Here is a 60,948-nt window from a genome sequence, read left to right as displayed (position 1 = left end):
AATATCATTGTTATGCATGTAACATGTGTTACATGTGTTAATGTTACTTGGCAGAGTTTGTGTCCTAATGTTTAGAGTTTATTTAACTAATAAAGAGACTAAGCTGTTAATTAAGTCCTGTGAAGTATTGGATGTGTAATATGTTAAATAGAGAAATCCTCAGTTTATGATGCTAAAAAACAGGCATACTCCCACTGCTATTAGGTTGTGCATCTGGCTGCCTTATTGTTGATACAACTTGTTGCACAGGGTCAGCTGGACATGGAGGGCGCCCTGATTGCCAGGGATCGGGTTGGAATCCAGGATTTTGTGCTTTTGGATGAAACCACTGAGGCGGCATTCCTTAGCAACCTCAAAAAACGCTTCAATAAAGATTTCATCTATGTGAGTGTCGGAAAAGACTTTATAATCCTGCTGTCCACTAATGTGTGTGCATCTCAAGAATTAAAATTAACATTTTAATTATATTAGACCTACATTGGCACATTGCTGGTGTCTGTGAATCCCTACAAAGAACTGGACATCTACAATAACAAACAGATGGATCTCTACATGGGGGTCAACTTTTTTGAGCTTCCGCCACACATGTGAGTAAGAAAACTATGGATATTTGTGCATGCGTGTGTGTTCAGTTTTCTTCAGGTTTGTCTGTGAAATATTTGTATTGCTTTGCATCATTACAGCTACGCCTTGGCGGACAACGCCTACCACACCATGCAGACAGAGTTTAACAATCACTTCATTCTCATCTCTGGAGAGAGTGGTGCGGGGAAGACGGAGGCTTCCAAGAAGATTCTGCAGTATTACGCTGTCAGCTGTCCGAGCACCACTTTGCTCAACACCGTCAGGGACAAAATGCTCATGTCCAACCCCGTCCTCGAGGTCTGGCGGTAACTTGAGATATATCATTGTAATGTCATACCAAAGAGCAGGTTGTGCTCACAGTTATTATTCTGTCTGGTATGGTGTTCCCTCACAGGCTTTCGGCAATGCCAAAACATTGAAAAATGACAACTCAAGTCGATTTGGGAAGTATATGGACATTCAGTTTGACAGCCAGGTAAGAATAAAGGCACAGATTCACAGAAGCGCTGACATTTTAATTGAGAAAGAAAGGTTTCTGAGAAGTCTTTTAAATATAGTTCTCCTTTTTATAAATAAGCATTACTCTCAAAAGTAAGTAGAGGTTCATACTCCAGCAACACTTGTAGTATAAATAACTTTATACTCTTCATCAGGGTTGTCCAGAGCTGGACCCTGACGAAGGACACAAGCTGAAATACGTTGGTCTTTGTTTTAATCAAGGACCAATTTGTTCGTCCAAAAACATTCTAGATGTCCAGTGGACCATAGGCTATGTTCTTTCTGCAAGTTGTAGAGCTGCTGTCTTTAGGATCATGATGCCCATAGGGGGATGCTGTCGGAGGCCATATCCTGAACTACCTGCTGGAGAAGTCGAGAGTTGTGCATCAGAACCACGGGGAGAGAAACTTTCACATCTTCTACCAGCTAGTGGAGGGAGGAGAGGAGGCTCTACTGCACCAGCTGGGCCTGGAGAGGGACTGCCAGCATTACAACTATCTCACCCAAGTATGTTTAACTCAGTGACCCTGTGTTGATCAAATAGATTAATTACACAACAATACGCATTGACAATGTGCTGCTCTGTTTGCTGTTTCTGACAGGGAGAGTGTGCCATTGTGTCCTCCATTAATGACAGAAATGACTGGAAAACGGTTAAAAATGCACTTCAAATCATCAACATTGATACGATTAACACCAATGTAAGTTGGATGTTGAGTTACTCACTCCCTCTGTCCTCCTAGGTTTGCATTGATTTACGAATGTTTCATTCTGTGCAGCACTTGTTTGGGACCGTTGCGAGTGTTCTCCACTTGGGAAATGTTCAGTTTGACTCCGACAGTAAAGGCCGTGCCATCCTGAACCACGACAATGCAGAGCTGCACTGGGTCTCAAATGTAAGAAAATATAAATTAAATGTATTTAGATATCCAGGATTATTACAAACAGTCAAAGTATAAAGTCAAGGTTATTTTTCCCTGTAGCTACTAGGAGTTGATGCTCAGAGTCTCCAAGAGGGACTCACATACAGGAAGATTGAAGCCAAAGAAGATCAGGTGCATGCACGTTGTGCCAAAATGTGCTTTCATTTGATTTCTGATCAGGTTGTGTTTCTATTTAAACTTTCTCTTTAGTGTTTAAAATGGATCTATGATTTTCTCACTGTAAAGGTCCTCAGTCCATTCACAATCGATCACGCCATCTATGCCAGAGATGCCTTGGCCAAAGCCATCTATGGACAGGCCTTCACCTGGCTGGTCAACAAGATCAACGAGTCCATGGAGAACCAGGTGGGGAGGCGACGAGCATGTGGCAAATGACCCAGACAGTGAGGACGAGTATTAGCTGACTTTATACATTTTTACTTTTTTTGCCAGGACATTTCAAGGAAGAATGTCATAGGACTTTTGGACATTTATGGATTTGAGGTCTTCTATGTGAACAGGTGCACAGAAATATTTCGTATTCTAACACTGTGGCACTGATTTGATTATGTTTGATACCCTGATGAAGGTTGTTATGTAACATCTGAAATTTGCATGGGAAACTGCACACGTGTGATTGTTTGTGTGACAATGATTGTATTACTGAGCTTGACCTGTTTGTCATGACCTATTTCCTCAGTTTTGAGCAGTTCTGTATAAACTACTGCAATGAGAAGTTGCAGCAGCTTTTCATCCAGTTGACACTCAAGGCTGAGCAGGAGGAATATGAAGCGGAAGATATTGAGGTAAACCTGGGGGGGATAATGAATCAATGCCTATGATGGATAGTGTGTTTTACACTGACTGGTGTTGAATGGATTTCCATTCATACCCTGTTTTCATGTTTCTCCCCTCCAGTGGGAGTCAGTTCAATTCTTCAACAACAAGATCATCTGTGAACTGGTGGAGGAAAAACACAGAGGGATCATATCTATACTGGTGTGTACTCACCAGTGGGAAGTGGAAACAGTTTATTTAACCAACAGTGAAGGTGACTGTATTATTGTGTGATGATGATAATCCTGCAGGATGAGGAGTGTCTCAGGCCAGGATATGCCACAGATCTCACCTTTCTGGAGAGACTGGAAGAAAAGATGGCAAATCACCCTCACTTTGTCACGTAAGTTTAACCTTAACATAGCACACACACATGCAGAGCATGACACAAGTATGGAGGCTTACATGGCCAGTGTTGCACATTGGTTCTTAAACACTTGTTTTAATTATATATGAACTCAATCTCAATAACACTGTGTAATTCAAAGCATCTCCTCAACACTGAAGTGCAACTCTGTTTATAAAACATTCTGCTAACTGGTCTCTCGTGAGTGAGCCGGCAGTGAACCGATATAGATGGAGGATTAGGGTTGGTCTGCAAAGCCTCTGGCTCTTCATCCCTCTGTCTGTCTCCACCTCTTTGACTGCAGGCACAAACTGGCTGACAAAATGACACGTAAGACTCTGGAGAGGGGAGATTTCCGTCTCTTGCATTATGCTGGGGAGGTCACCTACTGCGTTGTGGGTAAAAGAAACCACAATGTCAAGCCCTGTTACTCAAACATCTAAACCTTCTTTTTTTTCAACTGACTAACAGCTTCTTCTTTTTTTTTTTACATTTTAGGTTTCCTGGACAAAAACAATGACCTATTATATAAAAACATAAAAGATGTAAGTCTGTTAACTAACAGTATATATTATTTGAGGCAAGGATGTATGGGAACTTCATTTGTACCTTGGTTATGCTAAAGTTCAAACACTTTTTTTTTTTTTACAATAAATGTTCTTGATAGCCTTGCTAGCGTGATGCACTCCTATTTTGTATTGCTATCATACCTTTCACAGCAGATATATTGACATGTCATAGCAGAAATTGAACAGAATAACCGTATCACATTTATGATTCATTCCAACAGTTATTGCAATGTAGCAATTAACTGAGTTATTTGTTACATCTGTGTTTGACAAGTGTAGAAAAAAGTATTTTAACTTTAGTTTCTGCTGCTGTAAATAACACAAGCGCTATTGGAAAACAATGTTTGAGTATCACAGCTTGTGTTGTATTGGTGTGCTTTAATCTTTGTGTGTTATCTCAACTTCTCATAGTTGATTTGTCAGTCTAAGAATGCCATCGTCAGAGAGAGCTTCTCCACAATGGATTCAGACAGCAGGCGAAGACCAGAAACAGTGAGTGTAGTCCATACAGGACATCCGTCCACAGGTTTACATTTTTATGGAGTTTTTTTCATTTTTCATTTTTGAGCCCCCCCCCCCCAGAATATTCAAGTTACTGGTGGCGACACTAGTGCCCATTGTGATTGCTCTAATAAATATTGTAAATAAATATGTTGTTTTATTTAGTTTGAACAGATTGCACTGATGCATTGTCCAAAGTGCTCCAGGCACTGCAGATTTTGATGGTAGTAGTGATAAAAAAATAGAGTGTAAGGATATCTATTCTACCAGTAAGTACTGGTGATGAAATGAAAAGAAATTTGAATTAGAATACACTATTTTATTTTGTTCTTCCACAAACCTCTGGCGACCCCCATAATTATTTTTACGACCCCCTCGTGGGTCACGATCCCCCGGTTGAGAACCACTGGTCTAAATCAAGTGACCACTAAGACAAAGGCAAGTCATTTTTTTCTGTCAATGGCGGTCTGACTGTGTCATCATTAAGCCATATGTATGTGACAGATGAACTGTTGGGGATTATGACCCTCATGTTGTGTCTGTAGGTGGCGACCCAGTTTAAGAGCAGCCTGCTGAAGCTGACAGAGATCCTCATGGCTAAAGAGGCCTGGTACATACGCTGTCTGAAATCCAATGAGTCCAAGCAGCCCGGTACTTGAATTAGTAGAACATGCATGAAACTGTTTTGTTCGCAGGATGAAGACATTTAATTCATGTCTCTCTCACACAAACACAGGCCAATTTGATGAAGCTCTGATCAGACACCAGGTGAAGTACCTGGGCCTGATGGAGCACCTCAGAGTCAGGAGAGCTGGTTTTGCGTACAGACGTAAATATGAGGTCTTCTTAAAAAGGTATGAAGGACCACAGAGCTAGGGCTTAATGCTTAATTTCCTATTTAAAACCCTCCGTTTAAGTATACTCTCCAGTGCATTTTGTGAGTGGGTTGTATGCTGCCTCTTGCAGATATAAACCCCTGTGCCCGGCCACTTGGCCTCACTGGAGAGGACTGCCTGCTGATGGAGTGGAAGTGCTGGTTCAACATCTGGGCTACTTGCCAAATGAGTACAAAATGGGACGGTGAGGACAGCACTAACTAAATACATCAGCGAGAACACATTTTATGAGTAACCAAAAACATGTATTTATGTTTTCTTTCGTTTAAGTACCAAAATATTCATCCGTCATCCGAGAACACTGTATGGCACAGAGGATGCATTTGAGAAATGTAAACACGAACTGGGTGAGTGCAAATCTGGTGTGATTCAGTGTCAGTCATTACTAGTTGTGCACAGTTATCTAATATTATGCTCTGAATTTGCAGCAACGAGGCTCCAGGCCAAATACAGAGGATACAAAGCAAAGGGAGAGTTCAAAAAACAGAAAGAAGCTGGTAAATGCCACAATGCATGATGTTGTGTTATGCAAGTAAAGGAAACTCTCACAGCCTCACGTTTATTTCTTTTTATTTCAGCCACAAAGATTGAAACGTGCTGGAGAGGAGTGCAGGCTCGGAAGGAGAGAGAGAAGAGAGCATGGGCTGTAAAAGTCATCAAGAAGTAAGAACAGACATGAAACACCAAGACACAGCTCCTCTCAATTAATGTCAAATGTTCACCGATACAATATTTCACAATCGCTTTTAGATTTATCAAAGGTTACATGACCAGAGGAGAAGCCAAAAACACAGATAACTCTGAGTACTTGGCCTTTGTGAGACAAAACTACTTGAACCGGCTCAAAGGCAACCTGCCAAAGACGGTTTTGGATAAAAGCACCTGGCAAACTCCCCCGGCAGTGTTGACAGAGGTACACCGATTAATCAGCTTTGTTGTAAAACCGATTATGTTCAAGCTGAGCTTTTATTTTGAATCTGTGCGTGTTTTTGTTCTCGCCAGACATCAGAGATGCTGCGTAAGCTCCACTACCGTCTTATGGTGCGAAGGTATGTGAGAGGAATCACTCCCCAGAGAAAAGCCCAGGTAACATACATGTAAATACGTTATCTAAGACGACATCATCATTTTATCTTTTTGTCGTGTTACAATGTGTACTTTGTGTCCCTTCAGCTTCAACTGAAGCTTCTTACCAGCTCCATCTTCAAGGGCCAAAAGGATAGTTATCCACAGAGTGTCGCTCAACCTTTTGTGGAAACCAGAATCAGTAAGCAGCACATACATTCACATCACGCAATTTTGCTGTTGATCATTTTTACATCATTTACTATCTCTAGGTGAACAAGACATTAACATGAGGGTTCTCCAGACGATTCGCAATGAGCACATTAAGGTAATAAAATGTAATTATGCACCCAGAGGAAATATAGCCTCACATCAAACACAACTCACTGTGTTGTGTTTGGTGTCTCATACAGTACAGTGTCCCGGTGATTAAATATGATAGGAACGGCTTCAAACCAAGGCCCCGGCAGCTCATCCTCACCCAGACAGCTGCTTATGTGATAGAGGAAGCCAAGATCAAACAGAGAGTGCTGTACACCTCTCTCAAAGGTAAGTGCAATGTGAAACTATACATTTCACCATTAGGGATTGTTTTAATATTGGGCTTAAAGTGTCTGTAATTTACTCATTGCAGGTATTTCGGTCAGTAACTTGACAGACAGCATCATCGTATTCCACATAACATGTGAGGACCCTAAACAGAAGGTATGTGGATATATGTTAAATACATGTGGAGATATTTGGGATTGTCAGAACGGCCTCATTGAAAGGAAATGCAAAAGAGAATGAGAAGTGTTTTGGTTATATGTTCCATTTGTCTGACATTAGTGATTGTTTCAGGGGGACCTTGTTATGCAGTGCGACACATTGTTCGAGTTTCTGACCAAACTCTGTGTCATCGCGAACAAACAGAATGCAATCAAAGTGGTTCAGGGCAGGTGAGTCTGTGTTTGAGAAAGAATCAAACAGGTTGGATTTGATATGTGCCTCAATCTAAAACTCTTGTGCATCGACTCTCAGCATCAAGGTTGAAATCCAGGCAGGTAAAGAGAGTGCGGTGGACTTCAGCACCGGACAGGAGCCCATGATATACAAGGCCAAGAACGGACACCTCATGGTGGTGAGATGAGTGCTTTTATGAAGTGAAATATGAGGCTCTGCTCAGACAAAAGGATAAAACATGAATCAAGCTGTTTGCCACTGCAGGTTGCCACTCGGGCGAGGACACGGTAACATGTGTGGGGTTGAGACGACATACAAGAAGCCCCTGCATATTTCATCAGGAGACCCCTGAGGGGAGATCAGCATGTCGAAATGAAACACACCTGACCAGAAGCACTTTAGAAACCCTGGATGAGCTGGCTTTGTTGTACAACAACACGTTTCTCATCTGTACATATTAGTCAATGATGAATTAGACTTTTCCACCCAAGAATATTAAACCGTCAAGTTTTAACATCCTTCTGTGCCTAGACTGTAAATCAAACCAAAGTACTTCAATGAAAAAATCTAATTACTCATAAAATGCTTCTAAGAATGTGTTATTTTGATTCTCAAGATGAAGCCATGTGTTATACTTTTGTATTTGCACTGACCATCAGAGTATGCAAATTTGAAACGGAACAAAAGAATATTTGTAGAAATTTATTTGTGATAAAGTATGTATAAATATAAAACATACATATATGTTCACTTCTGTACAACAGACCTACAAGTACTGTGTTTGTTAGACATATTTCTACTAAAACCTATTGTGTGCAAACAGTACATTCTCCGATGAATGCGGGGATGAAGGACAGGTCTAATTTCTCTCCCTGTTAAGAGCTTGTAGACAGGATTCCCTTCCTGCCAGAGAGATCTCTGGTTACAGTCATTCACTTCAATCTCAGCATCCATCATTCAATCAGCCTCAGTACATTTAACACCTCAGGTCACAGCTCATGTTCCCTCCACTGAAATAGTGATAATTTATGGGAGTAAAGGGACAATGCATAAATGTTCAAACTAAATATGGCAGAAGCACGACAGTGAGATGTCTTACCCATATGTGATATCTTAACTATCAAAAATTAGTACAATTCAAAAAAAGTCATTGCTATTATCCACAGGCTACACAAATATCCATGGTAACATATTCTAAGAGTAAAATAGTGCCACCATGTGGCCCAATTGTGTACAACATCTGGTTAATCCACTGATGACCTTACAGTGGACCCGTCAGAACCATGGTAAGACGAAGCAAAAATTATGCACATTAACCTTTAGCTGCTAACATGATATCATTCTTGTTCTCCTGGTTGTAATGGACCTCAAATAACTGATGTATACCAACAATACTCTTTCTGTTTTACCTACATAATCAGGTAAAACTATGTTCACCTGCAGTTTTGAATGCAAACACTCAGGTCTATGGGTTCCTGCACACTACCAGAAAACAGTGATAGAAGTTATCATGGCCAACAAACAGAGAACAAAACACTACAGCTTGTCAGACCACACAACAAAGAGGACACAAAATCACGTCACTACTACACACTGTTGTATGATACGCATCTCATTGTAGTCTCCAGGAGAAAAAGCTGGTAAAATAATAGTGGGAGTGAGATAGAAAGGCGCTGGGTGATGTAAGGCACAAGCTTGGTGCAATGCTGGCGGATCGAAGGAGAAAGGTCACTGGTGGTGGTGTGTGCGGTCATCGGGTCGTTTGATATGAATTCTACGAACTCGCTCAATTCGGTCTCGCTCCTCGTCCTCATCCAGATGATGAGAACGTCCTGCAGCGCCCCCTGTTGCCTCCAGCAGGGCATTGTCTGGACCCCTCCCATCATGGGACTCATACAGGAGGATGTTGAGGGTCTCCTCATAGATTCGTGCCTCAGGGAACTCCACCTAGCAGAGTAGTAGAGTGTTACACAACAGAATAGAGATATTTAAACAACATTCTGTAGCTCTACATTTACAAAAGAACAAAGAAGTCTTCAGAGGGCTCATATAACAAATACATATTTACCTTTGTCTGCTTCTTTTCTGTGGCATAAACAATGGAGGTGCAGCACACTTCAGCAATCTTACGCCCCTGGCCATAAAAGGACCAACAACAGATCTCATCCCCAATCACATCTTTGATGAAGAGTACTCGACCGTTGAACCGCAATGACAGCTTGTCAAACAGCTCAATATTTTTCAGCATGTTGTCATCAGAATTGCTGGCAGGAAAGAAAGTGTTAGAGGTCATTTATTTAAACAACTTCTATGACTTCACCGCATTATGTTTCTTCTTAATTAGTCATTCTGATATCAGATGAAGTGAACTCACCTGGTATATGAATATTTGTTGTTGCTTCGGTTATACAGCAGTTTGACAGTAGGCTGCAAAGACACAGACATTTGTAAAAAAGAAAAATGACTCATTTCTAAATTATAATTTCTCTTGATATTGAACATGAGAAATTCAGCACGTTGAGTAAAAAAACTATCTATAGCCTACCTTATTTGAGGTTGCAATAAGCTTCTGCTCTTCTTTAGATGATGTCATCAGAGGCACTTTACAAAGTGGTTCATAAGTTTCTTTGTTCTGTACGAGAAAATAATCTATTAATTGCAAAAGTGGAACAACAATCCCACTTGCAAAAGTGGAACATTAAGTATATAATAAGAGAACCTAGGCCAAAAGGATGAAGGATATGCAACTCACCCTGGATGTTATTTTATAGATTATATACCGTTTTAATATACAGTGCAGTCAACTCAATTTAAACCTTTAAAACTTATTTAAATCAACACTTAATTAAAAACTAAACATTTTAGGTGGAATGATAGGAATTTCAGAAATGTTTCCAAAGAAATAGGACTTAGTAAATGTTCAGAGCTGTTATTGATTTCTTAATTTATTGCTCTGCCTAGTTGACAGCGCTATGTGGAAACAGTACCTGCAAGGCAGCTGCGCATTCATCAGCTAGGCCTTGGACAAGATAATACTTGGCCTCAGCGAGCAGTTCCTCAGTTTCCCGTCGGCTGTCTGGGAGTGGCACTGCCCCGTCTCTAAGGTAGTTTAGGATTGTTCCAAAATGTTTTCCACAGCGATCAATCAAAATCCAACCTTAGGTTATAAGATGGTGAAACATTAGTTGGTAAAAGATCATGGCCATTGCAGGGCTAACACAAACCCAGCATATAATATAAACACTTTCACCAACAGCTCACCTTCGCTATCTGTGAGGACCTCCATCCTGCCACTGAACATGGCTTTGAGCATCGTGTCCTGTTTGGTTAGTGTCTGCATTGTAGTGTAGTACAGTGCCCCACCCACATTTAACTTCACATATTTAGAGCTGGGGCTGGAGCCCTTGAAGGATGTAGTACGGGTTGTAGCTGCCGGCATTGCCGAGCTCACCACACTCTCTCCTGACATCTCTTCCTAGGAAAGAAAAAAGTACAATATAACTTAGTGACACCTGAATGAGGGCTGGTGCGTCTCTGAATTAGCTTGGTTTAGGACACCGAGTGGAAACATTGTTATTATTATTATTAACACACAGCTCTATATTAATGTAGATATATTCTCTGCAAAATTACTCTTTCATACTCTAAGTGCAATTTTAAGAGAAATTTTCCTTTTCGTTCATCTTTATGTTCAGACTGCCACGATGAAGCTACGAAAAAAGTAAAAGTAAAGAGAGAATGCAAAGACAGCATTAACGTTACAGTCTAGAGATTTTTACTATGCGGCTGGTAACCTTTATCAAAACACAAATAACAAGCGTTATTACGGTTGAACGACTGTTCACGGCTCCCCCCCGCTGTGTGGTGTAAACACTGTATACACTGTGAACACTGAACGGCATCCCTAGATCCAGCTGAGTAGTAATTTGATTTTAGCCAACACTGCTAATGAGCTAGCTAACTAGATAGCATCAACTAAAGTTATCCATATGATCATACATCTGGCAAAAAATACACACATTATGATACTGGTTCTTTGAACATCTCTACATAACGTCATCAACCGGTTTGTAGTTGGATTTGATATACAACACAAGTATATTTACCATAGAACCCGCAGCAGACTTTATAGTTGTAGCTTGCTAACGTCAGTCAGCTAACACCCACTTCCTTCCGGTTCAACGCTGCGCAGTTACAAAAAATGACGTCAACGTTTCTCTGCACTGTTTAAAGGGACAGTTAACATTATTTAGTTAAACGTTACAGAGTGTTCAAGGTGAGATCAAACGAGACGCAACGCAACGCCCCACTTGAGCCCACTTTCTGTCACGCAACTTTAAATTGACATATTGAAGAACATAGCTTTAATCACATTAGCCGCCACGCTTCCGCTGTTGAAGGAGTAACAGTGATAACAGTCCCCCGCCGCTCACTCAACTGCCGGGGGACGAAACCTTTATCCGGGAGCAACATTACAAAGTTGGTGTCGCGACAACACGAACAGAGATAGTTTGCTTTCTCTGAGACCTTCTTTGACAAAGACTCTCGCGTAACGATTTATAAATCAAGACAAACACTACCCGGACGTATTTAGTGCGACACAGGGGATTAATGGCCGCAGTCAATGTACGGTTCTCCTCTCATTGTTTACATTTCGAAACAGTATCGTCGACCGTGTTTTTCCGGCTGTCATTGATGCAGACTCGACCCTAACACCACTATGATGATAAATCCCGCTGAATGGATGTGAAAAGATTCTCCGTGAGAGCGTATCAAGTCGACCAGCGGTGAACTAGCCCTGTATGCTAACTAACTAAGCAGCTCCATCTTTCCTGTGTCGCCCGTTGCTCCAGAGATGGCAAGTTAGTCTTCTTCTATCGTTTCGCTTCGCTCCTGCTCGGATCTCAAAGACAACCAAATGACTGAAGAGGTATAGCGCCAGTTGAGCCTAAAGGCAAGACACAATCTTCATCTGAGGAAAATCGCACGTAAGTTCACTCAAAATGCGATGATGTGCAGTTGTTGAAATGCTACATTATCACAGTTAGAATATTTATACAGCGCAGATATGTCCTACACTCAGTACACTCATGCGGATGATCAGTGTATAGAAAGTTTGGTGAATGCTTCTTTTCCAGGGTGCACAATGTTTAGTGTGACCCAAAGCTCCAAATCCGAGTTCCTGGACAAAGCTCGGCAGGCCAGGGAGGAAAGGAAAGGACATAAGGACAAGGAGATCTCAGCAACCCACATCCAAGCCCTGGTCCGGAGATTTCTCTGTCGCTGCAGACTCCAGAAGCAAATACGGTAGTTTCTCATCTTATTTATTGCAGATTTACTATTGACCTATCTTTGAGCTCAGTATGTTTACCTTGACCTTGATCAATAGTAAAATAGTAAATGTTTGGTTTCATGATGTTCATGCAATTGTTGACTCAATGATGCTGTCTGTGTCTCATCAGGAAAGAGGTCGATGACTATTTTCAAGCTTCTGAAAGCGGGACATCCAAAAGAAATGCACTTTCAATTTTCAAAATTGCTAGGAAATTACTTTTCGTATATCGCCAAGAGGATAAGATGGTGAGTTGCAACAACCAATAGCACACAAGTAGTACACGTTAGTTCACTTTCCTAATAATTTTGTTTCTGTCACCTGGTAATGCTTACGTTTGTGGAGGCTTTACTGAGACCGTTTTAAACATAACAGAAGTAGTTTAAACTCTTGTTTTCGGTTTCACTTTTTCACATTGCTCAGAGGTTCGAGAAGCTCTGTCGTGCAATCCTTGCCAGCATGGAGGTTGAAAATGAACCTAAAGTGAGTGTGCATATACTTTTACCAACCACATACCAAACAGTCTTTGAAATAGATGTTTGTCTCAGTGACTGTTCTCACATTTGGCCCTCAGGTCTGGTATGTTTCCTTGGCTCTCTCCAAAGACCTCACCATTCCCTGGCTAAAACAGATAAAAGATGTGCTGTGGACCTGCTGTCAACTACTGAAAAATTTAAAGGTTAGTCTTGATTCAACATATTTTAATATTCATTTTATGTCTTTAATTGTACACTTCACGGTCTGTTTTTGTCTTATGCAGCCTGACATACTTCAAGACAATAAATTGGTAACGCTTTACCTCTCCATGCTGGTGACCTTCACAGACACTTTAACCTGGCGGATAGTCAGAGGGAAGGGTGAGTCTAAAGTCAAGCTGATGTCGTTATTATAAACATATCTTTTGTTATTGAAGGACATACTTTCTGCAAAAAAAAACCAATACTTTCCCCCTTGTTATTTTAGGAGAAGCTCTCAGACCCGCTTTGACGAGAATTTGTGAAAATATCATGGGTCATCTTAATCAAAAGGGATTCTATTCAGTACTGCAGGTTCAGTAGTACAGCTCATACTTTTTCAGTTTCATCAAGAGATGCAATGAAGTATTGTGACAACTTCTTTCTTCTTATCATATTCTTAATAATAATGCACATTGTATGCCATCTTCACTTTTCTTATTTAGATCTTGCTGACTAATGGCTTGGCTCGTTCTAAACCATCTCTCTCCAAAGGCACTCTAACAGCTATCTACTCTTTGTCATTAAGGTGAGCTGGGAGCTAGTCATTTAGTGGTTGTAATTGCTATTTAAAATACGTTTATATTCCAGTTTTAACACATGAAGTGGAGGAGACTTGTTGTATCCAGTTCTGTTACATCCAGTCAGCGTTGTGTTTTCTGTGGTTTTATTTTCCAGGCCAGTCATTGCTGCTCACTTCTCTGATAACCTACTAAGATCATTCCTCCTTCACATCATGTCAGTTCCAGCCGTCGTATCCCACCTCAGCGTGCTTACTCCAGAGGTGAAAGCCTTGTCTCATATCACATGTTGTTGTTGCATAATAATAATGTGTAGTGTTAAAGAGTAGGTTATAATATGTTTTTTCTCAACAGTGTATGGCGTCCATTCAGACGCATGACCTGCTGCGAAAGTTCATTCTGTTTCTCAGCCGGGAAGAACAGTGTTTGGACATCTGCGTGTGTCTTGAAGGAAGCCACACTCTCTGCTTACTTGGTATAGTATTTTGGATAAATATGTGCATCGATGCCATCTAGTTGTGCATGGAGAGAATCATTGTGTGTCCAATGGACTCTTCATATTTTGCCAACTGCATCTTTTTCATGTTTGACAGGCAACCTGATTCACCTGGGCCACCTTAATGAGAAAGTCCTTGAAGAGGAGGCCAATCATTTTGTGAAGGACCTGACTGACATGCTGTCCTACTGCCAGAGATATGTATCCCAAAAGAAGTCCAACCTTACCCACTGGCACCCTGTCCTGGGCTGGTTCTCCCAAACTGTAGACTACGGGTCAGTGAAATACTTGATATAAAAATGGGGTTCCCAGGGGACCCAAAATATACAATCAGAAGAAAGGTTTGAAGTCCTTCAAATGCAGAATTCAACATCTCTTAGATAGCACAAAAGCTAATTGTGCTTAAAAGAGAAAGAAGATGCAGAGATGTGTTTCTAAACTTACTCAGGCTGCCTTGTACCTCCTAAGGAAGAGCTGGAGTTGTATATTTGTGGTCTATGTAGACTGTATATTAAGCAATGTGTTGGGCACCTTTTTTAAAGCATAATTATTTGTGTACTTTCTTCATAATATGGATTGACTTGTAATTAAGTAGTGTCTCAGTTTTCTTTTGTTAAAGGAAAAAAGGGCCAGGTATTAATATAAGAATTTCCCCCCTTTGTCTCCCGTTCTCTGTAGTCTGAATGAGTCAATGCCGCTGGTAACTAAACAGCTGCAGTACCTGTGGGGTGTTTCTGTCATTCGGACACTCTTCAGTGACGTCCTCTCTAAAAAGCTGGAGAGTCAGGAGCCCACTCCACCAACCCAGCAGCCTAGCACCTCACAAAACAATCTACCAGTTAAAAGTGAGTTATAAACTAAACCCTAGTCTGACATTTTAAGACAATTATAAAAGGGTTTAAGAGGTCCTTGACTGTTCTTTGCATTGTATGTTGTGTGTGTTTTGACAGACCTCTTCAAGCGGGCTTTTCAGAAGTCGGCTTCTGTACGTAACATCCTGAAACCAGTCGGAGGGAAGCGAGTCGACTCAGCTGAAGTTCAGAAGGTGTGCAGCATCTGTGTGCTCTACCAGACGGCTTTGTCCACACTAACGCAGATACGACTCCAGATACTCACCGGTCAGGACCAATCTTTTATTTCATACAAATGTACAGTAGTTTGGATGCGTCCGAGAAAGTTCATGATGAAGTTTCTCTGCATGCTCTGCAGGTCTGACATATCTTGATGACCTTTTGCCCAAACTTTGGGCCTTCATCTGTGAGCTCGGTCCTCAGGGAGGCCTTAAACTCTTCATGGAGTGTCTAAATAACGACACTGAAGAGTCCAAGCAGCTCCTGGCTATGCTCATGCTCTTCTGTGACTGCTCCCGGCACCTCATCACGTAATTTTATTGATGCATTTTTAAAAAATATTTATTGTGGTGTGCATGAAATGCCCCATGTAGGAGCAATCCATATCCTTATCCTTTTCCAGAATTCTAGATGACATTGAAGTATATGAAGAACAAACATCTTTCAAGATCGAAGAACTCGTCACCATCTCTTCATTTCTAAACACATTTGTGTACAAGATGGTATGGGATGGCATCTTAGGTGAGTGTGTGTGACCGCACTGAATCTTCACTGACAGTTATGATGAATCGGTTTTATTGAAAAAGCTGTTTTGTATCTCATAGAAAATGCGAAGGGAGAGAAACTGGAGTTGTTCCACAGTGTTCATGGCTGGTTGATGGTGCTTTATGAGCGGGACTGTAGACGACGATTCTCTCCTGATGACCACTGGCTACGGAAGTAAATACAAACACTGAATAGCTATTAATATCCTCAACACGTTGGCCTTCTGTTTGTGCTTCGTAAATAGTTTTAGAAGCTCACCTTTTTACATCTCTGTGGTGTTGCATTCAGGGACCTGAAGCCCAGCCTGTTGTTCCAAGAGCTGGAGAAAGGCAAGAGAAGAGCCCAGCTTGTTCTGCAGTACATCCCACATGTCATCCCACATAAAAATGTAAGTAAAAAGGATATTTTCTTTTGAGGCAGAGAGCCATCTTTCATTTTCATTTTTATAATAAAATGTCCTCTTTTTAGAGGGTGCTGCTGTTCAAGAACATCGTTACGAAGGAGAAAGAAAATTTGGGATTGGTAGAAACTAGCTCTGCGTCACCACATGTCACCCACATTACCATTCGTCGCTCACGGATGTTAGAGGTATGGAGTCATCAGATCAGATAGATTTTTTTTTTTAAGGAGAGCGAAAATGTCCATGCCAGTTCTTCCGTTATAACATTTAGCATTCCTCTGTCATCAGGATGGATATGACCAGCTCCGCAGATTACCGGCAAATTCCATTAAAGGCGTCATTCGTGTCAAGTTTGTCAACGATCTGGGAGTAGACGAGGCTGGTATCGATCAGGATGGTGTGTTTAAAGAGTTCCTAGAGGAGATCATTAAGAAAGTGTTCAATCCTGCTCTCAACCTTTTCAAGGTAAGCCAGACAGAAAGATTGTTTCAAGCATCCCACTTCTGCTGCTGACGTTGAGTTCACTGTTTTGTATGATTTTTATGTTCCGTAGACTACGAGTGGAAATGAGAGGCTGTATCCTTCACCAACGTCTTACATCCATGAAAACCATTTGCAGCTATTTGAGTTTGTGGGGAAGATGCTTGGGAAAGCCATATATGAGGTATATTTGTTGTTATTACTCTAAACACTGTTTTGGGTAATCTTCGGCAAATGTGTAACCGTAACGTCTGTATGCGTAGGGCATCGTTGTGGACGTCCCTTTTGCCTCTTTCTTCCTAAGTCAAGTCATGGGTCACCACCACAGCACTTTCTACAGCTCCATCGACGAGCTGCCCTCGCTCGACTCTGAGTTTTACAAGAACCTCACTTCCATCAAGGTCGGCTGGAATTACACTTTGACAATATGTTTGTCACTAATTTATTTCATTTTAATCTCTATCTCACACCTTTCATTTTATTTGTTTTTTTCAGCGCTACGATGGAGATGTAGGGGATCTAGGACTGTCGTTATCCTATGATGAGGATGTTATGGGGCAGGCAAGAACAGACATGATGGACGACATGTTACAGTGTAGTTGGATACATTAAATTCATGAACTACTTTGTATGTTCCCTTTCAGCTTGTCTGTCATGAGTTGATACCTGGGGGGAAAACCATGCCAGTCACCAACGAAAACAAGTATGTAAAATCATATCCATTCCAAAAAATAACAGGATACTGACTCTTTTTAAATGTGAAATGTTTCTGATTGTTGTGTACTCTTTACTCGCTGTCCAATGCTGACTTAAACTCAACTATTTCTTGCAGGATCAGCTACATCCACCTCATGGCTCACTTCCGGATGCACACGCAGATTAAGGAGCAAACTGCAGCTTTTATCCGGGGCTTCCGCAGCATTATTAATCCAGAGTGGCTGCACATGTTTTCAACGCCTGAGGTTCAGCGTCTTGTCGCAGGAGACAATGCAGAGATTGATCTTGATGACCTCAAGTAGGTGACATTTCAGACATCTTTATTGAACAGACTAAATTCTTCTTCTTTAGTTGCTGTGCCACGACAACAGGTATACAACAGTTATCCTCAGAACTTTTCTGTTTATTCAAAAGTCTCCTAAAATCCAAACACTTTGTTAGCGGTGCTTGGGCTTTTTCCTTCAGCTATGCGTCCTGTGAACAGAGATGCTCATCCTTGTCTTCGCTGCTCTTTTTTTCAGGAAGCATACGGTCTACTATGGAGGCTTTCACAGCAGCCATCGTGTCATCATCTGGCTGTGGGACATCCTGTCCAGTGACTTCACTTCTGATGAGAGGGCTATGTTCCTTAAAGTAAAGTGTTACTCTGCCAAAAGCTTTTCATTTCTACCCCCAAATGCTTTACCATTCTCTCATTTATTCCTGTGTGTGTTTTTCAGTTTGTTACCAGCTGCTCCAGGCCGCCTCTTCTAGGTTTTGCCTACCTCAAACCACCTTTCTCCATCCGTTGTGTGGAAGTTTCAGATGATCAGGTAATATTAAGAAAGGAGTAAATTGATGCAGCTTAAAGGTTGTGACGGGGAATGCGTACTAACGGGGTATTTCCTGTGTCTAGGACACCGGAGACACCCTTGGCAGTGTTCTTCGGGGCTTTTTCACAATCCGCAAGAAGGAGCCTGGTGGTCGACTTCCCACTTCATCAACATGCTTTAACCTGCTCAAGTTGCCCAATTACAGCAAGAAGAGCATCTTGCGTGACAAGCTGCGCTACGCTATCAGTATGAACACAGGCTTTGAGCTCTCCTAACTCAGTTGCATTAGGACAATCTTCGCAGGAGGCTTGTGTAAAGCAGCCTGGGCCGAGCAAGGGGCTCGACATACCTGGCTGGAGCCTATCAAGTCAAAGGGGGATCCCCTCAATAAAAGGGGATCGGTGAAGGACCTACAAGGACTCTCCTTTTGTCTCTTTTTAAAACTGGACGAGCTCTGCTCTACGTCAGCCCCACTCCCTGACATCAAAGGGGATGCTGTTTCTGCAGCACAATCCAATTTTTAGCATCTCCCTTTGCCATTTCCAAAATGTAATATGTTGTGTATTTAACTTGATGAAATACAGATATACAGTGGCTAGAACTTTCATTCTCAGGCTTAACAGAATCACGCTCGGCTCTAACACTCCCATTTTAAGCAAACCGAAAAGCAATACAGATGCAATGCAAACCATTATACACGTCAACTCACTCAAGTGAAACCAAGCGATGTGCTGTTAATATACTTACAAGCTTGGAGCCCATTATCCAAGCTTCCAAGTGAGTCTTATAATGTTCTGCTGAACATAATGCATCTTTTATAAATGGAAGACAAATCAATGTCTTGTGTTCAACCTCCATGAAGGAGTGGCTCACAGCAGTGATCCTGTATTGATTACATTATGTCCCATTTTGAGGAAAATCATCTTGACCTCACTCCATTTCTCCCGACTAAAAGACGCCGCAGTCACCTGAGGGAGACGCTGGGTCGCTGGTTTGTATGTTCTCATTGGAAAATCTGCCTCAGTTCTGCTGAAGCAGCAGGGATTCTGGACAAGAAAAAATATGTTCTTGCTGTTTTGATTTAGAAAAGATGTCCTTGCTGGAGCTTTTTTTTAAACTTTTGAGTACAAAAGGAACTGGAAATGTTTGGGCAATCAATTGTACCTGCCCAGTAGATCAGACACAGCAGTTCGTTGTCACACATCTGTGCTTGACCTTGTCACTCTAAAAATGGAAAAGTAAATTTAATCAATGATGTTCATCTTCATACTTAATACTAGTAAAACTGAAGATTTCTCACAACACCTTTTGAATAACGCTGAGTGCCTCATATTGCCACCCCACCATCTCACATGTTTGACTGTAACCAATAACCACATATATCGGAAACAAGCCATAGAAATGGGGGCTATGTACCTGGACTTATTCTGTACTTCTACTAACAAAAAAAACGCAGAAATCCGACCTCTACTACCACTGCAGCAGCAGAAACAACAACATCACCAACCGAGGAGGGTTTAATACGATGCCCTTTGCTGTCTGTGGACCTTTTGAGCCATGCGGAAAAATAATTTGGGGTTTAAACACCTGTCAACATGATGTCATGGACTGGCTTCTTGCTTTGTTTTATGTTCCCTTGGATGGAAATGTTGAGGAAAGGGACACAAGGGGAAATGCTACCTTATCAGTCTAAATATGACTTATTACAGGGTTCAATTAGATAAGGAAGTTAGTGATTTACCAGAAAGGACTTCAACTTCCAAAGAAAGGGTTAAAAAATTAATTATCAAATCTTTAACAAGTTCTTTATTATGCAAAATGAAAAAATATTCCATCATGAATGACTATGGATACTTGTTAATAAGCAACACAAGCTATAGAACATACTGGTCATTATCACCATGATTCTAACTAGTAATGTCATGGCATTAACTTGTTTGAAAACAACAAGAAAAAGTGATTATAATGATATGTAACATTGGTTGTATTGAAATAACCTGCAGAATACTAATGAGAGCAAACTATGTTCTGATCAGACAAATCAGTCGGGAGGATCTGGCTCCAGCTCTCCTTCTAATCTATTCCAGCAAGAAGTGGAAACACTGCAAATGGATATAAACAACATGCTACACTTCAGTGTGCAAGAGAGATGAAAGTTACCTCAAAAGCTGTCTGTCTTGTGATGAGGTCACTCATCTGATTTAAAATGATGTCAAGAGTAGGCTAGACTTTAAGTGTACCGGTGGACTGCTGATGCTGACCGTTGACTATCCGCTCTTTTAGTACAAAAACTAATAAAAATGACCCTGGAAATGTTCCCACTATTCCTGTGAAGGTTTTCATCTTTTCTTCAAGTGTCTTTGAAACTGGCTACACTACAGTATGGAGTGTGTTGTTGTCAAAAAAAGAGATTTCCATGTAAGATTTGGTCATGTGCAAGATACTTTTTGTCAGTGTAATGTTAAATCATGTATACCAGTATTATATAAATAATTTACTTTGAATCATGTGCGTTCTTTCCCTCTCAAGCGTATTGGATATTGGACCAATACTGTATCAAATAGCTGGATCAGGTATCAGGTATCGGTGACAATGAATGGGGTCAATCTGTTAAATTTAATTATATGTTTATATTTACATTATACACTGAAATTTTAATTCCTGTTCAACTTTTGCCAAATTTGCAGTTTCTGTTAATTTAAAAATTACATTTTCTTTTTCTTGGTGTACGATTTATTATTTTAATAATAAATACCAATTCAGTAAATGCATATATATGTATTTAATTGTTGCCTTTCGGTTACAGAGTTAGGAAAGCACGGTTTAAATTGGTTCAATCCGACATGGAAAAGTCGGATCGGCGCATCTATAACTCAACATTAATTATAGTTTATTACAAACACCTGCTGAGTCTGCAACCCCACTGTGGAATGGATCCTCTGCGCATGACTGACGTGTATTGTTGACGGTCTGGTGATTGGCCGCAAACCCAGTTTGAAACCTTAACTTTAACGCTGCTCGTTGAGGACCGTAACTGCAGAACAAAACGTGCTTTCACGTCAGTCTCCAAGACACCAGAAAAGTCTCCAGTAACACCAGAAAAAGTCACTAGATCTATCGCTCGCTTTTGACAAAAAAAAAGTCACCAAGAGTGCTTGGAAAGTCGCCAGATTTAGCGACAGATTTAGTCGCCAAAGTGGCAACACTGGTCATAACACCACATTTTTGGCGGATTATGATGTGAATGCGCACGCCTGACTCACGCTCCATTGTGCTCCGTCCCTGCACTGCGTGACCCTTCATGAGAGGTGAGAGGTGCTGTTAGGAGCACTTCCACAACTCCCCACCCGAACCTGCAGAACAGCCATGAGCAGCCCGCCGAGCACTTCACCCCGATGGCTCAAAGCGCTGCGAAGGTAACGTTAAACACAAAGTTTACAATAACGATTTTCTTTTTTCCTTGGTCATGTGTAGATTCCGTCAGTTGATGCGAGAGGCCTACCTCCAAGCCCACATGATACCTCAAGTGGCTGGGTTCAAGATTATTAGTGCACCACCTGATAGGCTGGACTTGTTAGTAGGATTTTCATGATATTCCCTTCGTAGGGCTTCTACTTAGCTGCTGCATTGGCTCCATTGCACACTAGCTCTATTCAGAAAAGAAGTGGAGAATTCTGAGTGGAATAGACATGAGTGGGAAAAAAAGGGTGTGCTATGCTTGTCAGAGGAATGGCCGGTTAACATGCAGAAGGTATGGTGATACACTATGGATTGAGGGTGTGTTTATTAATTGCCCTGTGGTGTTAAAAAACACTGCTGTTTCAGGACCAGGCTGGGGGAACCCTGTCTGAAGACATATCCTCTTGAGTGTGTGGATCTGCTGAGGAGGGCGAGAGTCGCCTTTCAAGCGGGACGGACCATTAAGGAGGTCTTCAGACTGGCTCAGCTGGAGGCTGTGGTGCGGATGCTCGAGGAACACGAGTGTGACTTTGTAGATGCTCTTGGAAGGGACCTCCATAAGGTGAGGGGTGAAGCACTCAGTCATTGTGCTGATCAAAAACGAGAGACAATAAAAAATTGCCATTAGTAATTGATTTTTTTTTTTTAACCAGCCACGGTTTGAGACTGTTGTGTCAGAATTGATTCTGGTCAAGAATGAGGCACTTCATGCCATCAACAACCTTAAGAAGTGGATGCAGCCGCAGCACGTTGAAAGAAACCTGGTGAGTTTAACTTCTTCATAATGTTATTGGGAATATTCATAATTTTCACACTCTTTTTTTCAGAGAACATTATTTCTCGCTGCCACAAAGCGAGAAACAAAAAAGTGTTTGCTGTCTAGTTTACACGGACCGCTTATTTACACACAAGCTTAAATGGAGCGGTCGCCAAAGCAGCTTAAAACTTCAGTTGCCTTTCTGTTAGACCGAAGTGGCATTATGATGTATTTTTGTTTCTGTTAGTCAAACTGTGCACCGATAAACCTTCACTCTGAGAGTTCTGTTTCACTTGTCACTTAATTTTGAGCATGTCTGATTGATGTAGTCCACCACGTTGGACGAGTGTCTTGTATTGAGTGAGCCTCTGGGGGTGGTGTTTATCATGGGGACCTGGTGCAGTCCAGTCCAAACGTGTCTGGTGCCGCTGGTCGGGGCCATCGCTGCAGGTGCAGAGACTCTTTTAATCAGTTCAATTCTAGTATTATTTGTCCTCACAAAGGCTTACTGATTTATATTTGATAAATTTGTGTAGGAAACTGTGCAATCATCAGCCCCTGTGAGTGCACCGCTCACACAGCAGAGCTTCTTCATCGTCTCATCCCCTTCTACTTGGACAATGTGAGTAATTACGTAGCAAGAAGATGGGACATTTTCAATTTGAAAGTTACAGCAGAACCTTTTTGTCTTTAAGTCTTATAAAGGGCAATGTCTTGTAGGTCTTTTAGCAAAAAAATTGAGCGATTGAGTAAATTCTTAATGTATCCCAATAATTTGAGCCGAATGACTCATTTGTTTGAATGCACTTTGAGTAGTAGGAAGTTGGTCTGTGTGCTTTTAAAGAAGGCATTAGTTCAGACTCAAGTCTGCGGTTTTAATGTAAAGAGGTAAGATAGGTCAAATCTGGGAGAGAGACATCCAAGACCAACTCAAAACTTTACTCTCAAAATATGATTTTGAAGATGAATGCCTACTGTATGTATTTATTTGCAGGAAAGACCTACAATGAAACAGTAAACATGTTATCTATCTATATATCTATATATCTATATATCTATCTATATATATATATATATATATATATATATATATATATATATATATATATATATATATATATATATACAATTATTGTTTTCCTCAAGGAATGTTTCCATGGGATTCTGGCTGGCATGAATGACTTGCCTGAAGTTGTGGAACTTAAATTTGACCATGTCTTCTTTACAGGTAAAGCTACATTTAGCTATAAAATCATTTTTGGGATTATACATTGAATTATACATTAAGGATGTCTGTCAATCCCTAGGCAACAAGGAGGAGGGAAGCAGAATTGCCCAGGCTGCAGCTCGCACACTCACACCAATCACCCTCATTTTGGGTGGCAAGAACCCATGTTATGTGGACCAACACTGTGATATTTCCACCGCCGCACAGCGCATTGCTTGGGCACGTTTTCACAACGCTGGACAGAGTTTAGTGGCTCCTGACTACATCCTGTGCCATACGGATGTCCAAGCACAGCTGATGCAGGCCCTGAAGTGCTGCTTGATGCAGTTCTACAGCTCTGATCCCAGAGAGTCTCGCAGTTATGGCCGCATGGTCAATCTAGAGATCTTCAACCGTACAAGAGACATGCTGTGGAGATCTGGCAAAGTGGCTGTGGGTGGCCAAGTGGTAGAAGCAGAGAAATATATCGGTATGCATAAAAACTAAGCAAATGGTATCATATGCATTACATTTAATACTGTTGCTAACTTGTTTTTTTTTTCTGTCTTAAGCCCCAACGATTCTGACGGAGGTTGCAGAATCAGATCCCATCATGCAGCAGAACATTATTGGCCCAGTTCTTCCTGTTCTGACTGTAAACAATATGGAGGAAGCCATTGACTTTATTAATAAGCAAGAGAAACCCCTCTGTGTGTATGCATATTCCAGCAACAGCAAGGTACACGACAGACTCAAGTGAAGACACCGTATTAATTGTGCGAGCCTCGTGCAGCCGATGGGTTTTCTGATCCAGAGTTGCTCTTTCTGACAATGCAGGTCATCTCAAGGCTAATGAGTGAGACCTCTAGTGGAAGCTTCTGCTCCAACGACAGCATCCTGCAGAGTCTGATGGTGGCGCTGCCATTTGGTGGAGTTGGTAAGTAGATGGCAGCCAAGTTCAAATTATGCAAAAGATAGTTGTGGAACAATATTACTTGTGATATATCAACTATCAACATTTTTTAACAGGTTCCAGTGGAATGGGTTCCTACCATGGCCGCCACAGCTTTGATACCTTCTCTCACAGGAAATCATGCCTGCTAAGAGGCACACGGTTTGAGTGTGTAACCTATCTGCGCTATCCACCCTATGAGGACCGCAATCTGTCTCTGATGACTTGGGCCAGTACCCTGTCCCAGAAGAGCCAGGGCTGGTGCCAGATCCTCTGACGGTGTGGGAGGGTGATAACGGAGCTGTGTTGAAAGAAAGCCGGGTGTACCTTAAGTCCTCAACAGTTCGGATCTGCAAAATTATTGTTGTTGTATTAAAAATACATGAGAACAAAACATACTGGCGTGCAGCCACATTTAACCGAGTGAGAGCAATATAAATAGTGGTTGTTCAATCCATGGTGATGACAATTGTAATCTTCTGCAGTATTTGAAGATCTCAGATGCAGTATGACCAACTCAATTCAAAGTGGAACTGTTTGATTAATTATTACCGGTGCAAAACAAGGAGGTACCAGTACATGTATTGGCCTGAATGGTTGAAGAATTTGCCACAGTGAAGTTTATTACTGCTTTTATTTCCACATTATGCAAAGAAGAAAGTTGCATCAAAGTAAGAAATTGGACCACATATTTATTGATGTATTTACAATAAAAGTGAAATCTCTGCAACAACAAGCAACCCCCAAAGTTAAGTCTGTCTTATTCTTCATGTCATGGTCATTCGGGTCTTTTGTAGATTGTCTCCTCGTTGCCTTCTTTTGTTGCTGCATATCTTGCCGCGGTGAACAAGTAGTCGCTTAGTCTGAGTAAAAATGTTGGGAAATTTATTGAATGTGCAATAGAGAAACCATGTTATCATTCATTTTTAACCACTGGACTGACCTGTTCAAAAACTTGGCAACCTCTGGATCAGCCTCACCAGTTCGCACAATTGGAGCAACGCTAAAAGGGCAAAGATCGTTTAGAACCTGCTGAGCCGCAAAAGCAAGACAAAGGGGCTCATTTGATGTAATTCAAGACAAAGAGCATGCTGCAACTGACCTGCGTTCTGCTCTCCGACACACTGTCCGAGCCAAGTGCAAAGCGGCGCTGCCCTTCCCTCCTGACTGAAATGCGTCGCAGAAGTATTAGTGCAACAGGAAAACCTGGACTCTCATTAGTCTCCTGTATCTCACAGATGCACAAATGGGCTTACAGGTAAAATGAAGTTGGTCAGTGGAGGGAGTTCTTCTGTGAATTTATCAATCCAGTTTTCCAGGTCTGCAATTGGCTGTGCAGTAAATGCAGTTTTCTCTTAAAAAAACCCGAGATAAAATAAACCTATGAGATCTTCAAGCAGACAAGGCAATATTGTACTGCATTAGACAAGTCAGCAAGTGCATACTTATGTGACTTTCTCTTGCAGATGATCGAGGAGTGGCAATATTTGAGCCCACATCTTGTAAAATGCACTGTATCTGCAATGAAAAAGGCAAAATACTTTCAGAAATCTTATATCTGGCTCATGTACAATGTCTGCAATAAAGGAAGTTAGTAAATACAGCATGAAAACCAAACCTTGTCCAGCTGATATGTGAATGTATGACCTTTGTCCAGGCAAAATTCTCTGGCCAAGCTGGAATGTCCAATTCAACATGGTCACTTTAGGTGAGACGGGCAATATAACAACTTCTGAAGTCAACTGTGACAGGTGAAAAGTTAAAATGTTACCCTATAGCTGATGACAGCTCATCTGTATTTCCTAAGGCTTCAAAAATATGATCTTCTTTTGGCCTCCTCTCTCCTGTAAATGTGCTTGAGAAACCTGTTGGGACACAGCAGAAATTTAGTCAACCTTTGTAAGAACGTTGCATGATAACAGTGCTGTAACATGTCTTGTTTTACTAGTTAAGATGAAATACAACCTTTGTCTCCAGTTTTGGTGTATATTTTAGGGACCCTGCTGTCTTCTTCAGTGGCATAACTGTAGGGAAAAGGTAAGATAGGAGGAAGTTACAAGAGAGGGATTTGGATGACAATATTTTTGACATAAGATACCAACAGATAACAATCATGCATATACTCTAATATAACGCTGCATTTTTAACGTTTCAGTTATTTAAACAATACTCCAGCTGTGCTTAAATTGCATGTATTTCAAGAGCACCCCTGGGTAGCAGCTGCCTAACGTTAGCTGTTACATACACAGATACAACATGACTGAGTTTGCACTCCTCCTTTGACAAAGAACAGGGATGTACAACTACCTTCTGCCTGAATACAATGCGTTTCTTGTCCGAGGCTCGTTTATGAGCCTGCCTGTCCTGACAACACAACGGAGGTAAGCAGGTTTGATTATAAACGAAGCCATGTTAATGCTAAAGGACAGATGCTAAAGGTGAACGATAGTTGGAAATGTCTCTTGTCCCTCCGTAGTATCCGTAGTTTATGGGCGTTTCATTTTCATCGCACGATTGGTTGACTCACCATGTGGTCTGAGAGTGGTGGTCGCTGATTGGACAAAATAATATATGTTCAACTAGCTGTGGCGCCGGTTGGTTAATGAAAATCAGACACACGTTCGTCCCTCCTCCCGTGTGTCAGCCGGGTTGTTAACATGTTTTCAATACGCTGCGTTGAAGAGAGTCTGTTCTCAGTCCATGTTCTTTGACCAAACCTGCTTTGTTAAACTCTCTATATGTGTCTAGTCTTGACAGTCGCTGAACCGTCGGGCAGAGCTGTCAACCGCTTGCTGCTGCTTCAGAGGATTAACATGTGCTAAAGGTGCTAAGCTCGCTAATAATAACACTGTCAGAGACAAGTTTTGGACAGATCTTTGCACTGTCTTTGCACTCTGGAAACTGTCAAAGAAATGCAAGTGAAGGACTTATTCGTGTCTGCTCCAGGGAAGGCGATCCTCCACGGAGAGCATGCGGTTGTGCACGGAAAGGTAACATGAAAGAGGTTAGGAGCTCACTGATATGATACCAAGTAATTGAGTTAAAAGTGAAGCCTGGTAGCGTTACGTCAGTCGGAGCAAAAAGGATACGAAACTCAACAAGGGACAAACACTTTGCACTCTAGTCAGTTTTCTACAAATATAAACGTGTAATTTGTTGTTTTTAAATGCGATTTTTCTTCTCTCATATCACTAGTTGTATTTAAGTAACTTACATCTCATCATGCAAATGATTTCCCCACTGTACTGTAAATACATGGAAATCACTAATAACCTGGAAGGTAGTCAAAAACATAATAATTCTGCCATGGAACATTATTTGAACTAATGTGCGCTGAATGGGCGAAACGTCTGACTATTTAATCCCAATTTGTTCTCTGCTCCATTACAGGTGGCTCTTGCTGTGAGTTTGAACCTAAGAACATATTTATGGTTGAAGGGCACCAGTGCTGGCAATGTTTGCATCAACCTCCCAAATATTGACACATTCCTCTGCTGGGACCTATCTGAACTGAAGCAGCTTGTTCCTTATTCCTGTGGTAAGGGATGGTGCAGCACAGGGGATCATGAACACATTACACTGTCATTGTTAGTGTTGGATCTGCATCATGCTTCTCACAGTCCAGTACACAGTGACATTTCAGTCTGGAGACTATTTTCCCATGTCTACAAAAGTTTTTTTTTATTAATGGCCATTTAACTCTGATCTCATCTAATTATCATATAAATGACCACAGATTTAAAAATAATGTCTGTTTAAGTTATATTGCAGCAATACACTCCGTCTTCCACATATGACCTCTGGACTTTGTTATTGTATCAGTTTTTGGACATACCGTTAACTGGGACAATTTACCATTGGCCAAATTAATACATTTTGCAATATTTCTTATACACTATATCATATATGTGTCATTTGCATACAGATTAAAGTGTGCGTTGTTGTGATATTATTCTAGTGATCCTGACGATTGCTGTGTCTTGTAACTCATGTAAACAGCTAAGCGGGAGGAGGTGAAACGTCTGGATGCTGACCTTGTGAGGAGACTGCGTGAATTTGTTGGTGTCACCGATGGAAACTTGGATACTTGCAACATGGCCACCCTAACCTTCCTTTACATCTATCTCTCAGTATTTGGATCAGGGTGAGATAGTTCTTCCCGGAATTTGTTCATTTTATTATTATTTTGTCTAGTGGGCTCAGAGGGACACAAACATCACATTACACTTTACAGATACTTTAGATACTAAAGAAAACTAGAGACCAGGCCCAGCAAATGTTGCAGAGCTGTAGCACCGGGTGTTTCAGGCCAACCAACCAAGCCTTCCTATTGTAAGGGAGTCCTTACTATATTTTAGACTCACTTGTCCAATAGTTAAATCCTAGAATAAGTATGTCTAATGAACTATTTAATTTAATTTTAGCTAATAGGTAGCACAAGTGTGAAATGTGAAACCTCAACATCACACTTGAAAAAAAATGCTGGAAAAAAAAAGATATAAAGCATCTGTAACACTTATTGCCGGAAGGTGATGCAACTGTTAATATTTCAGCAACTTTTACTTTCTGTGCTTATAGCTGACACATGCAAAGTTTAAAAATATGTTTTTAATGGCAAAACACTTCAACCTGGCTCATCTGAATTTGTGAGTTTGTTTGTGAGCTACAAGCAGTTCAAATTAAACCGAGCTGATTTATGTCATATATCACATGTAGCATGGTGTATTGTGATCTGTTCTTCCATGTGTCATGGTTGGGCTAATTTGATTAACACATGTTGTGACTACAGCACATGCTTACGAGGAATGATACTAAATTGTTCAGCTCCTAAATCAACTAAATTATCTAAACTGAACTGGTTTATTTGTTATAGAAGTAATTCAATCCCTTTTGGAAATGTATTCACTATTTATGTAGATGAGTTGAGTGTGATGTTCCCTGCATCAGAAAAATTCCCTCCACCGTGAAATAAAAATAGTAAAATGAGACAGAAAAGCAGGATGTTAATTTGCACCTGCGAGCACAGAAAATGCTCAAGAACATTAGAGCCGCAGGTTTTCGAGAGGTTTAATCGGTGGTGACACGGTGCTGCCGTGTCTGAAAGAGGTGACGCGTTCTGACAGGATGGCCACTAATGAGAGTCTGGCACTGGGCCACACTGCCGCCTTTAACAAGTCTGGATGTGTTTTTGCCTCGAGAAGAGCCGGACAATTAGTTTAGAGTATTCTCCTGTCTGCCCAGAAGCAGCTTCACCGACAGACATTGACATCAATATCAAGCTAGATTTTGTTGCATAAAGTAGTGTATGTATTACTTAACATTAAACACTTCTTCATGGTTATGTGCATACTGTAACCGTACCAGTAATATTATATATAATAATAATAAGTAAAGTCAAGAAGGAGAATGATAGTTATTTGCTTAACTATTAAGTAAGTCATAGATCCAACATGTACGTGTTTATATACAAACATGGACTCAGTTTGTATGTGTATGTCCTCAGTGAGCTGCCCAGCTTGACGCTGACTGTGTGGTCTGAGCTGCCTACTGGAGCTGGACTGGGGTCAAGTGCTGCCTACTCTGTGTGCTTAAGTGCAGCTCTGCTCTGTGCAAGTGGAACCATCCCCGCTCCTCTCAAAGAGTGGGATCACACTGCCAGGTAATTACATTATATTAAGAATGTCTCTTTTAGAAGCTCTGTATGCACATTTACATCGTGAGCATAGACAGAATTCTTAGGCCTGACGATGAATAGCTTCTAAAAAAAGGGTCACAGAGGTGCCAATTTCTTACATGTCTGTGCACACAGTCTCACTAATAGTTATTCTTTTTAAGTTTACAGAGAATATAACAGACCTTGAAATACAACATTAATCTTCTCAAATCAAATAAACTAATACATGTTTGAGATCAACACTACAACATGAATGCCTGTGCAGTAAAAAGCAGTCCAAAACTGTGGCCTGCAATGTTAAAAATACAATGTTGAGGAGCTTATGATGTTACAATTAGGATGAATGTGTCAACTCTTTCTTAAACTTGCATTTTATTTAACTAGATTGGTGTTGTAGCCAAATGACTGGATAATGATACCAGAGAAAGCAAAAAAGAACTTAAAGAGAAATGAAATGGTAAAAATATTGAATTTTTATCAAAATAATATACTGTCCCATTACAGCACTTTTTCTGTCCTTAATTTTTTTTAAATGACCTATATGAGTGACCTGACATATTTTTCCTCTTTTTTTGAATTGATTTCAAGCACATAGACTCATGCTTGCCCACATGAATGCTCTTTAAGAAGATCTGTATTAACCGTTGAGACAGACAAGAGCTGGAAGTTCTGACAGCTGTTTCTAAGTCCATAGTTTGTGATGTTTTCATTCTTCATTATCCTCTATTCAGGCACTCAACACTTAAAACAAATAATACTAGGAAACAGGGTACAAACAAACAAGAGTATCAGAACAACACAACTCTGCTTCAGTGTGCCCAGGCTGTGCAAGGCAGTAATGGCGGAGGGCACAAAACATTGTAGTTGTCTATATCTGCAAGCAAAGGAGAGGAGGGTGAAGAGTAGGGTAGAGTGGGATGGAGAAGTTCTCCTGTAATTTTCAAATAATTGCAGGTGGTGTCAAGAGGACCTCGAGCGGATCAACAGCTGGGCTTTCCAAGGGGAAATGATCATCCATGGCAATCCTTCTGGAGTAGACAACGCTGTGGGGACATGGGGTGAGGTCCAATATTATCTGGCACACGGTGCTGTACATATGGTGTTATACGTCCCGTTGTCTCCGTGGACTCAGAGCACTCTTTAATGGAGCCACCACTGTTCATTATCATTTGATGATTATCTAGTTAATGATTTTGATTTCCCTGTTTGAAGGTGGCATGCTGAGATTCTTGGCCGGGAAGATAATACCACTGAGCAGGTAATGACACTGATTAACATTTTTTTTAATTTGATTTAATTTAAAAAGAGTTCACAGTGAATTAATAAAATTGTTAGTGTATTCCTAACAGAAAACAAATATTGTCTGAGTAAAGTGAATGCAGATGTGTCTGCTTTTCTTCGCAGGGTGCCGTTATTAAGAATCCTCCTCACTAATACCAAAGTACCACGCAGCACCAAGGTACTTGTTGCCAGGGTGAAGGACCAGATTAACAAGGTACTAAATGGTTTCTTCCTCCCCCGTGTGTTACTTGCCGACACTGTAATTAATATAATAGGTGGTGCTTGGCAGATACTCCAGAGCCCGGCGTTGAGTGCCTTCATAAAATATTGAAATTAAACTCTTAGCCAGCACCCCTGTGTGCTGTTGCCTTGGTGACACCAGCAGGTGTGTATATTTCTTCCGCAGACATAGATCAGTCTGTCATTTAACAATCTGTATCTCTACTAAGCTGTTCTTTTAAACGTATACACAAAGGCTGCAGTGACGCCTTTGTGTAGAGATGCTGTGCGCAGGTGACGTTGGGGTTGTTGATTTGCTATTTTTGTTTTCATCCCCTGTAGTTTCCCTCCATCATGAACCCAGTGCTTGACTCAGTTGATGCCATTTCCTGCAATTGTGAGAAAGTCCTCTCAGAGATGACATGTGAGCCCATCACTGGAGAGCACTACAATATTCTAGAGGTACAAAATATTAAGAGATTGTATAAAGCCTCTTGCATCGGAAACAAGTCGTTGAGACGTTACGTCAGCAAAATAGAACTGTCGTACTCCTATTGATAAAAAAATCCACCTGACTAATTCTCTGGCAATATTAACAACAATTTACAACAGCTGTGTCGTATAATTTACAGGAGCTCATTGACATTAACCAGCACCATCTGAATGTGATGGGTGTGGGGCACCCTTCCCTGGACACACTGTGCCGGGTCACATTGACCAGAGGGCTCCATAGCAAGCTAACTGGCGCAGGGGGAGGAGGCTGCGGCATCACTCTCCTGAGACCAGGTACTGTTGGCCCTCCATGTCACAACAGTGGGCTTTTAAATGTTTGGAAAAACGTTAAAGGTCTATGTCTTTTTTTTTTTACATTTGATTAAAATCTAATTGCAGATGCCTTTCGGCCTTCTCCAGAGCAATAGTATTAACACGTGACACGTTTTTAAGGGAGATGATCACACAATTTAAACATAATACTTTTCAACATGCAACACACAAAGAACGATATACTGCCGTTTCTTAGGACTACGTCTAAACTTCTCATCTTCTGCTGACTTTGTCAAAATCAAATTAAAGTGTGAACAGATTAGAGTTATAGGGCACCCTTCAAAGGTGATTGATGCTGCCTTTCAACGTGCCAAAATAAATGAAAAAGAAGATTTGCTCCACGAAACAAAATGAACCACAGGCATGATTTGTCAAACACTGCTCTGGAAAAATTAGAAACATCATCAGGAAACATGGACACATCCTGTGGGCTCCAGGAGATGACCAAACCGCCTCCTCTATTCTCTTATGGAAGGTCTGACAGGTAACTCTAGACGTGGACATTGTGCACAATGTAATATAAAAGCGTAAAACCCTTGACGTTTTCTATTGACCAGTTTATAAACTGTAACTCTACACGTTTGGTCTCTATGTTGACCTGCACTTCTGTGAAGGCCTATATAGGACGAACTAAAAGAGCTTTTGAAGTTGATATTTATGAGCATAAAAAAACCTTCACATGGAGGCAAAACATGGCCCCTTCATCTCTGCGGTTGACTGGCCATGAAAAAGTGAATCTTATTAGAGGAAGAGATTTATCATTCTATGGTCCCTACAGGCTGTATTAATAGTTCTACTTTGAAACCTTTAATGCATAATATAACAGTGTTTTTAGTTATCCTGTTGTCTAAACTAGTTTGTTATTTCAAATTAAAATCTAATTTTGTCAAAGTGTTTTTGCATCCTCCAATGGATTTGTCTTATTATGGATTGAATTTGATAAGGGAAGGTTGATGAGCCAAACTGTCAGACTCCTGCTGACAACAAATGTTCTGTTTTCCACAAACGCTCCCTCACTCTTCCTCTCTGAAACAACAACTTGAGTGGCAGGAAATGATGAGAAGGCTGCACAAGAGAGGTCCTTTGGTGTGTGGGTACTACTGTGGCATTGGTTATAAGGAAGCTACATCATCCTCTCTCTGACAAAACAAACAAGCAAAGAATCTGCAAGTTCAGTCTTTGTTTATGCCTGCAGCCTGTAGCAGCCTGATTTTCTTTTTTCTTTTTTTTCTCATACGCGTAAATTCCTCTAAATATATTTTCAAATGCTCTTTATTTGTTTTCTCAGCAAGCGTTTCCATCTGTGTGAGTTGCAGCTATTTTCAAAAAGATCATCTGGTTTCTGTCTTCTCTAATGTTCTCAGAGAGTCAGTGTTCAAGCATTTTGAGTGAAGAAAGCACCAAGTTATGTTATCATTGCATTAGAGCTGCTATTGCATCTAAATCTTTGAATTTGAGCTGGACGTGTGGTTAGCATTCGTATCACTGTGCAGTTTAAGACTATTTAATTTGCAAAAAACAGCAGGGAAATGCCTTTTTTTTGCCAGAGTCCTCATTTTTCTAGAACTGCGAGGTTACTGACTTCGGTGAAGAGGTTTTGTGTGGCTCGGTTGTTGTCCTTTGGCTGTTTGTGACAGGTTCATCCCTGAAAGCCCCACTGTAGCCTGTGTAGTCATGGACACCAAACACATCAAACAACATCTGTCTCGTTAGCTTGTAATTCATTTTGATTTTAATGTATAACTGTAGCCTGCACTGACATAACAGTTTTTGACATGACTTTATTATGACTTGTTTGTTTTGTAGAAACGGACTCCTCTGTTGTCCAGACTACAATGCAGGACATGAAAGACTGCGGCTTCGACTGCTGGGAAACAAGTATTGGCGGGGCGGGTGTCCAGCAGCACTCTGCGCTCTCTGTTAAGGAGGAAGTTCTGGAGATTTTAAACCGTTACTGAGACTGTGGCCGAACAAGAGGACACGTTGTCTTCTTGTTGCTTTTACCTCAAGACCTGAGAGGTATGCTCAACTAACGGAGTGCGACCAGTGGACCGAGGAAAGCTGCACACCGAGTGGAGCTGGACAGAGCTTCCTGAGTTTTCCTAACAATTAAATATTTTTTAAACTAACAACAAGGCAACTGTGTCTATAACACATTACTGATATTCATTTTTAAATGACTGCTACTCAAGGACACAGTGATATGTATTGAGCACTTTGTCCACTAGATGGCATCGGAGTTGCACAAATGCCTTTTATGAAAGGGAAAAATGTTATGGTCAGAGGCTCTGATAAATCGATTAATATATATGTGAAGCACTGGCAGAATTCATTTATAGCTTCATCCAAATGTTAAGCGCAAAGGGGCCAACACATCTTAATGGATCAGAAGATTGTCACTCATTAACTGCTCACCTTTTGGCATTGTACCATGCAAGATAACCGCTCGAGTGACGGTGGTTATTTTACAGAAAATTATTGATACATTTAATTGTTTTTTTCTTCTTTAACAAAATCCAATGTTTATTATTCAGATTGTATCATTCTACAAAGGTTTATCAAAGTATCTATGCTTTGATAGTTCTTTGCATCATTATCAATGTTGGTAAGACCAGGAAACAATGGAAATATCATAAATATACTCTTATTTGCATATAATGTAAAACGTTCTTATGAGTTATTATACAAACATATGTATGCTGCTTTGAATCATCATTCAACCTATTGTTTTATTTAGATTGACCTTTAACATGAAAGCAAATACAAAATAATGCTTAAAACAAATACTTTTCTGTCATTTATTTATCTTATGTCTCTGGAAAAATAGTATGAATTATCTTTTAAGGGTTTGGTAATTCTTTAAATGTCAAAAATAATGCATGCCGTGCGCTGTTCGTTTCTGCAGTTAAAGCCCAACGAGCTGTTTTGTTTTGCTAATGGAGGATGGGGAGAGGGGGACAGCAGGAGTGTGTGGCCTCTCTGGAGCCGCTGGATTAGTGCCACTAAAATGTGAATCAACAACCAGCGTCCTTCTGTGAGTCACATATTTATGCTGACACACACACACCAGCTTTCCCAAATTCTCCTCCACCTAATTGCTCATCCTCCTAAGCATTACGAAATATTCTGCAAATGCCGCAGATACAGAAGAAAGATCTGTTTAGAATATCCCTGATTTGGGGAAAAGGTCATAGTGGGATTCGGTTGAGTTGAATATCCATTTCATTTTCTATTTTTTAAATGTCATGAAGATTGAGTAGTATGAATCTGGCAGTGTATGTGAGTACACAACATTTGTCACCCTTCCTCCTTTTCCGCCTGGCGCCCCTCTGTCCTCTTGAATTGTGTCATCTTTATGTCAGGGCAGCCCCCCGTCAGTGCGCTGCACAGTTGCCCCTAACCCCTGCTGGAATTTAATTACCACTGCGCTTTTCAATTGAAATGGCATTGACGAGGGGGGACAAGAGGGAGACAACAGAGCCTGTTTCATTTGAAGCCCCGCTCTTTCTTTTCCGTCTCATTCTCTCTTACTCCTTTTACCCCTGCAAGGCACAGATGGTATTTTTTTTTTTATCAATGTCAGCGCCTGCTTCTTTCTGCTCTGATGAATAGAATCTAAAGAGGCCCTGAGATTATTTCAGATAACAGAGGGAGTGAGGAAAGAGGTCAAGGATAGAGGGAGAATGTCAGAATGAGAGAGATGCTGTCCGATCATTTAACATTTAACGTTTAGGGAGTTTTGTCTGACCGGATCAATGTGGCAGAATCAAGGATGTATAATTCATTTTGTCCAAGTAGGAGGAATGAAATGTAAAATGTGAATTTGCTGAGTGGTCATGCTCAGTGTGGCACATTCCCTCTGGTCCCTCAGTCGACTGGTGAAATGCTTGTCAGGAACCATTAAGTTTGAACACAGAATTAGACCTGACTGACGAGATATCATGTTGCTGTTGCTACTGGTTTTACCAACATGGATGTATGACTTCCTAGAGTGAGCATGTGCATTAACATATAGAGGCCTCTGGATCACAGTATGTTGTCTATTCTTGTATTGAAAAATGACGTGTGTGTATATTGTAATATATGTCAGGGATGTGCAATTGGCCGCAGCAGGGAAGATTTGTGCGACCATTGTCCCAGCATTTCTATCCGCTCACTGACTGAGGCAACATCAACATCATGAGCTCCTCTCCGGGATGACGGGCTGTATGATCCTCTAGGGGGTGTTTGCCCTTTTGGTAAGTGGGTGGTGGCGGACGGTGTTAGGTGCCGGGGTCCAATTAAGACAGCAGGGTACAAGAACGCTGCCAAAGGATTTAGTTTTAGGGAGGACACATTGAACTGTTCCTTTAGTCCAAGTTTTCCCTGAAATAGGCAGTTGGAATACGGGTTTCAGCATTAACCATCTTGGACCTCAAATCATTAGCATCATTAGTTGCATATATTTACCAAAGGTATCCAGTAATTCATATATACACCCAAAAAAGAAAACTATAGCCAAACTAGAAAGTCCTGTGACAATATTACAATGCCTCAAGATGACAATCAGAATCAGAACCATTTATTTGCCAGGTATGTTACACATATGAGGAATTTGACTTGGCAGGTGGCTCAAACAACAAACAATTTTATATTCTAAATGTAATAAACATTACATTTAGAATATAAAGTACAAAATAAAGTGCACAGATAACAATATAAATAAGAGTACTGTAGGTGTATGTGACCTGTAGGTGGCAAGTGTATTTGAATATGAAGTATGAAGGGATGTGCAGGGGAGTGGCCTGAAGGAAATTGTCCTGGGGATGACTCAGTCAGTCAGTGGGGGACCCACATGCTAACATACTAACACGCTGAGCCTGGTGGCTTCCAAAAGTAAGATAATTTAGCTGATAAGATATCGTATCAGGTGAAAATCAGTTTAACCTTCAGTTCAGTTCTAGATTAAAACATATTTTAATTATAGTGTACACTGAAACTCATATTTGACTTTTTTTTCATTGGGTGTCTAAAATATGTTTTGATTCTGCCCCCGTCCACAGCAGTACATTACTTTGCTGTCATGTCATTTTCTCCAAACCGGCGTCCTGCCGACCGCCGTCAACACCGCCTATGGATAAGAACCTCATACAACCTCACTTCAACACCCGAACAATTCCTTCTACTCTCTGCGTTTCATGTGAGGTTTGCTCTTGGAGGATTGTTTGGTCTAGAACTAGGCTTCTATCCGGTTTATTTAATGTACCCGCCGTGTACAGACCTGCTTGAGCTGTATTATTGTAAACATCTGAAACACATGACACAGAGCGACGCCCAGTTCACGTCCCATTTTCCATCATGGAATTGACTGTATCATGTCATGGTATCGATCCTGTAATTGATTCTGGGAAGACGAGGGCACCTGCAACATACTCCGTCATCCCTCAGTGCCAGGAATGCTCTTGTTTAATTGTAGGCTAAGGCACTGTTTTTTCTTGTTGCCTTTGAAAAGCCTCATTGATTTTTATACCACCCTTCATCCTTGCTCTGCTCCATTTTAAGAGCAAATCCCTGGTGTCGAAGTTGCCCAGAATGTAAAAGTATGAAAACTGTCGGTGCTTTTCACAAAGCTTCCAGGTGCTTTTCATGCACGTTAACTCTGATGGTAAAAACAGGCTTGTGTGTTTTAAACTGAGGAAGGAAGGAGAGAGGCTGAGTGGCATTGTACCAGTCCCTGTCTCATATCAGGCCAGTTGAATGTGTTGGAAACAGCCAAATCAGACTGGGAAGATCAAAGTTCATCACTCTGCCTGTTTGGATTGTTTTTGTTAAAATCTTCCAAGAAAAGAGTTCATTCCAGTTTTACAGTATTTTTCTGTAAAAAGAAAAAAGATGTTTAACAGCAAATCAGGTACATTTATTTTTGTATATGATGTTTATGAATGTATGGCTCCTGGAAAAGAAATTCATTATACTTTGACAATACATTGCATGTATTACTCTGACTCCAGGAATTGTAATATATCCATTTATTTATTTTGTCAGCCTATAAACTGCAGTTTAAAAATAAATATATTCAGTGCATCAGGGGTCTATATAGAACAAAAATATCCTAAGTAAAATTTGATTAGCATTAATTTGAGAAGCAGATTATCCAACATTCATACTTTGAACTTGCTTTGAATTAGAAATAGGTTCTCATCATTTCCCTGGGATTGCAGCCAATTTATTGGATTCGGTTTCTTTTTCTCTCTCTGAGGCTCAGGGAGGAGGATGATCTCAAAATGTTATCACATGACACCGTGAGATTGATGGACCATTAAAATGTCAGCCAGATGTACTTAAAACCACAGCTTTTAGGTTGATAAATTACAGCACAAATGGATACATAAAGCTGTTAGAAACAAATATTCCCATCTAGAGCTATTCTGCAGTCAGAAAGTAATGGATTTTCTATCTGCTTGTCTGTCTGTCTCTCTGTATCTTTCTGCACATTTTCCCCTCACGGACACTGCAGTCATGTAATTACAATGGTACAGGTAGGAGTGTTCATATTTCATCTGCTGCATTCACGATAACATCTCATAATCCGAAAGCGTTGCAAAATTGGTATCTTGTTGCTCATGCATTATGAATGAGTCGCTGATTGCTTTTTTGCATAGATTAGCAATCATTTCACAGAAATCGTTCGTATAAAAATGTGCCAGTAGGGTTCTATCTCTTTTTCTGAAGAGTTGAGGTGACACATCCCGCCGCTTCTTAAGATAAGACCGATCAGGTGATACCACTTTCCCCCTTTGCCCCTCTGCTCCTTCTTTTGCTCTCTGATTTATTTCTCTATGTATATCATCATGGGGTTGGGGATAAGTGTAATTTTCAGCCCACTTTGCAACTGATTGCTCACTTAGTGAATATATTCAGCATCTGCGGTGTTATTGTGTTTGGAGCCAAGTGGCTAAGTACCACTGAGATTCTTTGGCATCAAAGTAAACATTTGCTGACTCCAGAAGGGCACAGAGAGAAGCAAATCTTCTTCAAAGCTCTGAGATTGTGCTCCCTGCGTATGGATTCCAGTGACCTCTGGTTGTCCCAACTTAAAGCCTCAGATTAACATAACACACAAGGGGCTCCTATGGTCTAGTGGTTAGGGAAATAGGCTGGTGACCAGGTCCCAGCTGAAGTTTACATACCACTTTTGTTTCCTGGCAGGCAAATAACCAGCTTCACGTGATCTACGACCAGTGAAATGACAAGTCACATGTACTTCACAGAGCGTGTAAAGAGTGTGCGCCGTGCTACTATGATTGTTTTAATGTTGCTGAGAGGAGTGTGCAGACTCATGAGACTGAGTTCAACTTAAAAGGACTCCCACATAAAAGCTTTGTTAGAAATTGTAATTACAGGTTTTGTTTGAACTTGGATTGTAGCACTGCCTTGTTGCTGATTGAATAACGAAGTAAAAGTGTCAACAGCGGGAGGTGTGTGGACGTGTGGATGCCTGTGTTGCGTCTCCCCTCGTAACCCCTGGCCTTTGCCCCCTCCCCCGCATGGGCAGACTCTCAGCCAAGGCCCTGTGGAGGTTGGTGCCCTCTGCCTGACAGCCTGTCACTGTGCTATGGTGGTGATTTTTTTTCTGCAGGAGATGGTGTCTGATTGGGAGCAGTGTGTGAATAGCCCTGTCACACTCGATAAGCCAGCAAGACGACCTGTGACGGGGACATATGGCATGTTTGACAGGGAGAGAGGGTGCGAATCGCACTGAATGATAAAATGGTGTTTTTCCCCCTTCGGCAATGTCATGCTTTCAGGCAAGCGTGTGGACCATCGCTCACTCAAGCGGCTGACTCCGGCCTCCTTGTGACATCTCCTTCAAGGTCCTGGGTTTCTCTGCCTTGCGCCTGGCCAATTCTGACACTGCAAGCCTATGCTGCTCACAGCTGCTCCGTTAGCTTGTCGATGTTGGGAACATAATTGGATATCAGTTTAGTTTAGTGATGCAGACGGGGAAATTCATTGTAAGAGGCTGTTTGTCAGAACTCCTTTTAAAGCTCTGTGGTGCTGCAGCCCTTCATGCTGTCTCTTTTCAGACTGCCACACGCCTCACACTGTTGATTAATACACACACAGTCCCATCAGATGACTGTAATTGATGGGTTCAGCCTCCTCAGGACGCTGGTTTATTTAAAGGACTATGGACACATGAAGAAAGGAGAAGAAAACGAAAGGAGGAAGGAGACAAACAGGCTTGGATTTAAGTGTGTCAGGGAAATAATTGAGTTGAACTGCACGCCTCTCATCCTTACTGTCAGCTGGGTCTTGACTTCTGGTGTTGCAGCCTCAACTTCTATCCTTTCAAGTGTCACATTGTCTGTGTTTGTGGCCGTGACAGACAGCCCAGGTGTCACACTCAGGCTTCAGTGCACCATCAGGCACCTCTGCTCCGGTCCCCAGTGGCTCACAGTCAGAGACAGCACAGTCCAATAACCCCTCTCCAACCCAGCACGTCTCGTTCCCCGGGGACTCCCCTGTGGAGTTTACTCTCTGTCCACTGGGCCAGAACTTAGAAACTCTGCCAACAGTCACGTGATTCTGCTTTCACTCTGAATGCTAAGTATAACACTCCAACTGGTACAGTGCAACTGTTATTATTGGGACAATTTCTGCTGCTCCTTACAAGAAACGTTTTGGAAGCCAAAGATGTCCCCATCTTGTGTAGAGCACTGTGGCTGTGCAGTATTTCATCTGATCTTGTTATCAATCTACAAAGATCTGTTGGCCAAAATGATTGATTCAGTGTAAAGTTTTAAAAAGGGCCTTGTGTAATCTGTAATCTGATTGACGGTTAATCGTGACATACATTTTTTCAGTTACTTCACTTAACAACAACTTTACTTTCCATGTCCTGCTACGCTGCACTTGTCCGTTTCAGAGGGAAATATTGTACATCTTTTACTTCTATTCATTTTAACAACCATAGCTTTTTTGCAGATAAACATTTTGCACACAAGAAATATGATCAGTTTATAAAATAAAATCCTTTAGCTGTAGATAAAATTACCCAACAGTTCATAAAGTAGTTCAAATGTGTGCCTTCTCAAGTTGTTGCATTGGCAATAATAACACAGTATAATAATACTTTTGATATTTTTGCAGTCAAATTCAAGGGATTAGTTTTACTTGTAAACAATTTGAATGCTTCTTTCACCACTGACGGTGAAACATGGTTAATTTAATTGAATCTTGAGACATTGCATACATTTACCAAATTTACCATAGCAAAAAAATGTGTCTCTTTCTATTGTGGTTTTACTTTTATTGTTCAGCCCTTGAGTCATCAAATAGACAAAAGCCATAATTGTTAGAACTTGGGTTTGTGACTTCATAACAGAAACTCAGTTATTTTGGGCTTTTGATTTTCTTTATTGAAGATAATTCTACTTCAAAGTCAAATGAGTCTGGCTGCCTGTGTGTGTTTACACATGTTTCGAGGGGGTTGCATAATCCACTCTTAGTTTGGCCTTCAGTTCTTGTATATCCATAAATTGTGTTGACCATTTCCAATTTCTGAGAGCGGCTATGACTGACTGTGACTGTGTCTATGACTGTGTGAGCACTTTGTGACAGCTGCTGTTCCACTGGACACAGTTTCAAGCTGAGCAGAGATAGGCCAGGATCTCCACTCATTGACCCCGCATCAGATTTTTTTTGTTCTGGATTCCATCAATAAGGCTTGAGTGGCAGGCTATCCTCTCATGCAGCCGCTCTGTCGAATGTTAAAGCAGACTCGGCCTTGCAATGAGATATGACCTCAGAGCTGCAATCGTCCTGCTGCAGTCGGTGCCATCAGGAGACGAGGAGGGGTTTTCATCATCCGCTGCCTATTACTGGTTTGATGAGTGTTTGTTAATCAGCTGTTGGCGTGCTTGGTCGCCAGAGAAACTTTAGTCAAGCAGCCGTTTTGATGGAATTGTCATGTTGTATTTCCTGTATTCTCCTAGAAGATTATAGGGAGAGCTGGCACTACAACAACATTCATAAATATGCATCAGGCTTTTGTTAAACACTAGAAACACAAAAGTGTCCATTTTGCATGATTGCGTTCACTTTCAGGAGGATAACATTGTGGAGGGAGCCATTCCGCTCTTTGATTAGCCATCGAGATCCGTGACCGGGTTTTTTCTTCAACAAGAAACAAATAAAATACTTTTTGCTGCAGCAAATACCAGCGTGTAGGATTTCTATGATATAGTGTATATACAATTAATAGTTTGATTATTGAGTATCATATTAGATATTGTAGTTATGTCTATAAAACGTTTTAAACTGGAATATTTAAATGCCATGTTTGATGTCTCAGTTTCACTCTCAGCTTTGCAGTTACATTTATTCATTTTTAAGGAAGTGATAATTAATTCACAGTTCAAGCAATTATTACTGATTTCTGTTTAAGCAGAAAATTATTCAACACATTTTTAAATATCCTGTCTTTACCAATCATGTATAACATCCATACCAGGGTGCCTGGACTGCCTTTTATGTACTTGTGATCTTTTCCGTTGGAAAGATATCCCACAACCACTGAGGATGAACACTGAAGTATTTAGTCCTCATCTGTAGTCATGAGGGCATCAGCACTGATGAGCATGGTCAGGGTCACAGCACTTAACTCTCCAAAGGAGGACCAGTGCTTGTAATCACATAATATGTATGATCTCTCATTCAAGTGGAGATGACATTCGGCAAATGGTTTCATGGAGGTGTGAGAGTTTTGCTCTCTGCAGGCATCTGTATGGTGTGTATAGACCCATTATGTAAAGCAAGACAAATGTAGGCTGTAGTGCTCAGGTTGGGAGAATGATTGGCAAAATATTGACCATTATTTTTAGCTGCTGTGCTGCAGTAGATGTTCGATTTGTCTTGTGTTCTGCAGTTCAGAACTTTTCCCCGAGGGGATTGTGCAGGAGCTGCAGCCCTCTCTCCACTGTCTCTCCCGCTCTGTAATTAAGAACAACGTTTTGTGTTAGATTATAGGGAGACCCATTGTGCCATTGAACTGGTCTGCCTGATTAATAAAAGGCAGCTAATTTCAGTGCAGCAAGGCAGCGTTCCAAAAATGGCTCCTAATTACACATTAAGAGTGTGAAAGGCTCCTGCCGCTCCGGCCTCAATCCTCTACCCATCCCGCAACCCCTCCCCAGCTGGGTTTCATGTGCTGGCACACCAGCACATTAACGCCGCTCCCAGGAGTGGCTAATTCCAGCCAACCCGTCGGCACAATCAGTGGCAGATGTCAGGAATCGAAGATGATGAATTATGAATATCCCGGAGATGTGGATAGGATACCAGCGTTGGGGTGGGGTGGGGGGATGATTCATTTTTTTTCTGGTCCATTTTGGGTTGCCAAATAAGCAGACAGATTCAGGAGGAACGTGTCGTGGTTGGAGTGATTGATTTCTATTCGTCATTATAAATGGGGTCTGACTGAAATTGGATGTTTTAGTGAAGTCGTCAAGGACTTTATGAGTTGGAGGGGCTGTCTGGCAGTATAGGGACTGTGTCTGACTGTGATAGTGGTAATGACTTCCTCTTCTCTCTCCCCTGGGTGGTCAACTCAAGGGCTCAGGCAGCTGGGAATGATGTCCCGGAGAGGGCAACATGAACCTCTCAGTGCACAGCATTTGCATGGCGACTTGATTACAGCTGAAAATGGAGGAGGTGTGGTGAGGGTCGGGCCGGGGATGGAAGCTGGTGACAGTAACAGCTGCAGAGAAGAGAAGAGGGCAGGAAATGGAGAGCAGTTGTTTTTGTTGCCATTGAGCCACATCCACAGAGGCATGATGGGGAGGTTTTGATGAAAAATAACCGATACCTCCGCACCAGCGTATAATAACCTTTAAACATACCCTTTTCATGTGAATGGAGGGGAAGCAGTGGACACTATCTGCTGTATCCGGGGACCTTGGGACACGCTGATGGAATCAGATTCTTTGTCAAAACAGATGTCAAACTGATGCTGTGGTCTATTACTGACCGACCAGTCGACCGATGAGCCGGCTGCCGATATGTGAACCTACACCTGGACATCTGTGGGGGGTCACAACGGCAGTGAGGGCCGAGCCTGGGGCTGGCTGCCAGGCTAGACTTCACCTTGCCACTTCCAATGAGCCCACAGTACATTTCCTCTGCCTTCCTGCCATTCATCACCACGCCATGACAGGCAAATTCATCTGAGCAGGAAAGAGAGGCTAATCCTCTATATCTGAGACAGTGATAGACTTGCTGCTCCACAGGACCAATGAAATTAGGCTAAAACTGCTGTGGGGGTTCACAGGAAATTGGCCTTGCCAATCATTCCAGCAACTCAGTGTTGTACCAAAAGCCTCAAATTTAATGTCAATTTAGCCTGCATCTGTTCACTTTCACTGCCCTATTTTCATAATGCAAATGTATCCATATCTGACTTTGATTGCCCTTTCACTAAAAAGTTGCTGCTTTAATGTGATGTGGAGATTAATGTAGAAATATTTTTGGAATCCATAAATTGGGACATCAGCAGTAAACAGTAGCCTTATGTCCATACTAGAGGATCAAGTATATATTTTTTTAGATCTCTCCAACACTCTGTATGGCTGTGTCGATGAAATTTCAACCCATTTTCCTGATGAGTGCCTCAGTTCTGACGCCTACACAGCTTCTCATAATCGCAGCGGTCAGCATTTAAGTGGGCCCTCCACCAGCAACTCAGCAATATTGAAAAGTGAAAATCTATTCATCAACATGTTTTTCCGTTAACTACATCTGAATGCAGAGTGGAATCCCCAATAGGGTTGAGTCATTACTTTCAGTAAAATAACTCCATTAAATAAGAGCGAACACAAAGCCGTCCCCCACACGCAGCCTCTACTTTCCCCCCGAGCTGCAGTCCCTCCTGCTGTCTCCCAGAGCTCCGGGTTTAGAAACACTAATACTGTCTGCCAGTTCAGTTCTACATAGATTTGTGAGGAGACCAGGGGTGATCATTCCCCCCCCTCCCCAACCCTTTTTTCCTCCCCTCAGGTGACACTCTGAAATATATTTTGTGTGCCCTTTCACTTCAGACGAGCTCAGTGTGGAGGAAGCCCAGAGGAGACTAATGAGAGAGCGTAGGGGTATGGCTCCGTCTGCTTCCATGCCTCATTTTTCTTGATTTCAGTCGCTCCAGTGTCGGCATGGGCTCCTGCTGGTCAGGTGATGGCGGTGCCAGCTGGTGCATCCAGCTCGGACGGACAGCGATTCATTTCCCCCAGCTGGTGATTTATGGCACGGCAAAGCAGAGAGAAGCTGGTGTGCATGGCACCAGGCCGCCTGAGTTAGTGCACTGTCCGGCCCCGTCATGCTTTACCACACAGCGGGCTGGACTGCCTAATTTACGCTGGCAGACAGTCACATATATCACACCCCGTCTGGCCAATGAAGATTGGTGGTGTTTGAAAGGGTCTGTACACACAGTCGATTTTACCCACATGTTACTCCCTGCCCAGCATTGCACCAAGGAATATTGTTTTTCTTTTCCTCTCCTCCTTTGTCTATTTGATCTTTCATGCTTCATTTCGGCACCTCTTTTTGTTCTCTCTCATCTCTATCTTTCTCCATCGCCCCCTCTCTCAGTGTGTGGACGTAATGTGAAGTGACTGTGTTGGAGGGAGGCCCTCTCTCACTGGACCGGCTCCTGAGGACTGTGCCCTTCTGTTCAGGAAAACTGGGGGAGGTCACAGTAGGTAGCTCCCTCGAGCCATGGCGTATTAATGCCTGGGCTGACCTCGGTGATAAGAGGGACGCTTCGGGCGCATGTTTGATTCATGAGTCCATCCTTAGTGGGCCCTGGGGGGCTTTTTCCACTGCTGTCCTTTTACTGGCAGGGTGGAGGTTTGCTGCAGGGGAGATCAGTCCTGTCTGTCACAGAGAGGTTGGGGTGTGATAAAGGCACAGGGCTGGGAGTGGGCCAGAGCACACAGATCAGCCCCTGTGTATCGGACACAAGCAATGACTTAATGGTGGGCGGTGATGCGACAGCCAAGTGTTGAGGGATATTAAAACGGATATCGGTGATGGGGCCTGACATCATGGGCACCCCACCTGCCTGGAGGAGGGTTCGTGAAGGAGTGGGGTGGGAAAGTGAGTTGAAGGGCACTTGGCAGTTCTACTTCTTTTTTTTGTTCCTGATTATACATTTTCTGCCATTTAAAAAATATTGGACGTGTCTGAGGGCTGGCAGAAAGGAGTGAGATGGCTCAGATGGGGTGTAAGGGTTTGTGGGAGTAAGCCGACACAGTTTCAGTTCCAGCACATATCTCCAAATGACATCCTCTGGAGTTTGGTTAGGGATTACTCCTGTCTAATCCTGACAAATGCTGCAGAGTGAGACACATCTCTTACAACAGAGCAACTACTGTACACAGCCTGTGATGACCATGGTGATCGGTTTAAATAAGAGCAGGGTACAGGGCGTACTCTCATGCGCTCACAGCAAAAATAGCTGCATGTGCACTGATGACAATTCTTTATTAACAACATGAGAATGGCAATAAACAAGTTTTTCTTTTTACAAATTTAGAGAATATTTTGCTCACTAAATGGTCAGTGAATCTGAGTTTTCAGGACATGGTAGAATGCCTCCGTAAGAAATGGTTTTCGAAAAGCCCAGATCTGGGTAATTACAGTGCACACACACACAGAGAGGGAGGCACATCCTTTGACAACAGTATCTTGCCAGACACTTCAGAGCTCCTAATGCCAGCTGTTTGAATGTGGCTATGTAATACATAATCCTGATTTGTGTTTCTTTCAGTCACCAAAAGATCTGTACATGCCTCAAAGAAACTTGTCAAGGCTTTTCAGCGCACATTGCCTTCTCACAATCAAGTCGATGCTTGTCAACGCTAGTGCTATCAAAATAGTCACAGTAGGGAGGGGCAATCCATTTTTCACATATCCCATTGCTGTCACCTCCTTGTGCCCGTCACTAATCTTTAAAAGCTATTTACAGTTTTAATATAGATCTCGAATCCCATTTCGCTTTCTCGCTTCCACTTGTGCACACACACACACACACACACACACACACACACACACACACACACACACACACACACACACCCCATTTCATTGTTCTTCTTTTGTGGTTTGATGGAGAGCTGGGTTTGGTGGGTAGAGCGAGCCTTCTCATTCCTCCACGCGTTCCCATGGTCATGCTTTTTGTTTTAGCTAAGCTGGTGCCCCCGGATTAAAGTGAAAATAATCCTTCTTTCATTGTTGTTTTTGTTTTGAAAAACCTGCTGAAAAGCGATCTGTTGATTTGTCGCTCATCTTTCACAGATTAAGTTTAAATTGAACGGTGAAAGGGGAATTTGCTGGTAATGTCTGTTTGCGTTTGTGCGTGCTAAAGCAGAGGTAACGTTGACTTTGTTTCTTCTGGGGATTTTGTTTTGAACACGGTTGAGTGAAGCAGCTCAACAACCTTTTTTCAATTTTACAAAGTGTAGTGTACACATTAGAAGTGTAGTGTGGAGCACATTCACTGTGAAATGTACTGTATGTTTAATTCATCCATTCTCTGATTCATATCCATTTGACTTATTGTCTGGCTCTGCAGCCAAGCTACCCATTTGTGTCAGATGGCAGACTAATGGTGATATTAATGAAGTCATTGCTTTAGTCAGAAAATCAATAGTCACTCAAAACAGTCAATGCAGGCGAGTTGGCTTGAATGGTGACCTAGTTCCCATGTAATGACAGCTCCTAACCCATTCTTTATTGTGTGATGCTCACAGCATCTGCTACCATACCATCATATATGTGCAAATAAACACTGTAGAATACAATGTACTGCATCACAGAGTATATAAGGAGAAAAGTGGGGCAGCTGTAATTTCTTTGTATGTGGCAATCAACACTGCGAAGCAAAAATGAATTTTCTGAAGCTTCACATGACAAGTAATACAAATATCATTCCACATCATTAGCTGTGAACAAATGGCACCAGGACACATCAACCCAGTATTCTTCTGGTCACAGAAGGCAAGGGGACAAGTGGGGCCGGGAGGTTAACCTGGATTTAGCATTAAACAGTGTGCCTGTTATTGTTGGTTCTGTAAAAGACCAGGCAGCGTTAAAGTTGGAGTCGGGCCACGCAGAGGTCAGCAGGCCTCAGTGAGTCAGCTGAGCAATGAGGAGAAGGTGTGAGGGGCCTCTGTACCAGCTCTGGTTCCTGCTTACAGAAGCAGCCCTGCGCCTCACTGACATCAGTCAAAACTCACACTGTTATTACTGTGTTCTGTTGTGTGCTCTGAGATGAATAGGCTTTGCATTCAGTCCAACAAAGAGCCTTGGCATGCATACAGGAGCAGGAAGTGGGAATTCTAATACTGCTTTATCATTGGCGGTAAAAGAAGACAATACGAGCTGTCCCCTCTGAACTGGTTTAGCGAACACTCAAATCCCTATCTTCTGTAGAGAGACAATCGCTGCAAGTATTTCATAGAGAAGGCTTTTTTTTTTTTTTCAAAACTGGATTTCAATGGCATGAGTGCGTCCTGGTTTCAGCGCTGCAAGCTTCAGTGACAATCAGTCACTACTGCTGTAGTCTTAAGTTATCCCTGGAGTTACCATACAACAGTCACACGAGACAATTATTTCTGTACACTGGTGTAATAATTACTCTGCTTATGATATGTTGTGCAAACTGGTTCTCTTTCCACATATGCATCATTTTAATAAAAGCAGAAAAGAGTAAAAAATGTATTTTGTCACAACGTCTAAAGAGCTTGTCTGTCACCAACCTCCAGTGTCAATACTCAACATTAACTGAATGTAACTGTGGCAGTCGCAGTTATACCAATAAGCACCATTCTCTCAACAGGTATTCCCTCTTTTGGTGCTTTGATCACAACAATGGCCGATGCTCTCTGTAACGTCTAGCCACAATCTGGTGTTCAGTTAGATTGAGATCTGCTCACTGCAAAGGTCATAGCAATATGATTCACATTATTTTCATACTTGTCAAACCATTCAGTGACCAATCAAGATTTGTATGGAAGAATTTGCAATTGTTGCACTTATTTAATGTTTTTTGGCTTAATTTCCCTAGTTTAAGCTAAAGTGGACTATTTTATAACATTATAACATTTAAGTGATAATATGCTTTAATAAATGTATCATCACAACAATCCCAGGCTTGAAAAGTATCAGTTTCAGTTGTTGAGCTGATAGTTGAAGGAGGTTGGGTGGATATTGATATTATTATTGACATGAAACAATCTATCATGCGTTTATATAAACTGTTTACGTTCTAGTCCCCCGACCTTGGTTTCTTACTTTAAATAGGCAAAGAAACACATATTAAAGCATTTCTCTCTATACTGTTATTAGTCTATACTGGGTGAAATACAGTAAACCTTCTTGCTGAAATTGCACTGCAACAATGCAGAGGTTAAAATGTGAAGAGCTTGATAATAATGATTGTTTGTGCACAAAGGGCAATAATCTGTGTCTGTTGGGCTAATGGAAGAACAGCGACGCGAGTCAGCGTCTCCTCTGTGGGCTGCATAGCAGATGCAGCTAAAATGCTGTTACCAGAGACAGCCTGGTCCTCGGGCTAAGCTCAAATACCCGAATGCCAACCCCCCTCCCTCCCCACCCCCTCAACCCCTTTAGCAAAACTTCCACATTTTAATCCAATAGTGTGCATAGAGCTTGGGGAAATGATATTTAGGAGACAATGAGTGCCCTGCAGAGAAAAAGAACGGAGGGGGGATTAGAGTGTGTCTCTGAAGTGGCTTTGACTCCCCTACTGATGGAGAGTAATTAAAGCAACCTACTGTGTTGTCGATGTAGCTAAAGGGGGATAATAATGAAACATCACAGCTCATAGAGCTCTGGCCTACAGCACCTTACTTTGGCCTGAAGCCCTGATTAGTGGCACACTCACTATGTAGGTTGTTCCTAGACTCTAAACTTAATACTCACACACAGCAACACACTGCTGCTTTCAAATGTTAGGTGATCACAGGCTCCGTTTGATGTGTGTCTAATCAAATTTACATTTTTACAAGTACAGTACACACTACCTGGCCCCTCCAAACTGGACTCATCCTCATTGCCTGACTCCTCTTATCTTCCTTTAAGATAATCTGCCAATCCCCAAATTGCATCTTGAAACATGTCAGTGGGCTCAACAAAGTGTATCTTTCATACAGCATGGCATACAATGGATGACTGCCTTACGTATAGTGTCCAGACTCTAAGGCTGTGGTGTCAAACAAACACCTGTGCTCTCCTGTCTCCTCTCTGTAGGTTACTGAGGGTCACATCAGCTGTGAGTCTTTTGAAATTTTTACCGAAAGCTATAGAAGCTATCTGACACCTGGCTGCTGAAGTGTGTTATGAGTGTATTATTGTGATAGTAATGCTTGTTTTTATGTCAGGATATTGAGGCAATTTGGGCGTCTGTGCTTGTCTTGTTGGTCTTGTCACAGTATTTATACATGTAAAGTATGTCTGTACTTTGCTCCTAAAATAATCTTAAATTATAATAATACGATATAATGTAATACCTTCCTATAGATCAATAGTATATAGTCAACACACACTTGTGGTACTGGATGTATCATACAGAGCAAAATCATATTTGAACTATGCATTTGCCTCAAGATGAAAGCTAATATTCACAATCACAGGGTTGTCCCTAATTAACTTGTCTAATCTTTGACATTTGTATCATTGAATCACAATAATCTGATCCTTCTACAACTTGAGGCTGACAGAAAAGCGTTTCAATATCTGAGGAGGAGGCCGCTTTCCCACAGTTGTTTCCTAAATGCATCTACTGCTCATGTATGAATGACTCAGCCAGACCTTTCTTGTAAAAGTGCAGTTTAGATTTTCACTTGGTTAAAGAGTGGAAAGTGTATCACAGGTGAGAGGCAATGGCAAGTTTCACCGAGTCAATTTCTGTCAAGATCAACAGTTGCCATCTCATCATGAGTGGTTTGGTTTCGAGGCATTTCAGAGTGTATTAAAGCAGAGATCACAGCTACAGACATAAACAGCTGGGATAATGCTCACTCTGCCCAAACGCATGTGGATAATGGATCATTTTCATTCCAATTCCCATGCGTTTGTATAAGTTAGGGGGTATAGAGCAAGGGTGGAGGAGTCAGCAGATGTTAAATTAAGCATGGAGTGAATACATAATGAGCTATTAAGGCAAGAAAACATGTCCTAAATATGGTGGTATTTTGCACACAGATCCCAAACGGTCAAAAGACTCCATCTCAAAGTCTCACCCCCTGCGGTGGGCCCAGCGGGGGAGAGGATATGGGGAGGATGGATTTTTTGAGGAGGGCAATTCTGACACTTTTTGAATTTTAGATTTCAGCATTTAGGTCAAGCTTTACCTCGGGTCTTGAAACCATCTGCTCCTGGGATGCAGGCCAAGGCCACAGGGCAAGCTTGTGGTAGCAAGCAGGAAGCCGGCGCCATCTCAGGCCCTATAGAGCTCCGCATATCCCTGTGATGTGCCCTCTCCCTACCCTGTGTTTCAGGTGTTTTCTCGTTTTAGCTGCATCCTCCAGGGAGCCAGCTTTAAAATGGATGATTGCCTGCGACCGTCGCATTAAAAGCATTAATCCCGCTCTTATCAAGCAGCGAATGATGAATTAGGAGCGTCAGCTCTGGGCTCACCTTTGTTGTCATTTGAACAGAATCAAAGCTTTAAATCACAGGGCTGCACCTGGTAATAGGAGGGGGGATGGCGTTCTAATACTGTGTGTGACAGAGCCGCATTGCTTCCAGCTGATTTAATAAGTCCAGAAGGAGGGGTTGGCGCAGGGCTAAATGAAAATTTGAGCAAGGTTTTAAAATATATGATTGCAGGATGAAATGGCAGTTGCCCTCATTTCTCTTTGTTTTTCGTTGCTTAACCTTGCTGTGCAATTCAAGGCAGCTGAATTTGGGCTGTCATTCAGTCATTCTCGTGCCAGTTTTTGGGAAGGTTTGTATTAATGCAGCGCTGTATCTGCTACTTGCTTTCCCTTTCCCTGCTGGGGCCAATGGGAATTCAAGTCCTCTTTGAAAGATCAGACCGACTTGCTGATGTTTTTGACAAGTTTCCACTGGGGAAAGCCGTGTTATAATCAAGGTTGATTTGTTTAGAGGTAGAGCATGTGTCAGTAGAGGAGCAGAGAACATGCTCTACCAGGAGTAGGACATCCACTCCCAGTAGTGAGGAGCTGCTGCAGCACTTTTTGTAACTCACAACACTAGCTGGGTTGTGCTGCTTTTATAACACGACTGATCCGATACAAAATGTGGTGTGAATTTTACTGACTGCATTTGAACATGACAAAAAAAATCAACCCTCGCTTTTTACGTGTACATGTTTGCATATTTTAATGAAATTAAACTGTTTATGAGCAACATTTAAGCAGCTAACCACTCTTATTTATGGACTGCTGCCGTGTATTTATCATAAAAACAAGCGTGTAATTTAGCAGTTGCTTTAATGTGAAAAGACAATTCAACTCTATTATTAAAATTATTCTTCCACTTTCATTTCTGTAAATTCCCACATCAAAGCAGCTCATTTCAATTTGTTAATTAAACCTCGAATAATTGAACCTAACTTCAAAATGCAGCAAATGAGAGTACGTTTCATTGAAATATGGATCTTACTTCAGTAGCCTAGTTTTCTATAACATCTGAGGCAGCTAAAGGTGATTTTTCACTTTCTAAATTATATTACTATTCCCCTTTCCCCATCTTCTGAACTATTCCTATTTTCTTCTTTTCTCTGACTGTCATTTCTTTTCTGAGCACCCACAAGGTCTGCAAAGCACTCAGCTAGCTCAATCCATACCCTTCAAGTAGCATGGAGACCACTCTCCTTTAAGTCTGTAAATGCTGTAGAGAAATATGTGAAAAGACAGTCATGTTGCAGTGAATATTAATGGCTCTTTGAGTGCTTGCTCACTGGTAAACAGAAGAATTGAGTTGACATGTAGCCAAAGACATAATTTAAATCTGGGGAGGTCACAGGAAACATTAGCAAATTATCTACCCAATGCCTTCCAAGATCTCCCGGCAGATAATGGAAAAGCCAATCTATTTGGCTGATCGGTATCTTATCGGTATAGGCTGAGAAAAGCTCACAGTAATTTCACTTGATATGATAGAAGATTTTCCTTCACTTTGAGATTAGGTTTGCCTCAGGGGTCTGTGCTATAATTGTAAGCTCCTAACAAGGTGAAACATTGGTGGAATCCACAACTATATTTTTCATCAAACATACATACTGATCTCACTGTGGAGTCAACTGCACTGTGTGGGATGAGTATGTGGGAGTAAACATGCATGACCTGTGGTTGCTAGTTTTCAAAAACGTGGGGTGATTATGTTTCATGTAATGCATTATAACATGCCATATAACAAGCTTTCTAATTATGTGTACCTAGTTAATTATATTTTGTAATTGAGTGTTTGTGTTATTTCTCTGTAAAAGTTAGAGCCAACTGACAGACTGTTATTGCCATCACCACAGAGCATGGCTGAAAAAATAAAATCCAAAACAGATGGGAAGGCAGATAGATGGATGGATAAGAAGAGGGATGAATCATTCATTTAATCATGATGTTATCCAAGGTGCGGCCAAAATATCATACCACTCAGTCTAAATTATGTTTTTTCTGCCATTATGGCGTCATTTATGGTGCTAAATGTTTGCACTTGACGTCGGTAAAGTGGTTGTCTGTGACCTTAAAGATGTGGAAATGAGCCATCAGTGAACTTGACGCCATCTGTTGCACATCTGCAGACTGTAGGTCTGTCTACTTCAGGAGGAGAGAGGGAGACAGAGAGACAGACAGAGGGGAGTCTTACCTTAATCTTCTGTCTATCCAGTCGGATTCACTCAGACTGGTTTCTGCCCCTTATTGCTCTGCCCTCTGAGGTTCTGTTTTAGTTAGACCAAGCTGAGCTACCTTCAGAAACGGTGGTCCATCTTGACGGGAATGAGTTCTGACAGCTGTGGCTATAAAGTGGAAACAGATCCGAGGCTTTTTGTCTGGCCTCTGGAATTCCACAGCTCTCTGGAGCCAAATCAGCTGTCCTTTACACCTATTGATCCAAGACCATTGATTCCTCCGCCGAATTAATTTGCTTTCTGGTGTCTGATTAGTAATGATTTACAGAGCCCTTTGTTCTCCAAGCAAAACCTGAAAACAATCCTTCTGATAAATTATCTATTTTTCTTTCTGTGCCCTTTCATGTATGAACCTTCAAAATGCATAGGTTATGATCCCACCCACCAAAGAGGAGCATGTTCTGGCTTCTGGTGATCAGTGGGGATTGGAGGAGCTTGTTTTCGCCGTAAATCTAGCAGCAGAGGTCATCAACTCAAGAGACACTCATGGAAAAACGGGCTGACAGGTTTCTGCTGCTAGATCTCTAAACTACTGCACTGCTTTAAAAACGTTGGTTGAGTGATTATTTACTATTTAAATGAATGCATATAAAAGCAGTATTCCTTGATGAAAGCAATTGGTAATATTAACTGTGTACCACTCGGGTACATTGCTACCAGATACTCTCTTTCTAGGTGTTCCTGTCTGATAAACTAGAACGCTGCATTTTAATGAAAGACGGTGTCAAGGAGTTGCCAAAGCTTCAGTAGAATTTCTGCAGATTTATACGAAAAATAAATGGCCTGAATACTCGTGGCTTTCCACTTCAGCTCCTGTTTTGTCCACCAACTCCTGTAAATACAAAAGCACTTCAACAAGAGCCAACTCGCATCAACAATAAGGAGTAGTGAACCAAAAAAATTAAAGAAGGGTATTGATCCTCAGTGGGATCAGCAGTACAGCAACTTCTTCATTCAATGTTTTGTTTGATGGAAATGTTGTTATTTATACATCAGTCCCAATACATTATACAATAATATTATCATGTATATTATCATAGGAACATAAAGAATATACCTATATATATGGTGTATATATACATATTTAAGTAAAGGGGTAAAAGTGCCTGCCCTCCCTGCCACACTCTCCACTAACCTCCTCCCACCATGCAGTGCAGAAAGAACTCTGAGGTCACAGCTGCAGCGTGCGGGGGATGTCCGGGCACGCCGGGTGGAAAACCGGGCTTGAGGGAAGAGGTTTTGTTGAAGGGAAGATTTAAAGATTCTCTCCTGCTGTCAGGATGGAGGGCAGGAAGTGAAACTTGTACCAAAGCATCACAGCTGGAGGCCGCCCTCTGCCCTCCCCGGCCGTGACCCACTGACTCCTGCTGCAGCTTTCTGTGGTGTTTACAGCCCAGTGATAAAACATGAGAACGACTTGCATGGGCAACAACGTATCCATGTGAAAACTAGAAGACATGTTATGATGCTTCTATGGTAACCACGTTAGCATAATGACTGACAATACAGGAAGATCTTTCTAGAGTAAGAGGTCACATATTGTCAGAGTTTAGTAGAATCCATTAAAGAAATGCAGTGAGATGATAAGAAATCAGTCAAACATCTGTGAATGCATTATTGACCTGCAGTCAGGAGCTGTTTGGCCTAGCATGAAGCCTGGAAAGACTGGATATATGGGCAGTATGGTGATGTGACATGTGGTGCTTGATTTAGGGGCCTTACATACCATCTACAAGGGGGCTGCCGTTGCTTTTTCTGCTGTGATCTCAGAATTAACGACGAATTGGCTTCCTCGAGTGTCACCATGTTTGTTGTTCACATTGATGCTTTTTACTCTAAAGGGAGTTAGGCTAGCTGTTTCCCTCTGCACTCTGTCTTATTAATGCTTACTTAGTATCAAGCTAAAGGAATAGTTTAACATTTTGTGAATAAAACAAATAATTGATCACTTGCTTAGAGGAAGATGAAGTGATTAATACCCCTGTCATGACAGTATGTTAAATCAGCGGACACCTTATTTAGCTGCTCTGTGCTCGACCATGTTCACAAGTATCTAACTGTCAATCTGTTGTTTGTTGCGAAAGCAAAAATGGCATGTTTTCCAAAATAAAGTGCTATTTCTGTAACAAGACACTTAGCATGTTCCATTTTTGGGAGAAGCATAATGAAATCCTGATTTATTATTAACAACAAACAGAAATATTGGGAGTTTAAAAGAAGACAGAATAAAGGTACACTTTGTTTAAAGAGATCAATATACATAGTTCAATAGCAGTTGACTGTCAGCTTAGCAAAGCTATCCCTACATATTAACACCAGCTTAACCGCTCACTCAATATAGTCTGATTATATTGGGTTGAGTATTCACACTTGATCAAAATCATGCTGAGAAACGTTGTCTTTAATATCTTGATAGTACAAAATAAGTTAGAATTGTATTAATATTCAATGTGATGCAATGATATCACCAACACAGTTTGTAAATCAGAGCTGATCGTGCTGGAAAGTGTGACTTCACCCTCAGGTCTGAGCCAAAGTCCACCCACTGCATAGTTTTTAAATATGCAAAGAAAGTGGGCAAGGGACTGGAGAATGAAACCAAGCCAACTTCCATATGACAAAAGCCTGAACGCATCATGGACAAATATGACAGCCAGAGCTGGGAGACTATTTTGCCGCGAGGAGAGTGGGCGCTAACTTCAGAGATGGACGATGCCGGCTGTAGCGACTCAAATTCCGCGAGAGCAAAACCCAGCAGCTCCGTCTGCTCTCCTCCTGGCTGCTGTCTCTTAGCGCCAAGGAGCAGGGACCAAGCGCTGCCGCCAGCCCGCTGTCATGTTTTGTAACGTTAGCATGAAAACATGGTGGACTTAGCATGCTAACATTAGCCAACCATTGAGCCATTTTCAACCCTGAAATGCCAATTTTGTATAAATTTGACAGAAATGTAAATATCAACATCAGCATTGGTGTGTTTTATCAAAGTACAGCCATATCATTTAGTTTATAGCTTACAAAACATGTTCAAGTGTGCAGTTTCTCTTCAACTACCAGTATGTAAGAGTCACATTTCCATATGGGGCTCTGCTGATGTGAAATAAAGGAAAGTCACGTAACCAATGGTGTGTAAATGTGAATGTTTGCCTCGAGTCATTTGACTGCCAACAGACATGAAGACTCGGGGGAAATGAGGTGTGACACACGGGCCCACACACGCCAGGTTGTGGCAGTTGTTGCTTTGATGATCCTGCGAGCTTATGGGTCTCCAGGTGAAACGCAACTCCTTGTCCCAGACGTTGACTGTAAATATCCTACTGTTGTCTACACCACACAAGTAGGGGTTTGACTTTCCCTTCCCCTTATGTGTTATTCACAGTCTTCCTGAGAACTTTCCTAATTTGTTGTATTATAAAGCATCAGTGCAGTAGATTATTATCCTTTGTTTTGTGTGGTCTGTGTGGAACAATGGGAGGAGATCGTCTCTGATTATTTGATAATTGATTATGATATTTGAGCTTCGAGCAGCGGACCAGTAGATTACACTGTTGGGCAACCGGCTTCACAATAACCCCACACCTGGCCTGATGGTGAGATAGAAACAAAAGGAGCCTTGATCAGCTCGAGATACCACAGCTTAAAATCATCTGAAGCACAACATTTGGGGAAAACAAACTTCTTAGAGATGAGAGCAGTCTGTGTTCATGAGTAACGAAAAATCAAAGGCCACCTGTGCCTTTTTGTATGAAAGATCATGTGTAGTGACATTGGTAATAAAACCAATTTGTTTTCAATCAGATAGAACATCTTGTGCCAAGATTCCTCTGTGTTTTCAGAAACAGGCCTTGATTATTGTTCTGCCCTTGCCTTCAAAGTAAGCTTCAATAACACTGCCTCGCACGCAGGTGTCAGAAGTACAATACAATCCGAATACACACTGTCACATTTTCTTTTTCTGTCAAATTATTACTCTCTGTCTTTGCAGTTTGTTTGCCATCAAAAAACATCAAGCAGGGCCCGCATGTTGTTTTCAGGCTTCTGTTTGTTTTTGTATATGAGACTGTGTGCGTGCATGCATTTTATGTGCACAGTGGGTGTGCACTCAAACACAAGCTGATGATGGCTTGTGACGGCACGATTGATTTCTGTCAAAAATAAAGCAAGGCGAGGCCACGCCGAGACAGCAGGTGGAGATTTTGGTTAATGGCAGAGAGGCCGTGCCAGACTCCACTGAGACACCTGGAGTGAGTATAGTGCTCTTAAGGTCAGGCTGTGTGTGTGTGTGTGTGTGTGTGTGTGTGTGTGTGTGTGTGTGTGTGTGTGTGTGTGTGTGTGTGTGTGTGTGTGTGTGTGTGTGTGTGTGTGTGTGTGTGTGTGTGTGTGTGTGTGTGTGTGTGTGTCAAACAACAAAGAGCTAGGCCTTAGCATAATGTTTTATACAGGATGTGTTTCTTTGGATCATATTCATTGAATAAAAGATAAGTGATGGTTAACTAAAACTCCACTCCCTCATCAGCAAACAGTTGAGGAACCATAACTAGTGCATGGGGCTGTAGAAAGATAGATACCAAGTGTCTTTTTCCACCCCTTCCAAAACTAAAACTAAAGGCCTGTAAGTAAGTTTAATTAATGGTTTACAGTGTGTTTCTCTGCTCTAATGTAAGCGACTAACATTAGCATGTCTAGCCAACAAACTTACTGCGTACATTTGCAACCAGGCGTTATTTCCAAGGCTAAGAGACAAAACAAAACAAATCTCCCTCACGATGGCATATCCAAAGTGTAATATTTCTCCACTTTGTGACGGCCGGTACAGTATAGCGTAACGTTGGCGGCTCTGTCCTGCTTCCTATTTGGGATGTTTATGGTTTTCACACCAAACAAATACAATGCAAAGACGCAAATAGAGGCAAATGACACAACATTTTCCGTCATTTGTGTATTTGTGCAAATTGAAATAATCCAACTCAAGCGAGACATTTGCATGATGTTGTGCCAAAAGCCTATCAGCGTTGAGATTCTCCTGCTGTCGTCACTCTTGTCCCGATGTCGTTGAATCAGAAATAGGACAAATATATTGTCGTGTCTGTGGACACCTAGAGCTCTACAGTATCTCATATTCATGCAGAGATGGGACAAAACTGTGTGTATAAGTGTATAAACGATAAATTGCCTCTCGTATAAACAATTTCTTTGTTGCTGTACTTATGCCTAGATGACGTTATTTAGTGTCTATGAAGCAGCTACAATGTTGGCAAACTCCATTCAGAAAATAAGCATTTTAAAAGTTGATAAAAAAAAGCATGAATTCAGACTTCATACAATTCAGACTTTATACAAATCTGCATCACTATATAGTTATTTCCGCATCCTTTTCATCTGTTTGTTGAAACTAGATCTGTTTATTTTGGGCTCATACAGCAGTAGTGGACTAGCCAACATGTGGCTTGCTAGTTACAGTTCCGAATTAAATAAATTAGTTCCTAATTTATGTTGTCTTTATGTTTTATGTTGTTGTTTTTTTTAAACTTTTAAACATTTTTTTGCACTTTATTATTATTTCTATTGCACAATTCACTATATGTTGGACAGAAGAGAAACATACTTTCGATCTTCTGCATGTTTGCACATTGCACAAAATTGATAATAAAACTGACTTTGACTTTGACTTTTGACTTTGACAGTGAATACAGCTCGGTGAAATGTACGGAGCGACTAACAGAAGGGGAACATTTTACTTTCTGTTAACACACCATCAGTAAACCATCGATCATCTCTAATGCCGTATTTCTACTGCATGGTACGTCTCTACTCAAGTTCTCTCTCTCCTTTTTGGTTTTTAATTAGCCAAAGTTGGATAGTACATGGTCATTTTTGGTACCAGCTCAGTCAGGGTTTCATACTAGAAGGTGGAGTCAAAACACTGCAGACCACTGATTGGTCAGAGAGAATCTTCACGAGCACGACACAGGACTTCCTGCAAAAAGCTGCCATTTACAAATATTCAATACATTTAAATATAGCGCAATTTATTTTAGGCAAACCAGTTTTTAACAAAATGGTCGACCGCAAAACTACGCCTTGCACTACGTACACTACGCTGTACAATTGACAGTTTCTCTGTTTGGTTGCCGCGCGGATTCAGCAAGTGTTGCGTTGAAGATGATGTCATGGCAGTTTCGCACAAATTTGAGAAAAGGTCCTGGTACCAAAAACGAGCTGAATCGAACCATGCATGAGCCGTTTGTCCTGTCTGGGTGCTATGAAACGTCTTCCTCCCTCCACCCACACTTTGCCCCTCTGCTGTGATGGTTGGGGCCGGATGTCCTCTCACCTCTCCTCCCCGGAGGGCCTTCTCCCTTATTCAGTTCCC

General features: G+C 41.5%; 6 protein-coding genes across 7 annotated transcripts; 4 read left to right on the top strand and 2 right to left on the bottom strand.

Annotated features, from left to right (window-relative positions):
- The first annotated feature begins 233 nt into the window (after nucleotides 1–233).
- myo1ha (myosin IHa) lies at nucleotides 234–7,561 on the top strand. The gene is made up of 31 exons (XM_079221898.1): nucleotides 234–384; nucleotides 472–587; nucleotides 684–882; nucleotides 980–1,060; nucleotides 1,411–1,590; nucleotides 1,686–1,784; nucleotides 1,863–1,979; nucleotides 2,067–2,138; nucleotides 2,253–2,372; nucleotides 2,460–2,527; nucleotides 2,707–2,812; nucleotides 2,925–3,005; nucleotides 3,095–3,186; nucleotides 3,494–3,588; nucleotides 3,688–3,734; nucleotides 4,170–4,250; nucleotides 4,805–4,910; nucleotides 4,996–5,113; nucleotides 5,226–5,339; nucleotides 5,426–5,502; nucleotides 5,584–5,652; nucleotides 5,734–5,818; nucleotides 5,906–6,068; nucleotides 6,158–6,241; nucleotides 6,329–6,422; nucleotides 6,493–6,548; nucleotides 6,634–6,769; nucleotides 6,855–6,925; nucleotides 7,061–7,158; nucleotides 7,241–7,340; nucleotides 7,427–7,561. The coding sequence occupies exons 1-31, from the start codon at nucleotides 262–264 to the stop codon at nucleotides 7,451–7,453; spliced, it is 3,075 nt and encodes a 1,024-aa protein (XP_079078024.1). The 5' UTR covers nucleotides 234–261; the 3' UTR covers nucleotides 7,454–7,561.
- A 297-nt stretch (nucleotides 7,562–7,858) lies between these two features.
- kctd10 (potassium channel tetramerization domain containing 10) lies at nucleotides 7,859–11,281 on the bottom strand. Its single transcript, XM_079222461.1, has 7 exons — nucleotides 11,269–11,281; nucleotides 10,424–10,637; nucleotides 10,150–10,319; nucleotides 9,708–9,794; nucleotides 9,537–9,589; nucleotides 9,231–9,426; nucleotides 7,859–9,109 (listed from the first exon to the last, which is right to left on the bottom strand). The coding sequence occupies exons 1-7, from the start codon at nucleotides 11,269–11,271 to the stop codon at nucleotides 8,891–8,893; spliced, it is 942 nt and encodes a 313-aa protein (XP_079078587.1). The 5' UTR covers nucleotides 11,272–11,281; the 3' UTR covers nucleotides 7,859–8,890.
- Nucleotides 11,282–12,031: 750 nt separating this feature from the next.
- ube3b (ubiquitin protein ligase E3B) lies at nucleotides 12,032–20,705 on the top strand. The gene is made up of 27 exons (XM_079222637.1): nucleotides 12,032–12,150; nucleotides 12,301–12,469; nucleotides 12,625–12,742; nucleotides 12,918–12,977; nucleotides 13,069–13,173; nucleotides 13,255–13,351; nucleotides 13,458–13,543; nucleotides 13,675–13,757; nucleotides 13,907–14,012; nucleotides 14,104–14,224; nucleotides 14,343–14,520; nucleotides 14,924–15,090; nucleotides 15,196–15,363; nucleotides 15,455–15,626; nucleotides 15,719–15,837; nucleotides 15,921–16,035; nucleotides 16,150–16,249; nucleotides 16,330–16,449; nucleotides 16,550–16,726; nucleotides 16,815–16,925; nucleotides 17,005–17,142; nucleotides 17,237–17,302; nucleotides 17,386–17,444; nucleotides 17,574–17,756; nucleotides 17,980–18,091; nucleotides 18,178–18,270; nucleotides 18,354–20,705. Exons 2-27 carry the CDS (start codon nucleotides 12,309–12,311, stop codon nucleotides 18,543–18,545), a joined length of 3,207 nt encoding a protein of 1,068 aa, XP_079078763.1. The 5' UTR covers nucleotides 12,032–12,150; nucleotides 12,301–12,308; the 3' UTR covers nucleotides 18,546–20,705.
- A 931-nt stretch (nucleotides 20,706–21,636) lies between these two features.
- Nucleotides 21,637–24,922, top strand: aldh3b4 (aldehyde dehydrogenase 3 family, member B4; the record flags this gene model as incomplete). The annotated part of the gene is made up of 10 exons (XM_079222226.1): nucleotides 21,637–21,686; nucleotides 22,096–22,291; nucleotides 22,383–22,493; nucleotides 22,816–22,936; nucleotides 23,023–23,108; nucleotides 23,633–23,714; nucleotides 23,794–24,183; nucleotides 24,266–24,432; nucleotides 24,531–24,630; nucleotides 24,723–24,922. The coding sequence occupies 10 exons, from the start codon at nucleotides 21,637–21,639 to the stop codon at nucleotides 24,920–24,922; spliced, it is 1,503 nt and encodes a 500-aa protein (XP_079078352.1).
- Nucleotides 24,923–25,296: 374 nt separating this feature from the next.
- On the bottom strand, nucleotides 25,297–27,073 carry mmab (metabolism of cobalamin associated B). Of its 2 annotated transcripts, none has more exons than XM_079222601.1 (9): nucleotides 26,953–27,073; nucleotides 26,611–26,669; nucleotides 26,417–26,510; nucleotides 26,264–26,321; nucleotides 26,091–26,163; nucleotides 25,902–25,999; nucleotides 25,748–25,812; nucleotides 25,589–25,648; nucleotides 25,297–25,508 (listed from the first exon to the last, which is right to left on the bottom strand). In XM_079222601.1, exons 1-9 carry the CDS (start codon nucleotides 27,054–27,056, stop codon nucleotides 25,424–25,426), a joined length of 696 nt encoding a protein of 231 aa, XP_079078727.1. In that variant the 5' UTR covers nucleotides 27,057–27,073; the 3' UTR covers nucleotides 25,297–25,423. The 2 variants fall into 2 exon arrangements, with proteins under 2 accessions (XP_079078727.1, XP_079078728.1); XM_079222602.1 differs by having other exon boundaries at nucleotides 25,380–25,508; nucleotides 25,748–25,808.
- A 484-nt stretch (nucleotides 27,074–27,557) lies between these two features.
- Nucleotides 27,558–35,023, top strand: mvk (mevalonate kinase; the record flags this gene model as incomplete). The annotated part of the gene is made up of 10 exons (XM_079222063.1): nucleotides 27,558–27,635; nucleotides 28,036–28,183; nucleotides 28,645–28,789; nucleotides 30,149–30,304; nucleotides 31,274–31,377; nucleotides 31,532–31,577; nucleotides 31,724–31,814; nucleotides 32,162–32,281; nucleotides 32,452–32,605; nucleotides 34,451–35,023. The coding sequence occupies 10 exons, from the start codon at nucleotides 27,558–27,560 to the stop codon at nucleotides 34,600–34,602; spliced, it is 1,194 nt and encodes a 397-aa protein (XP_079078189.1). The 3' UTR covers nucleotides 34,603–35,023.
- Between the last annotated feature and the right edge of the window lie 25,925 nt (nucleotides 35,024–60,948).

This window comes from Taurulus bubalis (assembly GCF_910589615.1).
Source record: "Taurulus bubalis genome assembly, chromosome: 8".
Classification (NCBI taxonomy): domain Eukaryota; kingdom Metazoa; phylum Chordata; class Actinopteri; order Perciformes; family Cottidae; genus Taurulus; species Taurulus bubalis.
The sequence above is the reverse complement of the archived record's forward strand: the minus strand, read 5'-3'. Positions and strand labels throughout refer to the sequence as shown.

Excerpts from the sequence above, each read along its gene's own strand:
- myo1ha (XM_079221898.1), top strand. The coding sequence starts at position 262 with ATGGAGGGCGCCCTGATTGCCAGGGATCGGGTTGGAATCCAGGATTTT. Across the intron at positions 385-471 it reads TCAATAAAGATTTCATCTAT|ACCTACATTGGCACATTGCT; the intron begins GTGAGTGTCGGA and ends TAATTATATTAG. Across the intron at positions 6,069-6,157 it reads CCCCGGCAGTGTTGACAGAG|ACATCAGAGATGCTGCGTAA; the intron begins GTACACCGATTA and ends TGTTCTCGCCAG.
- kctd10 (XM_079222461.1), bottom strand. Across the intron at positions 9,795-10,149 it reads AATGCGCAGCTGCCTTGCAG|AACAAAGAAACTTATGAACC; the intron begins GTACTGTTTCCA and ends TTTCTCGTACAG. Across the intron at positions 9,110-9,230 it reads CAGAAAAGAAGCAGACAAAG|GTGGAGTTCCCTGAGGCACG; the intron begins GTAAATATGTAT and ends CTACTCTGCTAG.
- ube3b (XM_079222637.1), top strand. The coding sequence starts at position 12,309 with ATGTTTAGTGTGACCCAAAGCTCCAAATCCGAGTTCCTGGACAAAGCT. Across the intron at positions 16,036-16,149 it reads GATGACCACTGGCTACGGAA|GGACCTGAAGCCCAGCCTGT; the intron begins GTAAATACAAAC and ends TGTTGCATTCAG. Across the intron at positions 17,303-17,385 it reads ATGAGGATGTTATGGGGCAG|CTTGTCTGTCATGAGTTGAT; the intron begins GCAAGAACAGAC and ends GTTCCCTTTCAG.
- mmab (XM_079222601.1), bottom strand. The coding sequence starts at position 27,056 with ATGGCTTCGTTTATAATCAAACCTGCTTACCTCCGTTGTGTTGTCAGG. Across the intron at positions 26,164-26,263 it reads TCACATATCAGCTGGACAAG|ATACAGTGCATTTTACAAGA; the intron begins GTTTGGTTTTCA and ends TTTTCATTGCAG. Across the intron at positions 25,509-25,588 it reads GTTGCCAAGTTTTTGAACAG|ACTAAGCGACTACTTGTTCA; the intron begins GTCAGTCCAGTG and ends ATTTTTACTCAG.